The sequence below is a fragment of the Coregonus lavaretus genome, assembly GCF_964263955.1.
Source record: "Coregonus lavaretus genome assembly, chromosome: 2".
Lineage (NCBI taxonomy): Eukaryota > Metazoa > Chordata > Actinopteri > Salmoniformes > Salmonidae > Coregonus > Coregonus lavaretus.
The window spans coordinates 33386724-33458812 of record NC_139989.1 but is presented as its reverse complement, the minus strand read 5'-3'; the positions used below and the strand labels follow the sequence as shown (position 1 = coordinate 33458812).

General features: G+C 45.1%; 1 protein-coding gene across 1 annotated transcript; it reads right to left on the bottom strand.

The window, feature by feature from the left end:
* Window positions 1–13476: 13476 nt before the first annotated feature.
* On the bottom strand, window positions 13477–47021 carry LOC311138795 (uncharacterized protein; the record flags this gene model as incomplete). Its single annotated transcript, XM_084173614.1, has 10 exons — window positions 13477–14266; window positions 14429–14538; window positions 15320–15389; window positions 16057–16153; window positions 43881–44064; window positions 44303–44430; window positions 44846–45000; window positions 45216–45351; window positions 46717–46857; window positions 46973–47021. 10 exons carry the CDS (start codon window positions 47019–47021, stop codon window positions 13477–13479), a joined length of 1860 nt encoding a protein of 619 aa, XP_084029740.1.
* Between the last annotated feature and the right edge of the window lie 25068 nt (window positions 47022–72089).

Genomic DNA, 72089 nt, shown 5'->3' with positions numbered 1-72089 from the left:
AATCGCAAAAGTCTTGGTTTCTTGCACGTAAATATCAGAAGTCTACTTCCTAAGTTTGAGTTATTCACTGCGTTAGCACACTCCGCCAACCCTGATGTTCAAGCAGTGTCTGAATCCTGGCTTAGGAAGGCCACCAAAAATTCTGAAATTTCCATACCCAACTATAACATTTTCCGTCTAGATAGAACTGCCAAAGGGGGTGGAGTTGCAATCTACTGTAGAGATAGCCTGCAGAGCTCTATCATACTATCCAGGTCTGTGCCCAAACAGACCACCCCTCATTACTGTCAAACGCTCCCTAAAACACTTTAGCGAGCAGGCCTTCCTAATTGACCTGGCCCAGGTATCCTGGATGGATATAGATCTCATTCCGTCAGTAGAGGATGCCTGGTTGTTCTTTAAAAGTAATTTCCTCTCAATCTTAAATAAAGATGCCCCATTCCAAAAATACAGAACTAAGAACAGATATAGCCCCTGGTTCTCCTCAGACTTGACTGCTCTTGACCAGCACAAAAACATCCTGTGGCGTACTGCATTAGCATCAAATAGCCCCCGCAATATGCAACTTTTCAGGGAAGTTAGGAACCAATATACAAAAGCAGTTAGGAAAGCAAAGGCTAACTTTTTCAAACAGAAATTTGCATCCTGTAGCACTAACTCCAAAAAGTTTTGGGACACTGTAAAGTCCATGGAGAATAAGAGCACTTCCTCCCAGCTGCCCACTGCACTGAGGCTAGGAAACACTATCAGCACCAATAAATCTACAATAATCGAGAATTTCAACAAGCATTTTGCTACGGCTGGCCATGCTTTCCACCTGGCTACCACTACCCCGGCCACCAACTCTGCACCCTCCGCTGCAACTTGCCTATGCCCCCCCCCCCCCCCCGCTTCTCCTTCACACAAATTCAGACAGCTGATGTTCTGAAATTGCTGCAAAATCTGGACCCCTACAAATCAGCTGGGCTAGACAATCTGGACCCTTTCTTTCTAAAACTAGCTGCCAAAATTGTCGTAACCCCTATTACTAGCCTGTTCAACCTCTCTTTCGTAACGTCTGAGATCCCCAGAGATTGGAAAGCTACCGCGGTCATCCCCCTCTTCAAAGGGGGTGACACTCTAGATCCAAACTGTTACAGACCTATATCCATCCTGCCCTGCCTTTCGAAAGTATTTGAAAGCCAAGTTAACAAACAGATCACCGACCATTTCGAATCCCACCGTACCTTCTCTGCTATGCAATCCGGTTTCCGAGCTGGTCATGGGTGCACTTCAGCCACGCTCAAGGTCCTAAACGATATTATGACCGCGATCGATAATAGACAGTACTGTGCAGCCGTCTTCATCGACCTGGCCAAGGCTTTCGACTCTGTCAACCACCGCATTCTTATTGGCAGACTAAATAGCCTTGGTTTCTCAAATGACTGCCTCGCCTGGTTCACCAACTACTTCTCAGATAGAGTTCAATGTGTCAAATCGGAGGGCCTGTTGTCTGGACCTATGGCAGTCTCTATGGGGGTTCCACAGGGTTCAATTCTTGGGCCGACTCTTTTCTCCATGTATATCAATGATGTCGCTCTTGCTGCTGGTGACTCTCAGATCCACCTCTACGCAGACGACACCATTTTGTATACATCTGGCCCTTCATTGGACACTGTGTTAACAAACCTCCAAATGAGCTTCAATGCCATACAACACTCCTTCAGTAGCCTCCAACTGCTCTTAAACACTAGTAAAACTAAATGCATGCTCTTCAATCGAACGCTGCTGGCACCCGCCCACCCGACTAGAATCACCACTCTCGACGGGTCTGACCTAGAGTATGTGGACAACTACAAATACCTAGGTGTCTGGTTAGACTGTAAACTCTCCTTCCAGACTCACATTAAGAATCTCCAATCCAAAGTTAAATCTAGAATCGGCTTCCTATTTCGCAAAACAAAGCCTCCTTCACTCATGCTGCCAAACATGCCCTCGTAAAACTGACTATCCTACCGATCCTTGACTTCGGCGATGTCATTTACAAAATAGCCTCCAACACTCTACTCAGCAAATTGGATGTAGTCTATCACAGTGCCATCCGTTTTGTCTCCAAAGCCCCATACACTACCCACCACTGTGACCTGTACGCTCTTGTTGGCTGGTCCTCACTACATGTTCGTCGTCAAACCCACTGGCTCCAGGCCATCTATAAATCACTGCTAGGCAAATCCCCGCCTTATCTTAGCTCATTGGTCACCATAGCAGCACCCACCCGTAGTCTACGCACTAGCAGGTATATCTCACTGGTCATTCCCAAAGCCAACACCTCCTTTGGCCGCCATTCCTTCCAGTTCTCTGCTGCCAATGACTGGAACGAATTGCAAAAATTTCTGAAGCTGGAGACTTATTTCCCTCACTAACTTTAAGCATCAGTTGTCAGAGCACCTTACCGATCACTGCACATGTACACAGCCCATCTGAAATTAGCCCACCCAACTACCTCACCCCTATATTGTTATTTATTTTGCTCTTTTGCACCCCAGTATCTCTATTTGCACATAATCTCTTGCACATCTAGCATTCCAGTGTTAATACTAATTGTAATTATTTTGCACTATAGCCTATTTATTGCCTTACCTCCATAACTTGCTACATTTGCACACACTGTATATATATTTTCTGTTGTATTTTTTGACTTTATGTTTTTTTTACCCCATATGTAACTCTGTGTTATTGTTTTTATCGCACTGCTTTGCTTTATCTTGGCCAGGTCGCAGTTGTAAATAAGAACTTGTTCTCAACTGGCTTACCTGGTTAAATAAAGGTGAAATAAAATAAAAATAAAAATAGTACGAGTGCAGTCCATTGATCTGTAGCTATTGTGATGCTTCGTGGTGTGGAATGCAAAAACTCCCTCCGCAGCAGTAACAGCATCTTCTGTTTTACCTGCTCTCACAAAATAGTCAGTTAATTTACCTGACGAACTCTCTCCTTTAGCTGCAATTTTGTGTTTTGCAGAGTTTATGTGGGCTTCTAGGTCGCTAGCACCTTTATTTGACACTGACACGTACGTGCCAGCTTTGCAGGTCATGCATTCTGCTTCACACAGATCCCAACCAAGATGAAAACACGGGAATTTTCTCTGTAAATCGTCTGTGAATTTACATTTGTGTTTGGGCATTTTTACGCTGTTCTGGAGCCATGTGCCACTGTTGACAAGTAAGCTGCTGCTCGTCTCTTGGCTGTTGCCATGGTGAGGGTAATGATTGAGATGCATTTTGACCAATGTTTGCGTAGGCCTACATGACCGACCAATGGTGGCGTGTGAGAAGGTGGGACCTAAAGAGAAAGGTCAAAGCAATGCAAAACCCCAAAAATGCACACAATTAATGGCGACTGTATAGAGCAAAAGCCGAATCCCTGACATTTTGGGCGATTTAGAAATCCCGTCCGGACGCATTTTTTTAGGTCCAAAAAGAGGACATGTCCGGGAAAAAGAGGACGTATGGTCACCCTATTTACACGGACACACACATAGTACACGACCGCACTGCTACGCCATCTTGGAACGATATGGGGATAAACATACCTGAATTTGTCCAATAGAAACTCTTGTTTGCAACTGTTTGGACTAATGATTACATCCTAGATCAGCTAGATGCAGGCAAGAGCGTGCAAGGCAGTATTTAATGTGTCACGGTATGTCACCTTGACTACTCTAATTTTTATCTCGACCTGTGCCCCTATGTTGTAAATGTTCATTCGTAGGCTTGTTGGTAGCAACCTCATGATGGGTATAGGGAAAATGTGAGTATCATGTAGTAGCCTAAACCTATCGATGTTCCTTTGAGCTGGGTGAATGGAATATGAACGACAATCATCCAATGTGCTGTAATAGAAATAAGGCCATGCTCATAAAAACAAACAAAAAACATCCTCCCTAATCTTAAACAGCACTGACCGCCAATGCAGTGTAGGTATGTATAGGCCTACTCTTCAGAACAGATCTAAAGACAGAGGTAACATACTGTGCTTTGGTTTTCCTGTAGTTGCCTTGGTTGGTAAATGATGTGTTGAAAACATGTCTGGTCTTGGCTCTTCTCGTTTTATGTTTTCGGTTGGCTTTGGAACTTTGGAAGTGTTGTTTGGAATATACAGGCCTAATGCTCCTCAATCGTGATCCTTTTTTAATTTAAAGTATTGGGGGGGAGGGGTAGAATGGCGTCCTCTGTGGCACTACCTGCTGGCTCCCGCCTGTCAGGGGTGAGGGTGACCTAGATGAATTGATCCTGTCGAAAATAGAACAAAAGACTTAGAACAAGCTCATGCATAAGCATCGGTGTGGCGCCACGCACCCTCTACACTTTCTTCACTTTTTATTTTCCATGTTCTTATTTACGACAAAGGAAGGGACAGACTGTACACAGAAAAGCCCACAAGCCCCCACCCCAGACATCACCGACTCTACCTCAACCCAAGCCGCCCTCTCTCTCTTTCTTTCTCTCTCGCTCTCTCTCTCTCTCTCTCTCTCTCTCTCTGTCTGTCTCTGTCTATTTCCCTTTATCTCTCCCCTTCTCTCTCTCTGTGAACAATAGAACTATGGTGGTGACAGAGGAATGTGGGACAGAGGAATGTGAGTGTTTTGGGGCAGTTTCAGCATCTGAACCAGTCTGGAATGCTTGGAAAAAATGAATCACCTCTTTACCTCCACGCCATGGTCAAGGCCGTGATCTCAATAGTAAAAAAAAATAAAGCTACATGAGCACGTTTGGGGGCAGTTTGACCGCCACGCATGCACACGCACACACACACACACATCTCTGAACGGAACCCCAGAAGACAGGAAGCTGTACCTTGCGAACAGGAAGTAGTACCTTGTGATGGGTTGAAAACACAGGAAGTTCATATCATCGTGCCTGAAATTCTTGCATTGTGTTTTCTGTGCAGACAGAGACACGCACAAGTACACACACACAGACATACAACACAAATGACGAATGACACCCACACTAAGGGCCACTGAGATATTAACCATGAATACATGCTACAGTAATTCTCACACACTGACACCAGGTCAGAAAGTGGTTAGTTGGATGAGCAGATACGTACACACAGTCATAAATTTGATGATAAGTAATTCATAAGTGCAGACACAGGAATATTCCCCACGAGCCAGGCTTTAGCTGCCAATAGACAGCCAGACAAATTACACCGTTCAAATAACTGGAGAATTAAGTAAAACCACAAGTTCAAATCCCTATCTCCAACCATGGTTAATTTAGGAAAGGGACAATTTTAGCTAGCTGGCTAGCTAGCCACTGGAGGACAACAACACAACGAGATGCAACAATTCAAAATGTTCTGTCAATGATGTATGCTCTCAATGGGATTTCATAGGAGTGATGCCAAATCCAAGCTGGCTTTTTTTTGGTTTGCCTGGATCATTCACAGTTGAGCTCGCTCCGTTTAGCTCAACGCTGATTGGCTAATTTTATATACTTTTTTTGTCAAGGGAGGCCAGATGCTCGCTGGCTTCCCTTGCCTTCAATGCTACCATGGCAACAATGTCATACTTGTTTGGACCAGACAGCATCAGATAGATGGCCTACGCGTAGAGAGACAGAGGGGCGCGGTTTCGCTCGCTCGGATGCGTTCTCCTGCGAATTGAAGGAATGTTATGAAACACAGAAAGACTAAAAAATTGTTTTTATTGTCTTTTTTTTTTATTGGTCCAATTTCTGGGGAAGCCTGGCTTCCCTTGACATCCATGAATACAAGCCACTGCCTGACGCATGAAAAAAGTGACTGTTATAAATGACGACAGACAATTTGTTATTTGGACATTGAGTTATCTTTGTGTTGGTAAAATGTATTATGTGGGAAGTAGTGGTGGAAACGCCTTTATGCGCAAATATTGATATAATAACCAAATCGAAGTAGGCTAAACTTGGAGTCATAGGATGATATGTTGTGTGGTCCTCCCACCATGACTCGGGAAACCATGCAGTTTATTAGGCTACAGATTAAATAAGTTGGTGAAAGTGCACATGATGAGCTTGATGATCCTTTCCAATAAATATCAAGGGTCTTATTCTGGTGATGTGCTGATTGATGTGGCTGCCTTTTGACAAATAAAAATTATATTGCTCAACAGTTTTTGTGACGAAACCATCAACAGAGTTGAAAATGTGATGGGAACCATTTAACTTGTATTTTTCATTCGGTACATGGAAATGTAACCACAAATGTTATTTTTATGTGCACTACTTTTATCTGCAATAAGTCAGTTTGATGGAAACACCTCTCTGGTAGGAAAATGCACATATTATTTTTTATCCAGATTTTAGAATATTTGCATGAAAATCTGTCGCAAATTGGACGGAAACCTAGCTTACTTGTGCGGAGGAAATGGCACCCTATTCCCTATAGTGCTCAATTTTTTGATGTTCTAGAAACTACCTGATATAGCCCTCATCTCTACTCCAGTTTTTCAGGTTTTCTGGAATGATGCCAAGAAACCAAAAAACGGGTCCGATGGAGTATAGCACTGTTGAGGCCCTCTGCTCCAATAGGAGCTAAAAGGAATAAGTCAAGTAAAGTGCTAACTGTATTGGTTAGGCTCGAATACAGCCATGATATAAGGTTTAATGGGTAGGATCAAGATCCATAGGTCACAAAGTTCCCAAAGAGCAAGGTTCTAGAGAGACTGCATTAATCTGAGAGAGGGAGCGAAAGCGATATACTCTTACTCCAGCGTGAAGGTGGGTCAAGCACATCATAAAATATAAGTAATGGTTGAAAAATAAAGGAAAAAGAGGGAAGAGAGGAAAGAGGTAGTTGGGGGTTGAGGGGTCCAAGGGGTGCTGAGTGCCCTGACTAGAGGGATTCGAAATCTCAGATGGGGTGAATGAACAGCTGTTTCTCTCCCACTCCAGATGTCTGTCAGAGATAGGGGCCACAGAGACAACATGTATGGGCGCAAGAAAGAGGCTTGAATTATCCAAGCATATACTGTACGTTATGTATATTTTCTATAATATGTGTCTGTAGCAGTGGAGGCTACTGAGGGGAGGACGGTCATAAAAATGGCTGGAATGGAGTGAATGGAATGGCATCAGATAGATGATAGCCATGTGTTTGATACCATTCCATTCACTGCATTCCGGCAAATATTATGAGCCATCCTCCCCTCAGCAGCCTCCACTGCTCTGTAACGTATATGTAGGCCTACAGTGGGGAGATCAAGTATTTGATACACTGCCGATTTTGCAGGTTTTCCTACTTACAAAGCATGTTGAGGTCTGTAATTTTTTTCATAGGTACACTTCAACTATGAGAGACGGAATCTGAAATCTAATCTAAAATCCAGAAAATCACATTGTATGATTTTTAAGTAATTAATTTGTATTTTATTGCATGACATAAGTATTTGATCACCTACCAACCAGTAAGAATTCTGGCTCTCACAGACCTGTTAGTTTTTCTTTAAGAAGCCCTCCTGTTCTCCACTCATTACCTGTATTAACTGCACCTGTTTGAACTCGTTACCTGAATAAAAGACACCTGTCCACACACTCAATCAAACAGACTCCAACCTTTCCACAATGGCCAAGACCAGAGAGCTGTGTAAGGACATCAGGGATAAAATTGTAGACCTGCACAAGGCTGGGATAGGCTACAGGACAATAGGCAAGCAGCTTGGTGAGAAGGCAACAACTGTTGGCGCAATTATTAGAAAATGGAAGAAGTTCAAGATGACGGTCAATCAACCTCGGTCTGGGGCTCCATGCAAGATCTCACCTCGTGGGGCATCAATGATCATGAGGAAGGTGAGGGATCAGCCCAGAACTACACAGCAGGACCTGGTCAATGACCTGAAGAGAGCTGGGACCACAGTCTCAAAGAAAAACATTAGTAACACACTACGCCGTCATGGATTAAAATCCTGCAGCGCACGCAAGGTCCCCCTGCTCAAGCCAGCGCATGTCCAGGCCCGTGTGAAGTTTGCCAATGACCATCTGGATGATCCAGAGGAGGAATGGGAGAAGGTCATGTGGTCTGATGAGACAAAAATAGAGCTTTTTGGTCTAAACTCCACTCACCGTGTTTGGAGGAAGAAGAAGGAAGAGTACAACCCCAAGAACACCATCCCAACCGTGAAGCATGGAGGTGGAAACATCATTCTTTGGGGATGCTTTTCTGCAAAGGGGACAGGACGACTGCACCGTATTGAGGGGAGGATGGATGGGGCCATGTATCGCGAGATCTTGGCCAACAACCTCCTTCCCTCAGTAAGAGCATTAAAGATGGGTCGTGGCTGGGTCTTCCAGCATGACAATGACCCGAAACACACAGCTAGGGCAACTAAGGAGTGGCTCCGTAAGAAGCATCTCAAGGTCCTGGAGTGGCCTAGCCAGTCTCCAGACCTGAACCCAATAGAAAATCTTTGGAGGGAGCTGAAAGCCCGTATTGCCCAGCGACAGCCCCGAAACCTGAAGGATCTGGAGAAGGTCTGTATGGAGGAGTGGGCCAAAATCCCTGCTGCAGTGTGTTCAAACCTGGTCAAGACCTACAGCAAACGTATGATCTCTGTAATTGCAAACAAAGGTTTCTGTACCAAATATTAAGTTCTGCTTTTCTGATGTATCAAATACTTATGTCATGCAATAAAATACAAATTAATTACTTAAAAATCATATAATGTGATTTTCTGGATTTTTGTTTTAGATTCCGTCTCTCACAGTTGAAGTGTACCTATGATAAAAAATTACAGACCTCTACATGCTTTGTAAGTAGGAAAACCTGCAAAATCGGCAGTGTATCAAATACTTGTTCTCCCCACTGTATATGTGACGTATAGGTCATATCCAAAGTCATTTTATTCTTAAATAATAATACATGTATACATTAAACTCTGACTATAGCAACAGAATCTATTAGTATGATCGCCTAGAAATAGGCCTACAGCACAAAATACATGAAATACAGGGTTACTAAAAGTCGGTATTCTTTTTCATACAATTTATTTTCCTGCTGCGTTACACCATACAAAACAATATTTTCATCTTCAGTTCCAGGCATACATTTTTTTTTTTTTTTTTTTTTTTTTCATGTTCCTTGGAAGCTCTAGCTCATACATAATCCCTATCACAGGACATAAATTTTTTTAGTTGACATACACATCCACAATTACATTTGATATAGGCCTGAGCTGTGGCATAACACAGATCAGATCAATTACTCATGGTCACAGAACATGTTGCACAATACTCTCAGGAGGGCATGCCAAGGGAGAAGGAGAGCAGGTCAAATTGGCCTACGGGTATTCTTTCCATACACACTTAGAAGATCCCCGGATATACTTCAGAATTTGGACTATCCCAATGTTGCCGCTCCCATCCACCCTGCGCATGCCAACCTTCTGATGGTAATGCAAATCTGTAGAACAACAAGAACAGCCAGGTTAAATAATGAAGGCCACACCCTAAATTACAATCAACAATCTCACACACCTGGCACTGACACAGGCACAAGGCTGCATTCACCAACTCAACAGTTCCACCCTGTTACATATTTCCCCTCTATTTTTGAAATGTGTCCTCACATTCAACCAAGAAAGTTAAAAGTTTGCCACGCTGACCCTCAACACAGGGACCCCTCAGGGGTGCATGCTTACTCCCCTCCTGTACTCCCTGTTCACCCACGATCACGTGGCCGCGTACAACTTCAACACCATCATTACGTTTGCTGAGACCGCCTATAGAGAGGAGGTCAGTGACCTGGAAGTGTGGTGCCAGGACAACAACCTCTCCCTCAACGTCAGCAAGACAAAGGAGCTGATCGTGGACTACAGGAAACGGAGGGCCGAGCACGCCCCTATCCACATCGATGGGGCTGTAGTGGAGCAGGATGAGAGCTTCAAGTTCCTTAGTGTCCACATCACTAAGGAATTAACATGGTCCACACAAACCCACACATTTGTGAAAACTGTATGACAACGCCTCTTCCCCCTCAGGAGGCTGAAAATATTTAGCATGGGCCCTCAGATCCTCAAAAGGTTCTACAGCTACACGATTAAAGGCATCTTGACTGGCTGCATCACTGCTTGGTATGGCAACTGCTTGGCATCCAATTGCAAGGCGCTACAGAGGGTACTGCGTACGGCCCAGTAACTCTACCCACATGTACATATTACCTCAACTAGCCAGTGCCCCCGCACATTGACTCTGCAACGGTACCCCCCTGTATATATAGCCTCCCTACTGTCACTTTATTTTACTTCTGCTCTTTTTTTTCTCAACACTTTTTTTGTTGTTGTTTTATTTTTACTTTTTTTGTTTAAAATAAATGCACTGTTGGTTAAGGGCTGTAAGTAAGCATTTCACTGTAATGTCTGCACCTGTTGTATTCGGCGCATGTGACCAATAAAATTTGATTTGATTTGATTTTATCACTGGGGCTGAGCTCCCTGCCATCCAGGACCTCTATACCAGGCGGTGTCAGAGGAAAACATTTGTCAAAGACTCCAGCCACCCAAGTCACAGACTGTTCTCTCTGCTACCGCATGGCAAGCGGTACCGATGCACCAAGTCTGGAACCAACAGGATCCTGAACAGCTTCTACCCCCAAGCCATAAGACTACTAAATAGTTAACCAAATAGCTACCCTCTTTGCACTAACTCTTTTGAATCATCACATATGCTGCTGCTACTGTTTATTATCTATCCTGTATCACTTTACCCCTACCTATATGTACATACAGATGAAGTCGGAAGTTTACATACACTTAGGTTGGAGTCATTAAAACTCATTTTTCAACCACTCCACAAATTTCTTGTTAACAAACTATAGTTTGGGCAAGTCGGTCAGGACATCTACTTTGTGGATGACACAAGTAATTTTCCCAACAATTTTTTACAGACAGATTATTTCACTTATAATTGACTGTATTACAATTCCAGTAGGTCAGAAGTTTACATACACTCAGTTGACTGTGCCTTTAAACAGCTTGGAAAATTTGCTTGACATAATGGAAAATCAAAAGAAATCAGCCAACACCTCAGAAAAACAATTGTAGACCTCCACAAGTCTGGATCATCCTTGGGAGCAATTTCCAAACGCCTGAAGGTACCACGTTTATCTGTACAAACAATAGTATGCAAGTATAAACACAATGGGACCACGCAGCCATCATACCGCTCAGGAAGGAGATGTGTTCTGTCTCCTAGAGATGAACGTACTTTGGTGCGAAAAGTGCAAATCAATCCCAGAACAACAGAAAAAGACCTTGTGAAGATGCTGGAGGAAACAGGTACAAAAGTATCTATATCCACAGTAAAACAAGTCCTATATCGACATAACCTGAAAGGCCGCTCAGCAAGGAAGAAGACACAGCTCAAATCCGCCATAAAAAGGCCAGACTACGGTTTGCAAATGCACATGGGGACAAAGATCGTACTTTTTGGAGAAATGTCCTCTGGTCTAATGAAACAAAAATAGAACTGTTTGGCCATAATGACCATCGTAATGACCATCGCCGTAAGTCGCTCTGGATAAGAGCGTCTGCTAAATGGGTGTTGCTTGCAAGCCGAAGAACACCATCCCAACCGGGAAGCACGGGGTGGCATCATCATGCTGTGGGGGTGCTTTGCTGCAGGAGGGACTGGTGCACTTCACAAAATAGATGGCATCATGAGGAAGGAAGATTATGTGGATATATTGACGCAACATCTCAAGACATCAGTCAAGAAGTTTAAGCTTGGTCGCAAATGGGTCTTCCAAATGGACAATGACCCCAAGCATACTTCCAAAGTTGTGGCAAAATGGCTTAAGGACAACAAAGTCAAACGAGGGCACTACGTTCATCCACCTCTGGCCTGCTAGCTCCCCTACATCTACAGAAGCACAGTTCCTGCTCAGCCCAGTCAAAGCTATTCGCTGCTCTGGCACCCCAATGGTGGAACAAGCTCTCCCACGACGCCAGGACAGCGGAGTCACTGACCACCTTCCGGAGACACTTGAAACCCTACCTCTTTAAGGAATACCTGTAATAGTATAAAGTAATCCTTCTTCCCCCACCCCCCATAAAAAATAAAATTTTAAAAAAGGTGGTTGTCCCACTGGCTATCATAAGTTGAATGCACCAATTTGTAAGTCGCTCTGGATAAGAGCGTCTGCTAAATGATGTAAATGTAAAGGTATTGGAGTGGCCATCATAAAGCTCTGACCTCAATCCTATAGAACATTTGTGGGCAGAATTTAAAAAGCATGTGCGAGCAAGGAGGCCTACAAACCTGACTCAGTTACACCAGCTCTGTCAGGAGGAATGGGCCAAAATTCACCCAACTTATTGTGGGAAGCTTGTGGAAGGCTACCCGAAACGTTTGACCCAAGTTAAACAATTTAAAGGCAATGCTACCAAATACTAATTGAGTGTATGTAAACTTCTGACCCACTGGGAATGTGATGAAAGAAATAAAAGCTGAAATAAATCATTCTCTCTACTATTATTCTGACATTTCACATTCTTAAAATAAAGTGGTGATACTAACTGACCTAAGACTGGGAATTTGTACTAGGATTAAATGTCAGGAATTGTGAAGTTTTAATGTATTTGGCTAAGGTGTATGTAAACTTCCGACTTCAACTGTATCTACCTCAATTACCTCATACCCCTACACATCGACTCGGTACTGGTAACATGTGTATATAGCCAAGTTATCGTTACTCATTGTGTATTTATTCCTGGTGTTATAATTTTTTCTATTGTTTTCTCTCTGCATTGTTGGGAAGGGCCCGTAATTATGCATTTCACTGTAAGGCTACACCTGTTGTTTACGAAGCATGTGACGAATTACATTTGATTTGATTTGACCAGGAGACCATCATCACCATTCCCATTCTTTAACACAACACTTTGTGGCCCGTGGGCCACTTGTTGCCGATCCCTGCTGTAGAATGACAGGAACAGCCACTGGCACTGACAAAGGCACAAGGCTGCGTTCACCAACTCAACAGTGCCACCCTGTTACACATTTACCTTCCATGTGATGTGGTGGGAACCTGGGAATCTGTCCCTCAGTCACCTTACCACCCAGAGAGGAATGTATGTGGTTAGTCCTTACAGTAAAATCCATAGGCCACCTCTGTGAGTTCAATAGATACACAGTAAGTACAGTGCTGACATCTTCTGGGCATTGTGAGTAATCAAGGGAACCTACCGCATGAGGCTCCAACAGTTTTCCCTCCTAGAAAATATAAGTGTTTCTCAATCTCAACCCAGTCTTCAGTGACTACAAATCAGTAGTTTTACACATGTGGTCCATTCCAACACTAACACACCTGATTAAACTAGTCCAACTAATAATCAAGCTCATGTGATTAGTTGATCAGGTGTGATAGCGTTAGAATGGATCAAATATTGAGAACAGTGGCCTATAGTGGCCCTCATGTCCTGAGAATGTATTCCACCATCAGATGGGGTTAGCTAGTTAGTTAAGTGGCTAGCTGGGACAGTCTGACGTAGGGATCCTCCTTGCACTGCTCCACCTGCCCCCTCTCTTTCCTCCAGGCTTGCTGCTCTTGACTGCCCCCTTTAGGAGGTCCAGAGGAAAGCACATGGCCCCAGCCCCCAAGTGCCTGTAGGGCTGGGAGGAAGCAGTACCCAGAGGTGTGTAGGGTAGGGCCCACTGGGGGCAAGTTGAAGGGGGTGGTGGTGGTGGGGGGCTTGTACGCTGGAGGAGGGTCTTCATTCTCACTTGGTAGTGAGCCGTTGGACGTAGAGCTAGGTCGGGGTGGGTGGAGCTCTGACTTGGGCCATGCCATGATGTTGTTGTTGCCGTAGTTGTTACCAGTGTTCTTACTGTAGTCTGCTACTACAGCTCTCGTAAGACCATCAGACACTTCTGTTGATCTGGACAGGCCAGCACTGACCTGAGGCATCGCCACGTAGCCCTCACTCGACTCCAAGAGGGATGGGGCAGTCCTCTCCGAGGAGGAGGGAGAAGGGGGTTCAGAGTTAGAGAGAGTGTTGTCGGACTCCTCACAGGGAGGCTCCAGACTCATAAACGCACTCGGCGCTGGTGAACTGTCACCACACAAGATATAAGGGCCACTGAAGCTGAAGCCAGATGAGTCTAGAGCAGGAGGGCAAGATCTGCCCACAGACAACAGATGTAGGGAGGAAGAGTTTGGGTCATACTTCTTCCACCCATCCTTGGTAATGGAATGGAACAGTCCATTGGCCTCTACATCTGGGGTCAACCACAATGGATTATCTGAAGAGCTGCAACACAACAGAGTGAGGTAAGGGTTAGGGCTGTTGTAATGGTTTGGGTTGAGGCTAGGGTTAGGGTTAGGGTTGAGCCAGGTCACTGTGTGTATGAGTTACATTTTATAAGTGTTGGACAGTGTAGGTTAGAAGTATGAAGATATGAGCCAGTTTTACCAGCTACAGCAGAGACTGATATCCTCCCTGCCCTCCAGTGTCTGTATGCTGCAGATATAGGTCTGCTCACTTCTCTCACTCTCGGGGAATAACAACCTATCAGGAGACTTCTGGGAAAGAGAGGACATACCATCATCTGTGAGTGATGAACTATGAAAGATGGATACATGCAGGCAAGTGCACAGATAGGGGTCTACCTGTGCCCTCCCACTCCCCTTTTGGGTGGCAGTATATATATGTTTGTATACAGTTTTAGTCGTTGTTGTTCTGAACCACGAAGCACATGGTCCCCATGTGTGCAACTTCTGTAAGCGCCTCTACTCTACTGCTCTGTTCCAAAACGCAAATGCGATGATATGCAATGCTTTATTATAAAGGTAAACTCTGTAAAAAAAAAAAATACAAACATTGAGCTAGCTAACTAGCAGATTTACATCAATCAACATTAATGATCAGCTGATAGCCCACCCTCTCTTCCTGATATCAGTCTTTTAGAGGCACTGTCACTAGCTTTCTTACAGTTTTTGATGAGTGAGTGTGTTGTTGCAGAAATAAATAGGCCAATGCTAAAACATGTTTAAATGTTTGCTACAGAGGCAGTTAGTATGTTATGAATTTCGAGATATGAATTGCCCTTTTTTTCATTTTGAGCACCTGCCCTCTGAAAGGTCTGTGCACAGCCCTGAATACATCCATTGTAATTTATAGTGGTTATGAAAAAAAATCTTTGTGCACAGTCTAGTCGATTTTAAAACTATCATTATTATTATTATTATTATTATTATTATTGAGTGCAGTTGTCATATATTCAATAGCTGAATAGTCCACAGCGAGATGCTTTGTGAATAATGCTGGATGAATACTCAGTCATTCAGATGTATTCAGACGTACCTTAATGACCTCTTGCAGTACCTTGCTCTTGAGGGGCGACGGGACAGACAACTCCCACAGGACTACCCTCCTACAGCCAGAAAAGGAATGAATGAATCAATGGATGGATGAATGAATAGAATGACAGGTAACTGCCAAAATGAAGGAAACACCAACATAAAGTTTCTTAATAGGGTGTTGAGCCAGAGCCAGAACAGCTTCAATGCACCTTGGCATAGATTCTACAAGTGTCTGGAGCTCTATTGGAGGGATGCGACGCCATTCTTCCATGAGAAATTACATAATTTGGTGTTTTATTGATGGTGGTGGAAAACGCTGTCTCAGGTGCCGTCCCAGAATCTCCTATAAGTGTTCAATTGGGTTGAGATCTGGTGACTGAAACGGCCATGGCATATGGTTTACATTGTTTTCATGCTCATCAAACCATTCAGTGACCACTCATGGCCTGTGGATGGGGCATTGTCATCCTATGGGGGCATAGCTATGGCAGCCCAAATAATGGCCTGCCCAGCATTTTTATACATGACGCTAAGCATGATGGGATGTTAATTGCTTAATTAACTCAGGAACCACACCTGTATGGAAGCACCGACTTTCAATAAACTTTGTATCCCTCATTTACTCAAGTGTTTCCATTATTTTGGCAGTTACCTGTAGTTTAACATTAGTAATAACACAAGGGCGAATTAAAATGGTAGAAAAACAATAAAAACACTTTGAGAAGTCTGAGCAATCACCTGTGACAGGCTGGTATGGTAACATAGAGAGCGATGAAGACAATGGCCACCAGTACACTGATGAAGACGTAGAGGAAGGTGGTGACGGACCAGGAAGCTACAAGGAGACATTGGACAAAACATGCATATGTAAGAGTGGAAAATGTAGTTGATGATCATTGATAAGTAATTGATTAGTAGTGTCTGGAAATTCCTGTCTGTCACATGAACTGATTGAGATGGTGGTTGCTTCAAGAGAACAAAGTCACATTTTATCAGCTCCTGTATGCTGTCTTCATCAAGTATAGTTTTAATTTCTTCTTCTTTCACTCTCAGAATCCTCCAAACGGCGTATTACACACATTTCAATATTATGGTAGTTCAATGATAAAACATCCAACTCATCCAAGTTCATTTTTCACATTAAAGCAAATATTGAGGCTTCACGTAAGACTAACACGTGGAAGCAAGAAACACTCTTCAATAAATAATGAAAGTGTTTACGTGTGTTTTTGAAAACATTCTTCAAGAGAGATGAACTTTGGTGCTTTTTCATTCAGCATCTCATGAATAGATAATCACATTATAGATTTTAGAGCTCCGCTGTCTTGACTCACAAGGCTGGCACAGCTAGATGAATTGTAAATAATAAAATATGGATCACTTCCCCCCATTTGTACTTGTTTTAGTCCAGACTGGTTATCTCTGATGATAAAATATGTTTTCAGAGTTACAGTTTTTCAACCACTCCACAAATTTCTTGTTAACAAACTTTAATTTTGGCAAGTCGGTTAGGACATCTACTTTGTGCATGACACAATACATTTTTACAACAATTGTTTACAGACAGATTATTTGACTTATAATTCACAGTATCACAATTCCAGTGGTTCAGAAGTTTATATACACTAAGTTGACTGTGCCTTTAAACAGCTTGGAAAATTCAAAAAAATGATGTCATGAAGTTAGAAACTTCTTTTACATCATTTGAGTCAATTGGAGGTGTACCTGTGGATGTATTTCAAGGCCTACCTTCAAACTCAGTGCCTCTTTGCTTGACATCATGGGAAATTCAAAAGAAATCAGCCAAGACCTCAGAAAGAAAATTGCAGACCTCCACAAGTCTGGTTCATCCTTGGGAGCAATTTCCAAACGCCTGAAGGTACAACATTTATCTGTACAAACAATAGTATGCAAGTACAGTCGTGGTCAAAAGTTTTGAGAATGACACAAATAATACTTTTCACAAAGTCTGCTGCCTCAGTTTTTATGACGGAAATTTGCATATACTCCAGAATGTAATGAAGAGCGATCAGATGAATTGCAATTAATTGCAAAGTCCCTCTTTGCCATGAAAATGAACTTAATCTCAAAAAGACATTTCCACTGCATTTCAGCCCTGCCACAAAAGGACCAGCTGACAACATGTCAGTGATTCTCTCGTTAACACAGGTGAGAGTGTTGACGAGGACAAGGCTGGAGATCACGCTGTCATGCTGATTGAGTTAAAATAACAGACTGGAAGTTTTAAAAGGAGGGTGGTGCTTGAAATCATTGTTCTTCCTCTGTTAACCATGGTTACCTGCAAGGAAACACGTGCCATCATCATTGCTTTGCACAAAAAGGGCTTCACAGGCAAGGATATTGCTGCTAGTAAGATTGCACCTAAATCAACCATTTATCGGATCATCAGGAACTTCAAGGAGAGAGGTTCAATTGTTGTAAAGAAGGCTTCAGGACGCCCTAGAAAGTCCAGCAAGCGCCAGGACCGTCTCCTAAAGTTGATTCAGCTGCGGGATCGGGGCACCACCAGTGCAGAGCTTGCTCAGGAATGGCAACAGGCAGGTGTGAGTGCATCTGCACGCACAGTGAGGTGAAGACTTTTGGAGGATGGCCTGGTGTCAAGAAGGGCAGCGAGGAAGCTACTTCTCTCCAGGAAAAACATCAGGGACAGACTGATATTCTGTGAAATGTACAGGGATTGGACTGCTGAGGACTGGGGTAAAGTCATTTTCTCTGATGAATCCCCTTTCCGATTGTTTGGGGCATCCGGAAAAAAGCTTGTCCGGAGAAGACAAGGTGAGCGCTACCATCAGTCCTATGTCATGCCAACAGTAAAGTATTCTGAGACCATTCATGTGTGGGGTTGCTTCTCAGCCAAGGGAGTGGGCTCACTCACCATTTTGCCTAAGAACACAGCCATGAATGAAGAATGGTACCAACACATCCTCCGAGAGCAACTTTTCACAACCATCCAAGAACAGTTTGGTGACGAACAATGCCTTTTCCAGCATGATGGAGCACTTTACCATAAGGCAAAAGTGATAACTAAGTGGCTCGGGGAACACAACATCGACATTTTGGGTCCATGGCCAGGAAACTCCCCAGACCTTAATCCCATTGAGAACTTGTGGTCAATCCTCAAGAGGCGGGTGGACAAACAAAAACCCACAGATTCGGACAAACTCCAAGCATTGATTACGCAAGAATGGGCTGCCATCAGTCAGGATGTGGCCCAGAAGTTAATTGACAGCATGCCAGGGCGGATTGCAGAGGTCTTGAAAAAGAAGGGTCAACACTGCAAATATTGACTCTTTGCATAAACTTCATGTAATTGTCAATGAAAGCCTTTGACACTTATGGAATGCTTGTAATTATACTTCAGTATACCATAGTAACATCTGACAAAAATATCTAAAAACACTGCAGCAGCAAACTTTGTGAAGACCAATACTTGTGTCATTCTCAAAACTTTTGACCATGACTGTATAAACACCATGGGACCACGCAGCCATCATACCGCTCAGGAATGAGACACGTTCTGTCTCCTAGAGATGAACGTACTTTGGTGCAAAAGTGCAAATCAATCCCAGAACAACAGCAAAGGACGTTGTGAAGATGCTGGAGGAAATAGGTACAAAATTATCTATATCCACAGTACAACGAGTCCTATATCAACATAACCTGAAAGGCCGCTCAGCAAGGAAGAAGCCACTGCTCCAAAACTGCCATATAAAAGCCAGACTACGGTTTGCAACTGCACAAAGATCGTATTTATTGGAGAAATGTCCTCTGGTATGATGAAACAAAAATAGAACTGTTAACCCATAATGACCATCGTTATGTTTGGAGGAAAAAGGGGAACGCTTGCAAGCTGAAGAACACCATCCCAACCATGCAGCACGGGGGTGGCAGCATCATGCTGTGGGGGTACTTTGCTGCAGGAGGGACTGGTGCACTTCACAAAATAGATGGCATAATGAGGAAGGAAAATTATGTGGATATATTGAAGCAACATCTCAAGACATACAGTGGGGAAAGAAAGTATTTAGTCAGCCACCAATTGTGCAAGTTCTCCCACTTAAAAAGATGAGAGAGGCCTGTAATTTTCATCAGAGGTACACGTCAACTATGACAGACAAATTGAGATTTTTTTTCTCAAAAAAATCACATTGTAGGATTTTTAATGAATTTATTTGCAAATTATGGTGGAAAATAAGTATTTGGTCACCTACAAACAAGCAAGATTTCTGGCTCTCACAGACCTGTAACTTCTTCTTTAAGAGGCTCCTCTGTCCTCCACTCGTTACCTGTATTAATGGCACCTGTTTGAACTTGTTATCAGTATAAAAGACACCTGTCCACAACCTCAAACAGTCACACTGTCACGATCGTCTAATGAGGGAGACCAAGGCGCAGCGTTGCGAGTGAACATATTCTATTTAATAAATGCTCACATGAACAAAACAATAAACAACGAATGCGTGACGTCTATGGTACAACACGAACACACACGAACACTCTGACAGAATCACGCATCATTCCATGGAATCAGCAGGAGCGACCGCGCCAACAGCAGGTATGGAGGAACGTCTTCGTGGGCAGGAGGATTGGATTAACCAGGTCTGTCATGCCCTGGAGGGGGTGATGAACACTCTCCACCGATGGGAAACCAGCGGGGTACCCACGACCCCACCTACCGAACCATCCCCATCGGTCAGTCCTCCTGTCCCATCTCCGGAACCCAGTGGGATTCGGCTCTCGCTCCCGAGGGCGTACGACGGCTCCACTGCCGGGTGTCAAGGGTTCCTGCTGCAAGTGGAGCTCTACCTCGCCACCGTACACCCGGCGCCCTCGGGACACGAGAGCGTCTCAGCCCTCATCTCCTGTCTCACCGGCAAGGCGTTGGAGTGGGCCAACGCCGAATGGAGGAGAATGGACGCCGCTACCACTACCTATGCGGAGTTCTCCCGCCGCTTCCGTGCTGTGTTTGACCATCCACCAGAGGGGAAGGCGGCGGGGGAGCGTCTGTTCTACCTCCGACAGGGGATGAGGAGCGCCCAGGACTTTGCCTTGGAATTCCGGACTCTAGCGGCCGATGCAGGGTGGAATGAGCGGGCCCATATAGACCACTTCCGTTGCAGCCTCCGGGAGGACGTCCAGCGAGAGTTGGCGTGCAGGGACACCTCGTTGACCTTTGACCAACTTGTCGACATGGCCATTCGGCTGGATACCCTGCTCGCCACCCGTGGACGTCCCGGGTGGGGTTCGCCCATTCCACTCTCCAGCACCTCCGAGCCGAGCCCTATGGAGCTCGGGGGTGCTGGCGCTAGAGAACGGAGGAGTAGGAACCCGAGGGGGGCCGTTCCCTGCACTAACTGTGGCCGTGGAGGGCACACCGCGGCTAGGTGTTGGGGAGGGTCCCCCGGTGGAGGAGAAGGCAGGTCACGCATTGGGGGGTCCCCCCAGGTGAGTAGGCGCCCTACTTACCCAGAGCTTTCTGTCGTGCACCTAACCTTGCCTGTTTGTTTTCCACAGGTTGCACCTCGTTCCCAGCATAAGGCGCTGGTAGATTCAGGCGCAGCTGGGAATTTTGTAGATCGCCAGTTTTGTATAGAGTTAGGGATTCCCCTCCTTCCAGTTGATAAGCCTTTCCCTGTTCATGCCCTAGATAGCCGTCCGTTAGGGTCTGGGTTGATTAGGGAGGTCACAGCGCCCCTTCAAATGATGGCGCAGGAGGGTCATGAGGAGATGATTCAGCTCTATCTGATTGACTCTCCTGCGTATCCGGTAGTGCTGGGCCTTCCCTGGTTGATGACCCATGACCCTACTATTATGTGGCGAGAGAAAGCTCTTAAAGGGTGGTCTGCCCAGTGTGAGGGGCGGTGTCTGGGTATTTCCATAGGGGCGACCTCGGTGGAAAGTCCGAATCTAATGACAGCACTGCATATTCCCCCCGAGTATGAGGATTTGAAACTGGTGTTTAGTAAGACTAGGGCGGCGCAGCTGCCGCCTCATAGACGGGGGGATTGTGCGATAGATCTCCAGTCAGGAGCAGCTCTCCCGCGGAGCCATGTGTATCCCTTGTCTCAAGAGGAGAGGAAGGCAATGGAGACGTACATCGCTGAGTCTCTGAGACAGGGATACATACGGGCCTCCACTTCACCCGCTTCCTCGAGTTTCTTTTTTGTGAAGAAAAAGGATGGAGGTCTGCGCCCGTGTATTGATTACCGCGGTCTCAATCAGATTACGGTGAAGTACAGCTATCCACTTCCTCTGATTGCGACTATGACGGAGTCACTGCACGGTGCGCAGTTCTTTACAAAATTGGATCTCAGGAGCGCATATAACTTGGTGCGCATTAGAGAGGGCGATGAATGGAAGACAGCGTTTAGCACGACTTCCGGACACTACGAGTATCTAGTCATGCCATATGGGTTAATGAATGCTCCCTCAGTCTTCCAATCCTTCGTCGATGAGATTTTCCGGGACATGCAGGGACAGGGAGTAGTCGTGTACATCGACGACATTCTGGTGTACAGTCCTACCCGAGCAGAGCATGTTGCCCTGGTGCGCCGAGTATTGAGGAGGCTGTTGGAGCATGACCTATATGTCAAGGCAGAGAAATGTCGGTTTTTCCAGAAGTCGGTCTCCTTTCTGGGTTACCAGTTGTCTGCGTCAGGGGTGAAGATGGAGGTAGACCGGGTGTCAGCTGTGGGTAATTGGCAGACCCCAACCACTGTGAAGGAGGTGCAACAGTTCTTGGGTTTTGCGAATTATTACCGGAGGTTTATCCGGGGTTTTGGACAGGTGGCAGCTCCCATAACGTCTCTGTTAAAGGGGGGTCCGGTGCGCTTGCGGTGGTCAGCTGAGGCGGACAGGGCTTTTGGGAGACTGAAGGACCTGTTTACCTCGGCGCCGGTGTTGGCGCATCCGGATCCCTCTTTACCGTTCCAGGTAGAGGTGGACGCGTCAGAGGCCGGTATAGGGGCCGTTCTTTCCCAACGTTCTGGCACTCCACCTAAACTCCGTCCCTGTGCGTTTTATTCTAAAAAGCTCAGTCCGGCGGAGCGGAATTATGACGTAGGAGACAGGGAGCTGTTAGCCGTGGTACAGGCCCTAAAGGTGTGGCGGCATTGGCTCGAGGGGGCTCAACACCCTTTCCTCATTCTAACTGACCATCGTAACCTGGAGTACATCCGGGCAGCTAGGAGACTGAATCCTCGCCAGGCCCGCTGGACTATGTTTCTAGCCCGGTTTGTGTTTAAAATCACATACATCCCTGGGTCCCAGAACGGGAAGGCAGATGCTCTGTCTCGGCGGTATGACGCGGAGGAGAGGTCCGTTGAGCCCACGCCCATACTACCAGAGTCTTGTCTGGTTGCACCGGTGGTGTGGGAGGTTGATGGCGAGATCGAGCGGGCGTTACGCACCGACCCAAGTCCTCCACAGTGTCCAGTGGGTCGGACGTACGTTCCGCTCGAGGTACGCGATCGCCTCATTTGTTGGGCTCATACGTCCCCCTCCTACAACCCCTGCCTATTCCACAACGACCCTGGTCCCACCTCTCGGTGGATTTTGTTACCGACCTTCCCCCCTCACAGGGGAATACTACCATCCTGGTCGTTGTGGATCGGTTCTCGAAGGCCTGTCGTCTCCTTCCCATGCCGGGTCTACCCACTGCCCTACAGACCGCTGAGGCTCTGTTTACCCATGTCTTCCGGCATTACGGGGTACCCGAGGATATAGTGTCTGACCGAGGCCCGCAGTTCACCTCCAGAGTGTGGAGAGCGTTTATGGAACGGTTGGGGGTTTCGGTAAGCCTTACCTCGGGTTACCACCCGGAGAGTAATGGGCAGGTTGAACGTGTTAACCAGGAGGTGGGTAGGTTTCTGAGGTCTTATTGCCAGGGCCGGCCGGAGGAGTGGGCGAGATACGTTCCGTGGGCCGAAATGGCACAGAACTCTCTCCGCCACTCCTCCACCCAACTAACCCCTTTCAAGTGTGTGTTAGGGTACCAGCCGGTTCTGGCACCTTGGCACGAGAGCCAGATCGAGGCCCCTGCGGTGGATGAATGGGTACGGCGCTCGGAGGAAACATGGAACGCTGCCCACGTACATCTGCAGCGGGCCATCCGTCGGCAGAAAACGAGCGCCGATCTCCACCGCAGTGAGGGGCCTGTGAACGCACCTGGAGATCGAGTCTGGCTCTCGACCAGAAACCTGCCCCTCCGCCTGCCCTGCCGGAAGCTGGGTCGGCGGTTTGTGGGGCCATTCAAAGTCCTGAGGAGGTTGAACGAGGTGTGTTACAGGTTAGAACTGCCTATTGACTATAGGAATATTAACCCCTCGTTCCATGTGTCTCCTCAGGCCGGTGGTAGCTGGTCCACTCCAGGAGTATGAGATAGAGGAGCCTCCTCCGCCCCCGTTGGACATCGAGGGGGCTCCGGCGTACACCGTGAGGTCCATCCTTGATTCGAGACGCCGGATGGGGGGTCTTCAATATCTCGTGGAGTGGGAGGGGTACGGCCCGGAGGAGCGGTGCTGGGTGCCAAGGAGGGACATATTGGACCAGTCCCTGCTGACCGAGTTCCATCGGGGTCAGCCTGCGCGCCCTGCTCCGCGTCGTCCGGGTCGTCCCCGAGCCCCGGGTCGGCGCACGGCTGGAGCCGCGCGTCAAGGGGGGGGGGGGGGTACTGTCACGGTTTCGGCCGAGGCTGCTCCTCTTCCTTGTTCGGGCAGGCTTCGGCGGTCGTCGTCTCCGGAGTACTAGCTGCCACCGTTCTATGTTTCATGTTCGTTTGGTTTTGTCTCTTTGTAACACCTGTCCCTTGTTTGTGTTTGATTATGTTCCCTATTTAGTTTCGTTTGTTTGGGTCAGGTGTTATGCGTGATTGTATTTTGTCAGCTTGCCACAGAGGAGTTTGTTCTCTCTCGTTTATTGTCATTTTCGAGAGTTCGCACTGCGTGCGCTTTTTCTTGTTTTCCGCACTGTGTTTGTGCGTAATTGTTCGCGCCGCCCGGTTGGGTTGGCGACTCTTTACCTGTTTTTGGAATTACTAAAGTCTGTTGAAGTCATCCTGGTTCCTGCGCTTGATTCCCTACACTCATCCACACACAGCACTCTGACACACACTCCAAACTCCACTATGGCCAAGACCAAAGAGCTGTCAAAGGACACCAGAAACAAAATTGTAGACCTGCACCAGGCTGGGAAGACTGAATCTGCAATAGGTAAGCAGCTTAGTTTGAAGAAATCAACTGTGGGAGCAATTATTAGGAAATGGAAGACATACAAGACCACTGATAATCTCCCTCGATCTGGGGCTCCACACAAGATCTCACTCCGTGGGGTCAAAATGATCACAAGAACGGTGAGCAAAAATCCCAGAACCACACAGGGGGACCTAGTGAATGACCTGCAGAGAGCTGGGACCAAAGTAACAAAGCCTACCATCAGTAACACACTACGCCGCCAGGGACTCAAATCCTGCAGTGCCAGACGTGTCCCCCTGCTTAAGCCAGTACATGTCCAGGCCCGTCTGAAGTTTGCTAGAGTGCATTTGGATGATCCAGAAGAGGATTGGGAGAATGTCATATGGTCAGATGAAACCAAAATATAACTTTTTGGTAAAAACTCAACTCGTCGTGTTTGGAGGACAAAGAATGCTGAGTTGCATCCAAAGAACACCATACCGACTGTGAAGCATGGGGGTGGAAACATCATGCTTTGGGGCTGTTTTTCTGCAAAGGGACCAGGACGACTGATCCGTGTAAAGGAAAGAATGAATGGGGCCATGTATCGTGAGATTTTGAGTGAAAACCTCCTTCCATCAGCAAGGGCATTGAAGATGAAACGTGGCTGGGTCTTTCAGCATGACAATGATCCCAAACACACCGCCCGGGCATCGAAGGAGTGGCTTCGTAAGAAGCATTTCAAGGTCCTGGAGTGGCCTAGCCAGTCTCCAGATCTAAACCCCATAGAAAATCTTTGGAGGGAGTTGAAAGTCCGTGATGCCCAGCGACAGCCCCAAAACATCACTGCTCTAGAGGAGATCTGCATGGAGGAATGGGCCAAAATACCATCAACAGTGTGTGAAAACCTTGTGAAGACTTACAGAAAACGTTTGACCTGTGTCATTGCCAACAAAGGGTATATAACAAAGTATTGAGAAACTTTTGTTATTGACCAAATACTTATTTTCCACAATAATTTGCAAATAAATTCATAAAAAATCCCACAATGTGATTTTCTGGATTTTTTTTTCTCATTTTGTCTGTCATAGTTGACGTGTACCTACGATGAAAATTACAGGCCTCTCTAATCTTTTTAAGTGGGAGGACTTGCACAATTGGTGGCTGACTCAATACTTTTTGTGGATGTATTGAAGCAACATCTCAAGACATCAGTCAGGAAGTTAAAGCTTGGTCGCAAATGGGTCTTCCAAATGGACAATGACCCCAAGCATACTTCCAAAGTTGTGGCAAAATGGCTTAAGGACAACAAAGTCAACGTATTGGAGTGGCCATCACAAAGCCCTGACCTAAATCCTATAGAAAATGTGTCGGCAGAACTGAAAAAGCGTGTGTGAACAAAGAGGCCTACAAAACTGACACAGTCAGGAGGAATGGGCCAAAATTCACCAAACTTATTGTTGGAAGCTTGTGGAAGGCTACCCGAAACATTTGACCCAAGTCAAACAATTTAAAGGCAATGCTACCAAATACTAGTTGACTGTATGTAAACTTTTGACCCACTGGGAACATGATGAAAGAAATAAAAGCTTAAATAAATAATTATCTCTACTATTATTCTGACATTTCACATTCTTAAAATAAAGTGGTGATCCTAACTGACCTAGACAGGGAATTTGTAGTAAGATTAATTATCAGGAATTGTGAAAAACTGAGTTTAAATGTATTTGGCTAAGGTGTATGTAAACTTCCAACTTCAACTGTATTTGCAAAAAATTATAGAATTAGCTTGGTCCAAGTTTGTGCTCTTGCCAACTCCATTGCTGTCATTATTATTTATATATTTTTTCACCTTTATTTAACCAGGTAAGCCAGTTGAGAACAAGTTCTCATTTACAACTGCAACCTGGCCAAGATAAAGCAAAGCTGTGCGATAAAAACAACAACACAGAGTTACATATGGGGTAAAACAAAACATAAAGTCAAAAATACAACAGAAAAAATATATACAGTGTGTTCAAATTTAGCAAGTTATGGAGTTAAGGCAATAAATAGGCCATAGTGAAAAATAATTACAATTAGTATTAACACTGGAATGATAGATATGCAAGAGATGATGTGCAAATAGAGATACTGGGGTGCAAATTAGCAAAATAAATAACAATATGGGGATGAGGTAGTTGGGTGGTCTAATTTCAGATGGGCTGTGTGCAGGTGCAGTGATCCGTAAGGTGCTCTGACAACTGATGCTTAAAGTTAGTGAGGAAGATAAGAGTCTCCAGCTTCAGAGATTTTTGCAATTCGTTCCAGTCATTGGCAGCAGAGAACTGGAAGGAATGGCGGCCAAAGGAGGTGTTGGCTTTGGGGATGACCAGTGAGTTATTGCTGCTGGAGCGCATACTACGGGTGGGTGTTGCTATGGTGACCAATGAGCTAAGATAAGGCGGGATTTGCCTATCAGTGATTTATAGATGGCCTGGAGCCAGTGGGTTTGGCGACGAATATGTAGTGAGGACCAGCCAACAAGAGCGTACAGGTCACAGTGGTGGGTAGTATATGGGGCTTTGGTGACAAAACGGATGGCACTGTGATAGACTACATCCAATTTGCTGAGTAGAGTGTTGGAGGCTATTTTGTAAATGACATCGCCGAAGTCAAGGATCAGTAGGATAGTCAGTTTCACGAGGGCATGTTTGGCAGCATGAGTGAAGGAGGCTTTGTGTCAGAACGGCTGATGTGGATGTGGTGTAGGAGTCAAACGCAGGACACAGAAGCTTCGTCCAACAGACTTTACTAAACGAAAAAATAATAACACTGGGCCTCAACTAATCAGGAGGCGAACGATTACGCAGCAGTGCGTAAAACACCTAAATACTATAGCGCACGAAATACAGTGCGACTGTCCTGAACATACAAATAGCAAAAACGAGCAGCACCAAAAGACAGGCGGAACAATTACACACAACACACGACTAACAAAACGAGAAACTTATAGGAGACATAATTAACACTAAATGGAAACAGGTGTACAAAGAAGACAAAACCAAACAAACATCGATAACATACAACGGTGGCAGCTAGTACTCCGGGGACGACGACCGCCGAAGCCTGCCCGAGCAAGGAGGAGGAGCAGCCTCGGCCGAAACCGTGACAGTACCCCCCCATTGACGCGCGGTACCAGCCGTGCGCCGACCCCGGCCTCGGGGACGACCAGGAGGACGCGGAGCAGGGCGCGTGGGATGACCACGGTGGAACTCAGTCAGGAGAGACGGGTCTAAGATGTCCCTCCTCGGCACCCAGCACCGTTCCTCCGGGCCGTACCCCTCCCACTCCACGAGATATTGGAGACCCCCCACCCGACTTCTCGAATCCAAGATGGACCGAACTGTGTACGCCGGAGCCCCCTCGATGTCCAGTGGGGGCGGAGGAGTCTCTCCAATCTCACAGTCCTGGAGTGGACCAGCTACCACCGGCCTGAGAAGAGACACATGGAACGAGGGGTTAACGTGATAATCAATAGGCAGTTGTAACCTGTAACACACCTCGTTCAGTCTCCTCAGGACTTTAAAAGGCCCCACAAACCGCCGATCCAGCTTCCGGCAGGGCAGGCGGAGGGGCAGGTTTCTGGTCGAGAGCCAGACTCGATCTCCAGGTGCGTACACCGGACCCTCACTGCGGTGGAGATCGGCGCTCGCCTTTTGTCGACGGATGGCCCGCTGCAGATGGACGTGTGCAGCGTTCCACGTCTCCTCCGAGCACCGCACCCACTCATCCACCGCAGGGGCCTCGATCTGGCTCTTATGCCATGGTGCCAGAACCGGCTGGTACCCTAACACACATTGGAAAGGGGTTAGGTTGGTGGAGGAGTGGCGGAGAGAGTTCTGTGCCATCTCTGCCCAGGGGATATACCTCGCCCACTCCTCCGGCCGGCCCTGGCAATACGATCTCAGAAACCTACCCACATCCTGGTTCACTCGTTCTACCTGCCCATTGCTCTCCGGGTGGTACCCCGAGGTAAGGCTCACCGAGACCCCCAAGCACTCCATGAACGCCCTCCAGACTCTGGAGGTGAACTGGGGACCTCGATCAGACACTATATCCTCGGGTACCCCGTAGTGCCGAAAGACGTGGGTGAATAGTGCCTCAGCGGTCTGTAGGGCAGTAGGGAGACCCAGTAGGGAGACCCGGCATTGGGAGGAGACGACAGGCCTTAGAGAACCGATCCACAACGACCAGTATAGTGAAATCCACCGAGAGGTGAGACCAGGGTCGTTGTGGAACGGGCAGGGGTTGTAACTTCCCCCTGGGCAGGTGTCTAGGCGCCTTACACTGGGCGCACACCGAGCAGGAGGAGACATAAACCCTCACATTCCTGGCTAACGTTGGCCACCAGTACCTAGCGCTAAGGCAGTGCACTGTCCGGCCAATACCTGGATGTCCAGAGGAGGGGGACGTGTGAGCCCAATAAATCAGTCGATCCCGAACCTTGAGCGGAACGTACGTCCGACCCACAGGACACTGTGGAGGACTAGGGTCGGTACGCAACGCCCGCTCGATTTCCGTATCGACCTCCCACACTACAGGTGCCACCAGACAAGACTCCGGCAGTATGGGAGTGGGCTCAATGGACCTCTCCTCTGTGTCATACCGCCGGGACAAGGCGTCTGCCTTACCGTTCTGGGACCCAGGGATGTACGTGATTTTAAATACGAACCGGGCTAGAAACATGTTCCACCGAGCCTGACGAGGGTTCAATCTCCTAGCTGCCCGGATGTACTCCAGGTTACGGTGGTCAGTCAAAATGAGAAAAGGGTGTTGAGCCCCCTCAAGCCAATGCCTCCACACCTTTAGGGCCTGTACCACGGCTAACAGCTCCCTGTCCCCTACGTCATAATTTCGCTCCGCTGGGCTGAGCTTCTTGGAGTAAAAAGCACAGGGGCGGAGTTTAGGTGGCGTGCCGGATCGTTGCGATAGTACGGCCCCAATACCGGCCTCTGACGCGTCCACCTCTACCTGAAATGGTAAAGCGGGGTCCGGATGCGCCAGCACCGGAGCCGAAGTAAACAGGTCCTTCAGTCTCCCAAATGCCCTGTCCGCCTCAGCAGACCACTGCAAGCGCGCCGGACCCCCCTTCAGAAGAGACGTTATGGGAGCTGCCACCTGTCCAAAACCCCGGATAAACCTCCGGTAGTAATTTGCAAAACCCAAGAACTGCTGCACCTCTTTAACCGTGGTTGGGGTTTGCCAATTACGCACGGCTGACACACGGTCAACCTCCATCTTCACCCCTGACGCGGACAACCGATAACCCAAAAAGGAGATAGACTCCTGGAAAAACAGACATTTCTCTGCCTTGACATACAAGTCGTGCTCCAACAGCCTCCTCAACACTCGGCGCACCAGAGCTACATGCTCGGCTCGGGTAGAAGAGTACATTAGAATGTCGTCAATGTACACGACCACACCTTGCCCCTGCATGTCCCGGAAGATCTCGTCCACAAAGGATTGGAAGACTGAAGGAGCATTCATCAACCCGTATGGCATGACGAGATACTCGTAATGACCCGAGGTGGTACTAAATGCTGTCTTCCATTCATCGCCCTCCCTAATGTGCACCAAGTTGTAGGCGCTCCTGAGATCCAGTTTTGTGAAGAAACGCACTCCGTGTAATGATTCCGTCATAGTCGCAATCAGAGGGAGTGGATAACTGTATTTCACAGTGATCTGATTGAGACTACGGTAATCAATACACGGGCGCAACCCTCCATCCTTCTTCTTCACAAAAAAGAAGCTTGAGGATGCAGGGGAAGTGGAGGGCCGTATGTATCCTTGTCTCAGAGACTCGGCTATGTATGTCTCCATAGCCCCCTTCTCTTCTTGAGACAGAGGATACACATGGCTCCGCGGAAGCGCTGCTCCTGCCTGGAGGTCTATCGCACAATCCCCCTGTCTATGAGGAGGCAACCGCGTCGCCCTCGTCTTGCTAAACACGAGTGCTACTTCCTCATACTCAGGGGGAATGTGCATTGCGGGCACTTGGTTCGGACTCTCCACGAGGTCGCCCCCACGGAAACACCTAGACATCGCCCCACACACTGGGCAGACCACTCCTTAAGAGCCCTCTGTTGCCACGAAATGGAGGGATTATGGGTAATCAACCAGGGAAGCCCCAGCACCACTGGATACGCAGGAGAGTCGATCAGATATAACTGAATAGTTTCCTCATGACCCCCCTGCGTACTCATCCTAAGTGGTGCTGTGACCTCCCTAATCAACCCCGATCCCAATGGGCGGCTATCTAGTGCATGGACAGGGAAGGGAGCATCAACAGGAAGGAGTGGAATCCCTAACTCTACACAAAAATTCAGATCAACAAAATTCCCATGAGGTGCAACCTGTGGAAATCTTACAGGTATACATACGTGCACAACAGAGAGCTCTGGGTAAGTGGGGCGCCTACTCACCTGGAAGGGCTCCCCAGTGCGTGGCCTGTTGTCCCGTCCCCCTGGAGACCCTCCCCAGCACCTAGCCGCAGTGTGCCCTCCACGGCCACAGTTGGTGCAGGGGACGGCCCCCCTCGGGCTCCTTCTCCTCCCCTCTCTAGCGCCAGCACCCCCGAGCTCCATAGGGCTCGGCTCGGAGGTGCTGGAGGATGGAATGGACGGCCCCCACTCGGGACGTCCGCGGGTGGCCAGCAGGGTGTCGAGACGGATGGACATGTCCACCAACTGGTCGAACAAGAGGTTGGTGTCCCTGCAGCTCTCGGCGGACGTCCTCCCGTAGACTGCATCGATAGTGGTCGATGAGGGCCCGCTCATTCCACCCTGCATCCGCCGCTAGAGTCCGGAATTCCAGGGCGAACTCCTGTGCGCTCCTCTTCCCCTGTCGGAGGTAGAATAGACGCTCCCCCGCCGCTTTCCCCTCAGGTGGATGGTCGAACACGGCCCTGAAGCGGCGGGAGAACTCCGCGTAGGTGATGGTGGCGGCGTCTATCCCCCTCCATACGGCGTTGGCCCACTCCAACGCCTTGCCGGTGTGACAGGAGATGAGGGCGGAAACGCTCTCGTGTCCCGAGGGCGCCGGGTGTACGGTGGCCAGGTAGAGTTCCACCTGCAGGAGGAACCCCTGACACCCGGCAGCGGTGCCGTCATATGCCCTCGGGAGCGAGAGCCGAATCCCACTGGATTCCGGAGCTTGGATGGGAGGACTGACCGATGGTGGTGGTAAGGTAGGTGGAGGTGTGGGTACTCCTCTGGTCTCCCATCGGTGCAGAGTATTAATCACGTCCTGCAGGGTGGTCCCGAGTTGTAGGATCCTATCGTCCTGCCCGCTGACGCGCTCCTCCAATGACTCGGGCGCTGCTGCTGCTCCTGCTGACTCCATTAGATGGTGTGTAATTCTGTCAGAACGGCTGATGTGGATGTGGTGTAGGAGTCAAACGCAGGACACAGAAGCTTCGTCCAACAGACTTTACTAAACAAAAAAATAATAACACTGGGCCTCAACTAATCAGGAGGCGAACGATTACGCAGCAGTGCGTAAAACACCTAAATAATATAGCGCACGAAATACAGTGCGACTGTCCTGAACATACAAATAGCAAAAACGAGCAGCACCAAAAGACAGGCGGAACAATTACACACAACACACGACTAACAAAACGAGAAACTTATAGGAGACATAATTAACATATCGTATCTGAAGATTATGCCTTTGTTAAATGTTTTTCATGACGAAATGGAATGTTGGTTATGTTAGTATAATGTAACATATAATAGACAGGAAGTGTATTGTAAACTGGCCAGCAGAGGGAGCCATCTTGTTGCATTGGTTATAAATAGGGGTACACGAAGAAGATAGGACAGAGCAGACATTAGAATTGGACGACACTACTGCTCTCCGGACAACGCGTGTCTGTAAACTCATGCTGAAGCTTGTGATCTGAATAAACCTTATGATCAATGTTCAGTATGAGCAGACTTCTTTTGTTGACAGCATAATGATCACCATTCATCATATACGACAGAATGGCGAGCTTGCCAGGAGGGATGATGCAATCCTTCTTTGCTGCATTTGGAGTCGACAAGCTAACTCAAGCTGACTGTGATTTGGAGTCATGACCCGACTAGACACAGCTAAGTTGTTGGTTTGTTACTGCTTATGTACACTGGAGGAGTGTACCCTTACGACCGTGTTTCGGGTGGCGTTATGGCTGTTAACTGGGAGTCTGAACGAAAATATTCTAAATTTGGTTGATGTGTAAACGCTGTTTACAACAATGGATTGTACAAATGGATTGGTAGAGAATAATGTTGGAATACGTATGCATAATTAGAGCACCGTGAATCTGGAAAAGACCTCGAGGAGGCGATTCTTTATGAATGGGCTACAAATCCAGACCTAGTTAGTATTGGGTCAGGTTGATTTCTTAAGCGGGAATTATGAAGTGAATTGGTGTATTTATGTTATACTCCGCCTCTGGCCGACGGGAAATTGGTTTGGGGATAACCGCTTGATATGAGATTCATCTTTCAAGGCAACAAAAAGTTAGAAGGAGATATTATTGATAATCATGGAAAATGATTGGGCCGCGGTGCGGGGTGTTCATTGGTATAGCTAGTAGGCCACAGTTGGCTAGAGGCTGAAGCTAAGGCTTGATTGTTTCAGGCCACGTGGTACATCGTTGCTCAGGCTAATCTTTGTAAGGCTAAAGTGTGAATCATGCTATGGTGTACCTTAGGCTAAGCTAAAGGCTAATGCTACAGGTTAATTGTGTTGTGTGCTACATGCTAACGGATATCCTTAGAGATTCCGTTGCGACGGGTGAAAGTCTCTTAAACTTGTTTATGTGTTTGTAAGTCAGGTTATATGTTTTGTGAGCGCTGGTAAATGTTGTTTGATTATAAGGGGGAAATGGGAAGTTACAGCTGGCTGTTATTCTTTCTGTTTGGGGAGAGAGAAGAGAGAATCTTTCTTCCACGGTGAAAAGTATTTTTGAATGGTTATGCGCATGCGTTTAATTTTGCGACACTACACTATAGAAAGGGGAGTTTATGACACGAGATTAGGACATGTTTTGGTTTACGGCACTAAATCTACGACATGCGGTCGACGAAACAAAATGGTGGCGTTAATAAATGTATGGGGATGCGTTTAATTTTAAAATGATATTTGCGCATGCGTGGGATTCAGCAAAACAACACATTGGTTAAACTGCAGGGAGAGGAACACAGACGACGGAACAAATAGGCACAGGGAGAGTTTAACACGAATATTGGTTAAAGATGAAACTTGTTTTGTAGCCTATTGAATTTATAAATTAAATATAGGAAAACGGATTATAATAGATTGAATTAAATAATTAAATGACGGATTGAAAGCAAAAGGTTTTTGGGCGATCTATAATTAGTCCTGAGTTAAAGTCTTACAGTGAATCATGTAGAACAAACGAATATTGAATGGTTGGAAATACTCAGTGACTGCATTAACGACTAAAATGTTATGTTGTGTCTTTGTTCTTCTGTCATATGAGAGGAACGCTAAGCGAGAGGAGCGAGGAGATACAGGAAGTGATCACGTCACGTGGCAGAGGATCAAGTCAAAAAAGGTTTTGGTACTGATTATGGTTACAAAATCTTTCCCTAACAGGATATGTGATGTTATGACGATTTTACAAGGGGCTTGGCAAATTCTATTTCAATAAAAGTTACATTTTGGAGGCTATGTGCATCACTGGGCTGGATTGCAGTTCGATTGGAAATCAGGTACTGACATTATTCTTTAAATTTATGATAATTAGGGGTTATAGAGCAAGGGGTTAAAGGCTTTGTTTAGGGGTATTTTAGTCTGAAGATGACTAACTTGCATTTACTGGCAGTTGATGGGCTGTGGTAATATACTCAACACTAATGGATAAGGTGGTGACATAGGATATAGGAATAAAAATTGGTTTTAATTATTCAGGATTTTTAATTGACTTATTTGGATTTATTTGGAGTTGTTAGGTTATATTAAGAATTACAGGGGGAAGCCTATATAACTTAAATAGTCTAAAATAGGATAGTTCACAATAAAGGAATATAAAGGGCTTGGTATAGGGGAAAATTGATTAAAATAGTCATTTTTTAATCAAAGTAATCAAAGTAGGGTTAGAGTAGTGTTAGGAGAGACTAATGGCAGAAGTTAGTACACCTTTCTCACATATGGATTCAGCAGAAAGACATCATCCAGCAGGGTGATTATGGTATCAGAGATGAAGACGAATACGAGCAGAAACAACGATGAAGATGAATCCAGAAGACGGAAGAAAACCGAGATGTCTGGGAACTTAAGGAGAAGAGGATGATGATGATGAGAGGTCATGCATGGGAGATGACTCTGTGATCAGAAGGAAGTGGCAAGAGAGGAAAGAAGGATACTGGAGACTTGATCTCTGATGAAAGTTGAACGCAGAAGGAGACAAGATATTCGAGTTCTGATGAAGAAAAGTAAGAAGATGATGGAAGATGATATTTCAAGAACAGAACTTAGAAGATAACCTTTTGAAGAATACTGATAGGTCCACAACGAGAAGAAACGGACGAAGAAAACTCTATCAAATACAACTTATAACTGGTGGTGGAGAAGACGAAAAGAAGTGTTGGTTATGAAGAATCAGAGTGAATCAAATCAACAATCACTGTTACAGCTTTAACTGAACAATATCAAAGGCAATTGTACCCGCCAAGGGGGGACCAGATGTTCCATATCGACTGTCAGTTTCTGGACAGACACAGAATTGGAGAAGAAGAAACAGAGGAAGATCAACGAGCAAGTGAAGATCACCTGTGCTTCAGGTGAACACTAAATATTCTAGAGTGCCGAGAATATCCGGAAGGGGTGCATTGCTGAGAGCATCGATTAGAGAAGAACAAAGATATCCAACAATTGAAGTAAAAACAACCGACCATTAGAAGTGATAGTGAATAGGGGAAAACTTATCTGGGTTCAGTCTAAAGAGGTTAAACATATCACTCTGTAAAATAAACTAATTAGGTTAGGATAGGGATTTGAGGTAGTAAAACAGTTTAAATACTCTTAGGGAATCAATTGAGCTCTGCTATAGAAGTCAAATAGGAATTAAAAGAGACAATATAACAATGACATTGTGGGAAGAGATGCATGGTGTAAATTGAAGTATTCAATCAGAGGCACAATAGACGACTGACTGTCTGGTAGACTATTTTAAGAAGTAGGGTTTTTGGGGAATCATTTGCTTAAAAGATAAATATCATAGGAAGGATGATAATGTATTAGATTGCCTGTTAGACAATCTGTCTGGGAAAAAACTTAATACGGGTGACTGTTATTTTGGGTTACATTCTTACACTAAGAGATTTGAGGTTAGGCTAAAAGGTGTTTAGTCGGTTTTGCCAAGTCTGTGTGTAATGAGTCAGAAGCAGGTGGGGAACTTTCCCAATCACATATTCTAAAATTTGGTGGTAAGAGATTTTGGCAATAAGTCAGGGGAAAAGGTTTTAAATGTTATGAGAGAAAAGATTAGATTAAAATAGGTTAGGAGAACTAGGGGTGAAGGAACTCTGAGACAGTAAGTTAAGTTTTAAAGCTAGTAGTAAGAGAGAGAACAATGGTGAATGACACTGTCCAGTAGGGAGATCAAGGTCATTATAGGTGTATTTTGTTATAATCAGGAGGTTTAAAGTTTAGAGGTAGAACTGAAAGGGGGAAAAAGTGACACTAGGGGTGATGGATGGAAGTACAAGGAAAGAGTTCAGAGCTTAGGGGAAAACTAGGGATGAGGTAGTAAAAATAAGGACATTAACACTTCCGTCTATTAGAACAACAGGGAGAAGTAATTTAACTCTTTCAACATTGATAGGTATTAAAGCCATAAATATAGCGCATTTGATTAAGGGTCCAGCATCAATTATAGGGGGGAAATACTGGTATGAGGGTTAGGAGAATAATAATTATAATATGCCATTTAGGATGATAACTGTTCTTTCACAGAGAGAGAGAGAGAGAGAGATAATTAGGGAGGATAAGTATTGTTAGCAGGATCAGAAGTAGGAGCTGTTGCACCTACTCAAATAAGGGATTATTTTGCGTAATGTTACAGAGAAAGGTCAGGGAGAATATATGTGTACTTATCTAGTGCAAGCATTAGAAGTTGTTCTGGTTAAGAATTATTGGTTAAAGGGCTATGTAATTTGTAAGGTGATGCTTATAATGGAAGATTTGAAGTCTGTAGAAGTTTCCACAGTCACAGAGGGAGTTAAGGATAAGTTTATTACAGTAGTCACTCCAACAGTGAATAATACACATAGGATATGGGTAGCTTTTCCATTAGAAGGAATTAAGGGTTTTAATTCATCAACTAAATCAACTACTTTAAGGGTAACTTTGGAAGGGATTAATGATACTATGGCAATAGCAAATATAGGAGTATGATACTGACAACAATTGTTCTGAAATTAAAGAGGTAGCAAGAGGGACTCAGGAGGTTATGGTACGAATAGGGTTAAAAAAGTAGAGCAGATAGTAGTAGAGAGCAATATAGATTAATCTGAAATGGAGAAGAGAGATTCGTCATGGAAGCTGCAGGATGAGGTCTTTTGATTTTGATGACAGAGGGGGGGGGGCATCTGATCGGTGCTGCTCGTTCCTCTGTTGTGGAAATTAGAGATAGATTAACTCATTCTGTGGGGTCAGTGAGGAATCTTGAGGGTCCATGTCTGTTGAGAATTCCATCCAGGACCTGTTAGACGGTTGCGCAGCCTCTGTCAGGTGTGGATCAGTCTTGAGCTTTGTCATGACTGTGGAATTGGCAACAGTCATTGACAGATAAAATAATGTAGTTGTCAGAACATTAGGGTTTAAGTGTTCTTGGGTAAATGAATTATCCTATGGGAATTGTTAGATGGAAAGAAAAATCAGATAACGGAAACCTGAAGTATTCAGGTGAAATATTGAGGGATAAAAGTTGTTTTTGCTCTAATAAAACATATGAGGTAAGGGGTATGTTTATGGGAAGATCAGGGTGATGTTGTATGATAAATTTGGATAAGCATGACCTTAAGGGTAGTAATGACAAATAATAGGTTACTTTTTATATATCAGGTAGTAAGAAGAGCAGGACTTTGATGGTTAAAAGATTAGCTTTTGACTGACAATGTGACTATGGGAATTTTAGAGGATAAGGGGAAATTATGATAGAGTATATTCTTACCCTATGGGGGATAGGATGTTGTTACAGGTCAACGTTTAAGCTTCCATATGAGGTTTTACCATTATAAGAGGGATAGCATTGGACACAGCTAAATCTAGGGTTAAAAGGGTGACATTACATTTACATTTCAGTCATTTAGCAGACACATGGCGACATGTCATAGACTTCAAGTCTATCATTGAAGAATAAGTCTAAGGGAGAAGGGGGGACTTCATTCATGGTATGGTGTAACATTTGGGAAGATAATATTGATAAATATTAGTGTATTACTGTGAGTCCAGATAGTTCAGATAATATCACTGGGGTTATAGATGCATTATAAGGGATGCATTTGAAAGGATTTGGTTGCAAGATCAATTAGGCCAGTAGGGGCAGTGATGGGTCAGATTCTAGTTTAAGCTTTGATAACACTGTGTGATGTTTGTACTGACTTTTGAGAAAGTTATGAGATTGAGATAGGTTGGAGAAGTGGTGCCTGGAGACAACACTTAGATGCCGGTGTGGACTGTTCCTGATCTGGATGAAGATGGACAAGTGGAACTGAGGGATAAATATCATTTTGGATTATTTGATGATTTTTCAAATTGTTTTTTCAATATTAGTATAATTTTTAGTATGATTTATGAATCAAAGGGGGGAATGGATAATGTGATTCATGCATCATTTATGTATCATTTTTTAAATTCTTAGGTGAAATGGAGGTTTAATTTGAAAGTGGTTGTTTTGCAAAGGATACTGTTTGGTCGGTTATTTTCTTGTCATTCCAGAAGCATGTGGGAGAACATGTGGAGATTGGAATACTCAAACAAAGACAATATGACTGGAGGAGATGAAACAAGGAGGGTGTGGCTGATTCCATCATCAACAAGTCCATTGGAAGAGGACATTACAGGGAGATGAAGTGTAGTGGACTACATTCCAGTGTCTGCAATGAAATATAGACATGTGTAATACATAATTGTGTCATATTCTTAGGTATTGATTTTAGTAGAATTATGTTTGATGTTATTGAATGCAGATGAGGATCGTAGATGCTTTTGTTTATTTCGATGGGGTTAGGGACAGAAGGTTTAAGCAGGGAGAGATTCCCTTTCAGGTCCTATGGGTTGACCAGCCTGAGAGTGGATATTTATGGATAGGATTTTGTTTACATGGGTATTTAATTACATCATAGTTTCAAATGCATTTACATGAGTTATGAGGTTATCTGGAGTACCGACGGTGGTTGCCTGGGGCAGAGGGACGGTGAGAGAATTTTACTGTCTTGATTGATATGGATGGATGGCTGCTGGACAGTTTTTCGCTCTCACACTCCATAGAGATTTATTCATAATTCATAGTAATGTGTTCATACTTCATAAATAGTTGTTCATATGTCATAGTAATGTATTTACACTCCATAGAGATTTCTTCATGGGTCATAGTAATGTATTCACACTTCATAAACAGGTATTTCATAGAAAGGTATTTACACTCTAGAGGAGAATGTTTTTGGGGTTAAGGTTAAGAATATTCAATGAGATAAATGGTTATTAGTCATAATCTTATTCGGTTTGTTTTCGAGACGTTTATTTCGTCTCGAAAGGGGGGAATATCGTATCTGAAGATTATGCCTTTGTTAAATGTTTTTCATGACGAAATGGAATGTTGGTTATGTTAGTATAATGTAACATATAATAGACAGGAAGTGTATTGTAAACTGGCCAGCAGAGGGAGCCATCTTGTTGCATTGGTTATAAATAGGGGTACACGAAGAAGATAGGACAGAGCAGACATTAGAATTGGACGACACTACTGCTCTCCGGACAACGCGTGTCTGTAAACTCATGCTGAAGCTTGTGATCTGAATAAACCTTATGATCAATGTTCAGTATGAGCAGACTTCTTTTGTTGACAGCATAATGATCACCATTCATCATATACGACAAACACTAAAAGGAAACAGGTGTACAAAGAAGACAAAACCAAACAAACATCGATAACATACAACGGTGGCAGCTAGTACTCCGGGGACGACGACCGCCGAAGCCTGCCCGTGCAAGGAGGAGGAGCAGCCTCGGCCGAAACCGTGACACTTTGTTGTGAAATAGGATGCCGATTCTAGATTTAACTTTGGATTGGAGATGCTTAATGTGAGTCTAGAAGGAGAGTTTACAGTCTAACCAGACACCTAGGTATTTGTAGTTGTCCACATACTCTAGGTCAGACCCGTCGAGAGTAGTGATTCTAGTCGGGTGGGCGGGTGCCAGCAGCGTTCGATTGAAGAGCATGCATTTAGTTTTACTAGTGTTTAAGAGCAGTTGGAGGCTACTGAAGGAGTGTTGTATGGCATTGAAACTCGTTTGGAGGTTTGTTAACACAGTGTCCAATTAAGGGCCAGATGTATACAAAATGGTGTCGTCTGCGTAGAGGTGGATCTGAGAGTCACCAGCAGCAAGAGCGACATCATTGATATACACAGAGAAAAGAGTCGGCCCAAGAATTGAACCCTGTGGCACCCCCATAGAGACTGCCATAGGTCCAGACAACAGGCCCTCCGATTTGACACATTGAACTCTATCTGAGAAGTAGTTGGTGAACCAGGCGAGGCAGTCATTTCAGAAACCAAGGCTATTTAGTCTGCCAATAAGAATGCGGTGGTTGACAGAGTCGAAAGCCTTGGCCAGGTTGATGAAGACGGCTGCACAGTACTGTCTATTATCGATCGCGGTTATAATATCGTTTAGGACCTTGAGCGTGGCTGAGGTGCACCCATGACCAGCTCGGAAACCGGATTGCATAGCGGAGAAGGTACGGTGGGATTCGAAATGGTCGGTGATCTATTTGTTAACTTGGCTTTCAAAAACTTTCGAAAGGCAGTGCAGGATGGATATACGTCTGTAACAGTTTGGATCTAGAGTGTCACCCCCTTTGAAGAGGGGGATGACTGCGGCAGCTTTCCAATCTCTGGGGATCTCAGACGTTACGAAAGAGAGGTTGAACAGGCTAGTAATAGGGGTTGCGAAAATTTCGGCAGCTAGTTTTAGAAAGAAAGGGTCCAGATTGTCTAGCCCAGATTTTGTAGGGATCCAGATTTTGCAGCTCTTTCAGAACATCAGCTGTCTGAATTTGTGGGGGGGGGGGGGGGGGGGGGGGGGCATGGGCAAGTTGCAGCGGAGGGTGCAGAGCTGGTGGCTGGGGTAGTGGTAGCCATGTGTAAAGCATGGCCAGCCGTAGCAAAATGCTTGTTGAAATTCTCGATTATTGTAGATTTATCGGTGGTGATAGTGTTTCCTAGCCTCAGTGCAGTGGGCAGCTGGGAGGAGGTGCTCTTATTCTCCATGGACTTTACAGTGTCCCAAAACGTTTTGGAGTTAGTGCTTCAGGATGCAAATTTATGTTTGAAAAAGCTAGCCTTTACTTTCCTAACTGCTTGTGTATATTGGTTCCTAACTTCCCTGAAAAGTTGCATATCGCGGGGGCTATTTGATGCTAATGCAGTACGCCACAGGATGTTTTTGTGCTGGTCAAGGGCAGTCAAGTCTGAGGAGAACCAGGGGCTATATCTGTTCTTAGTTCTGTATTTTTTTAATGGGGCATGTTTATTTAAGATTGAGAGGAAATTACTATTAAAGAACAACCAGGAATCCTCTACTGACGGAATGAGATGGATATCCATCCAGGATACCTGGGCCAGGTCAATTAGGAAGGCCTGCTCACTAAAGTGTTTTAGGGAGCGTTTGACAGTGATGAGGGGTGGTCGTTTGACCGCGGACCCGTTACAGATGCAGGCAATAAGGCAGTGATCGCTGAGATTCTGGTTGAAGACAGCGGAGGTGTATTTAGATGGTAAGTTAGTCAGGATGATATATATGAGGGTGCCCATGTTTACGGATTTAGGGTTGTACCTGGTAGGTTCGTTGATCATTTGTGTGAGATTGAGGGCATCTAGTTTGGATTGTAGGATGGCCGGGGTGTTAAGCATATCCCAATTTAGGTCACCAAGCAGTACGAACTCTGAGGATAAATGGGGGGCAATCAATTCACATATGGTGTCCAGGGCACAGCTGGGGGCTGAGGGGGGTCTGTAGCAAGCGGCAACAGTGAGAGACTTATTTCTGGAAAGGTGGATTTTTAGAAGTAGAAGCTCAAACTGTTTGGGCACAGACCTGGATAGTATGATAGAGCTCTGCAGGCTATCTCTACAGTAGATTGCAACTCCACCCCCTTTGGCAGTTCTATCTAGACGGAAAATGTTGTAGTTGGGTATGGACATTTCAGAATTTTTGGTGGCCTTCCTAAACCAGGATTCAGACACTGCTAGAACATCAGGGTTGGCGGAGTGTGCTAACGCAGTGAATAACTCAAATTTAGGAAGGAGGCTTTTGATGTTAACGAGCAGAAAACCAAGGATTTTACAGTTACAGAAGTCAACAAATGATAGCTCCTGGGGAGTAGGAGTGATACCGGGGGCTGCAGAGCCTGGGTTAGCCTCTACATCACCAGAGGAACAGAGGAGGACTAGAAAAAGGATACGGCTAAAGGCATTAAGAACTGGTCTTCTAGTGCGTTGGGTACAGAGAATAAAGGGTGCAGATTTCCCGGCGTTGTAGAATAGATTCAGGGCATTATGTACAGACAAGGATATGGAAAGATATGAGTACAGTGGAGGTAAACCTAAGCGTTGGGTAACAATGAAAGAGATAACATCACTGGAGGCACCGATTGAGCCGGTCTCGGCATGTATGGGGGGTGGAACAAAGGAACTATTTGAGGCAGTTTGAGAGGGACTTGGGGTTCTACAGTGAAATTGTATAATAAGAACTAACTGGAACAGCAATAGGCAAGGCATATTGACATGGGAGAGAGGCATAAAGCAATCACAGGTGTTATTAGAGAGAGCTAAGACAACAACTGGTAATGGCGATAAAGTTTGGGCTGAGGCTAAACAGATAAACAGGACAGGGTACCGTGTAAAGGAACAGTCCAACAGGCATCAGCTGTGCAGCTGAGTGATCATAAGGTCCAGTGAACAGCAATATGTGAGTCCGAGAGCAGTTCGAATTGGTACTACAGCACAGCGATCAGGAAGCACGGCTGTCGTTTGCGTGTGCTAGCATGCCGGGGCTAGCAGATGGATCTTCGTGGTTGTCGCAACGGGAAGCCTGTTGAAACCACAGATGATTACGTCGGCAGACCAGTCGTGATGGATCGGCGGGGCTCCGTGTCGACTCTAGGAGGTCCCGTCCGGTTGACAGAAAGGTAGATAGCCGGGAGATGTGCCTGACTCAAGGCTAGCTCAAGGCTGATTAGCCAACAACAATGTTCATTTGGTTGCAGCTAGCTAGTTGCGATTATCCAGTGTTAAAGGTCCAGTGATTCAGTGATTCCGGCAGAAAATCCGGGTCGATAACGCAGGCAGTGCAGACTGGCCGATAATAGTCCAGGCTAGAGCTGGCTGGTAGGTAGTGCAGGCCACGGACAATGGTGAAAAACCCCTAACGGTGGCTAATAGCAAGTAGCTAGTTAGCTGGTTAGCTGGCTACTCCCGTCCGGTAGACAGAGAGGTAGATAGCCGGGATATGGGCCTACTCGAGGCTAGCTCAAGGCTAACTGATGCTTGCTTCGGGGGCAGTGGTGATTAGCCTACAGCGACATCCATTTGGTTGCGGCTAGCTATTTGCGATCCGGTGTTAAGGTCCAGTGATTCAGTTATTCCGGCCGAAAATGCGATGTTCTGGGTGAAAACCACTAACGGTGGCTACTAGCAAGTAGCTAGTTAGCTAGTTAGCTGGCTGGCTAGTTTCAACTGGAGATTCTAGATAAAGGTGAGTAAATAATAGAATCCGTTCTACATTGAGTGAGGCGGGTTGCAGGAAAGTATATTTAGTAGAAGGATGAAAAGTGTGATAGGGAAATATATACGTAAAATACAAAAACAATACAAAAAACAGGCTATTTATATGGACACACAAGAGAACACGACCGCACTGCTACGCCATCTTGGAAACCAAGCTATATATAGCAATTGACATGACAATTAGTGACAAGAAGTTGGCATGATTGCAAAAACAGACTCTCTCAAACTAGAAAATAATAGAACAATAGAATAGAATACTATTAAAAACATGCTTCAACCAGGAGTTACCATCTAGGTCCATTACCTGATTGTGAGGTCCACTCCACTGGGTCGGTCCATTCTGAAGGTGGTCCTTCAAAAGTATCACCCCTTCCCGGGACCACCAGGGCTCTCACCTTAACCAGGTAGCATTCAGAGGGGCGCAGGGACCCCCCCAGGATGGAGAGCGAGAAGGACCCCTGGGAGACATTGAGGAGCCTAGTATCCTCCTGAAAAAGAGAAGGTTGGACAGAACCAAGTGAGACACCGTAGAATTATCAATCATCATCAAATGATCTATTCATGAGATGATTAAGGAAGCAACAGTCTATCTCGCTTGATGAGCGTTCTTTAGATGATGATCTAGAGATGATCAAATGTAATACTGAAAATGAAAATACATTGCTTTTGCATCATCCCACTTCCTGTGAAAGTATAGCACAAAAATAGATCAAATACTACTCCTACCTGAGTCTCATTACTCCAGTAGTGCACTTGATAGGAGAGTTCAACTTTTGATTTTGAATGATTCCATTTTAGAATCCAGTTCCCATCTATCTCTTCTATCTGCACGTCGAGTGGACGGTTTGGACGAACTGTGTAGAGAGAGACATCAAGAATCTTTAAAGAGATTGAACGGGATCTTAAGCACTTACCAACGTATACATTTTTTGCAGGACGTAACATATCATGCGAAATGGATGATGCTGTACACAGTTGTGCACAATTTCCCTGGACCCGTTTTGGCTCATGAGCACTAATTTCTAAACTACTGGCTGAAATTATACAAAACCTTCTAGAGTCACTTTTGAGAATACACTTGGGAATCAGCAGTAAATTGTGCCTGTGATACCACAATACAAACTCCAGGTGGCAGCACTGATACACAATCACTGAGGCAGTATATTTTCTGGATTGCATCAAAACAAATATAATCATAAATTGAGTCTCAGCTATGAGATTTTATTCTCCCCAAAACATCACCCCTGTGTCAGAGTGAAAATGACTCACTGTGTTTGTGTGTTTGAAACTCTTTGGTGTTGCGTGTGGGGATGAGCTCCACCTCTAGCTGCTCTGAGTTTGGGACAGGGAAGGAGCAGCTGTATTTGAGCATTGGACCCCTGGATGGAGCGCTGACCATGGTGTTAACACAGCATTTCTGGGCTCTTGAGAGATGGCAAAAGGGAGAGAGAAATGGATGGATGGATGGAGAAGAGGGAGGACAATGCTGTGAAAGAGAGTAGTAATCTATGAGACTGAAGTGTAGTCAACTGTTTCGTCTCTCATCCATGGGCACACACACACGAACGCATGCACGCATGCAGGCACGCAAACACACAAAGGCATACACACAGTGCTTTGGCAGCAGATCCTAACTCACGGTGCAGTGTGGTTGTGTTTGCAGGACAGATGGAAGGTAAGGAACTGAGCCAGGTCTCTCTTCACCTCCCAGCTGCATGTCACCACATTCTCCTCATCCAACACACACTGCGCATTGGAGTGGCCTGGCACAGGGTCTGAGTGAGGGAGGGAAGGGAGGTGAGGGAGGGAGGGAGGGAGCAGGAGGGCGAGAGAGAGAGAGAGAGAGAGAGAGAGAGAGAGAGAGAGAGAGAGAGAGAGAGAGAGAGAGAGAGAGAGAGAGAGAGAGAGAGAGAGAGAGAGAGAGAGAGAGAGAGAGAGAGAGAGAGAGAGAGAGAGAACAAAAGGGTTGACGATCAACTTTTTGTGCAGCAGCAACCACAGTCTCCCAGACACTGGTCTGAGAGGTGTACTGTTTTCCTTCACCGTAAATCAACCGTTTAAGAAGGGACCACAAGTTCTCAATAGGGTTTAGGTCAGGTGAGGAAGGGAGCCATGTTATTATTCTTTCATCTTTAAGGCCTTTACTGGCTAGCCACGCAGTGGAGAACTTCAATGCATGCGATGGAGCATTGTCCTGCATAAAAATCATGGTCTTCTTGAAAGATGCAGACTTTTTCCTGTACCACTGCTTGAAGAAAGTGTCTTCTAAAAACTGGCAGTAGGTTTGGGAGTTGAGTTTGAGTCCATCTTCAACCCGAAAATGTCCAGCTAGCTCATCTTTAATAATACCAGCCCATACCAGTACCCCACCTCCACCTTGCTGGCGTCTGAGTCGAAGTGGAGCTCCGTGCCCGTTACTGATCCAGCCACGGGCCCATCCATCTGGTCCGTCAATAGTCACTCTCATCTCATCAGTCCATAAAACCTTTGAAAAATATGTCTTCAGATATTTCTTGGCCCAGTCTTGACGTTTCAGCTTATGTGTCTTGTTCAGTGGTGGTCGGGTTTCAGCCTTCCTTACCATGGCCATGTCTCTGAGCACTGAACACCTTGTACTTCTTGGCATTCCAGGTAGGTTGCAGTTCTGGAATATGACAGCACTGGAGGATAATGGGTTCCTGGTAGCTTCACATTTGATTATCCTCAAATCTTTGGCAGTTAATTTGCGTCTTTTTTTCTCAACACGGTTCTTGCGACCCTGTTTACTATTTGCAACAAAACGTTTGATGGTTCTGTGATCACGCCCTAATATCTTAGCAATTTCAAGAGTGCTGCATCCCTCTGAAATACTTGTTACAATTTTTGACTTTTCAGAGTCAGTTAAATCTCTTTGTTGGCCCATTTTGCCTGAGGAAAAGAAGCTGCCTAATAATTATACACACCTTGATATAGGGTGTTGATCTCCTTAGGCCACACCCTCCCTCATTACACAAATACACATCACCTGATATGCTTAAATCCAATAAGCATTACAGTTTATACAGCTTGGAGTTGGGAAATATGCATAATAATGATGATATGGTCAAAATACTGACTTGCCTAATAATTGTGCATACAGTGTATGTAGGGTTTCCACTCACCCTCCTCAGTCAACCAGGTCACTAGGGGGCTCCACTCGCTCCACAGTCCCGTCTTCCCCCTTGCCCTCACCTTGGCCTCATACTGGCAGCCAGACCCCTGAGCCTCAGCCTCCACACTCAGTTGGGAGTCCTCAACCTCCACTGCCTACACAGAGAGAAACAAAGAATATGGTCCAAAAATGTGCACTATATAGGCAATAGGGTGCCATTTGGCACGCACATTATGTGTGCATCTGAATTTACTAATGTAACTCACCACTGGGCACAGACATCAATTCAAAGTCTATCCCACGTTGGTTCAACATAATTTCATTGAAATAACGTGGACACAGCGTTGATTCAACCAGTGTGTGCCCAGTGGGTTCCTTTCTTTGCCTCCTTCCCTTCATCTGCACTAGTGTGAAGCACCTGGTCTGGACAGGTGAAAGTAGACTTCCTGAAATAATATTTAAATTGCTTTCACCTATCCTGTGGTTTCAAATCAGTGCAGATGAAAGGGAGGACACCACTTAAGACTATTGAGACACAGCCCTGATCTTTATCGGACTCCCGGTGGTGAATTTTTTTTTCTGTACTTCTGCCTTGTGACATCAACTCAGTCTCAGATAGTAGCGTGGTAATCTTTGGTGAGGATCGTGACGTGCAAGATGAATGAGGCAGGAACATGGACGTCACCAGGACCTGGCTTTCGGGGATTTAGCCCCAAATTATTTTGGGTCAGCCCTGAATCTTTTGCGCTGCTGCAATGGTGTAAAAAAAAATTGTAGTCAACTGAATGCGCCACTTAAACTGAACAAAAACATAAACGCAACATGCAACAATTTCAATAATTACAGTTCATATAAGGAAATCAGTCAATTGAAATAAATAAATTAGGCCCTAATCTATGTATTTCACATGACTGGGCAGGGGCGCAGCCATGGGTGGGCCTGGGAGGGTATAGGCCCACCCACTAGGGAGCCAGGCCACCCACTGGGGAGCCAGGCTCAGCCAATCAGAATTAGTTTTTCCCCATAAAAGTTATTTATTACAGACAGAAATACTCCTCAGTTTCCTCAGCTGTCCGGGTGGATGGTCTCAGACAATCCCGCAGGTGAAGAAGCCGGATGTGAAGGTCCTGGGCTGGAGTGGTTACACGTGGTCTGCAGTTGTGAGGCCGGTTGGACATACTGCCAAATTCTCTAAAACAACGTTGGAGGCGGCTTATGGTAGAGAAATTAACATTACATGTTCTGGCAACAGCACTGGTGGACATTCCTGCAGTAAGCATGCCAATTGCATGCTCCCTGAAAACTTGAGACATCTGTAACATTGTGTTGTGTGACAAAACTTCACATTTTAGAGTGGCCTTTTATTGTCCCCTGCACAAGGTGCACCTGTGTAATGATCATGCTGTTTAATCAGCTTCTTGATATGCCACACCTGTCAGGGGATGGATTATCTTGGCAAATGAGAAATGCTCACTAACAGGGTTGTTAACAAATATGTGCACACAATTTGAGAGAAGTAAGCTTTTTGTGTGTATAGAAAATGTCTGGGATCTTTTATTTCAGCTTATGAAACATGGGACCAGCACTTTACATGTTGCATTCATATTTTTGTTCAGTATAGTTCATAGAGCTGTGGTTATATGAAACTCCCGAAGTCATCTAACCATTATAATCAGTGGTATAGTGCTGCCGGTGCGCAGCAGAGCGATGATCCGCCATTTCTCAGGATGGTGCAAGATCACTTAATGATTAATAAGTATTCTACATAACAAACCGTATATAATAACATGATAATGTCAGGCTACTGTTATACCAAAAACACCATGTCATTTCTTACAACAATTTAGGATGATTGTACTGAAATGTACAAATTTTTTTCTCATGCGGTGGCTGTGTTTAACTCTATATGCTCTAAAATTTGATTAGTGTTAGCCACCCTTATTTACATCATTCAGAAGATCGAAATGCATATTCCCATGAAACTGAATGGGATCAAATGGTTGGCATGCATGCAGCATGGACGTTTCACCTGTAAAACGTGAAGAATTATCATTCACGATTGACAGTGATGATGGCCTAATTTATAATAAGGTAGGCCTAATTTGGTGGTTTAGGATTTTCTGTATGAAAGGTTTCATGTCGGTACCAACTTTCATTCAGAAATGGCTTATTAATGGCATAATAATAATTGTAAAAATGGTGCTCCGGTAGGCTACCTAAAAAATAGCACTACACCACTGGTAATAATAAATGTAAAGCAATTGCCATGTGTGGTCAACTGATAATTCCAGCACCGTTTTGATCGGGACAGCGTCATTGTGCTGCTTTGAGACAAGCATTGGAACTCATCTTGATAAATCAATGTCAGATTTTTGTTTTCACTGAATCTCTGTTTGGATTTTAGGTTACAATTAGGCTGGGTAATGTTATCTAAGTTAAGGTGAGTGCTCATGATCATTAGTCTAGCAATTAAAAGCAATGCAGATTTGATCTACACACACATTAGGCTATAGCCTACCTGATGAGCTTCCCTGATGTTTTCCTGAACTTTCCAATAGTTTTCTGCTGCATTTCAGTCACTTAGCTTACTGATGCGAATACAGATTTTTACACTTTTCCCATAGGCTATTCAAGTCCTTTGACATATTTTGTTATTGTTTAAAAAGGTCATAAGGCCTACATCGTTTCAATAACAATCTAGCTGAAACCGCTATTGGCTTCATTGACTTACTGAATTTATTGTCTTGTAATTGTAGGCTAGGCTACTTGCTGATAGATTAGATTATTTTAAATATTATTGTAACAGTAGGCCTACCTACACAATAACCTCATATAGGGTTACTGACCACAATCAATTTAATTAATAATAATATGTGTTGATTATTTGGCCTTGGGGAGAGCACAGCACATGGAAGAAACCATAGCGCTGCAGGAAGGGGTGCTGGAAGTGCTGCAGATAAATTGAAATAAATTTGACAAATTATATAATTACTCCTATCTCAATAAAAATAAGTGAAATCATTGAAAATACTACAGCAGCATAATTTAGCCAAATTGCTGTAGATAGTGTTTTGTCACATTATGAGCGCATAGGCCTTAGTCTACAGTTGGGAATCCTGCAATTGGACAGCCTGTGCAGAAAATATCAAACAGCTGATTGTTGAGTTGTGGCTGTCAATGAACAGCAGGCAGCAGCTAGAAGGTATTTAGCAATATTTCAAAATACAATTGAGGAAAATACTGTTTGAATAGGTGAGTGCCACTGGAAAGTTGATGGACTATAATTTCCTCCTTATTATTGTAGGCCTAAGATCTGTGTATCCACTATTTTCATTGGCCTATGCTATTGGTTGCATTCAAGGCATGGGTCGTTTGTTTTAGTGATCTCAATATGTAAATGTCAGAGTAGCTTGACATTTTGATCATTCGTGTGGTATAGAATAATATTATTGTAATGTCTCCAGTCATGTAAAATGACGTACAATTGCAGGAAATGATTTTAGAAAAGGCCCTTTTTTCCTCACCCACATCCCCCTCAGCCCCTGCTCTTCAGGACTGAGCCCCTGAACGTTATGAAACTCTGGTGATTCCGCTGGGCAGGAAGCAGAGAGGTAGTGGTTAATGATTCTAAAGAAGTGATGATTTTGTAACCGAGCAAAACTACCCTATGCTTGTGCTTGTTTTGCGGGGGATATCTCATGCCATGATGAATAACTATGAGAATTAGCATGTCTTTTTACAAGAGGGTTGGAAATCATAAGCAATATGTTAACTAACAGTCCTCCAACACTCTTAGAAAAAAAGGTGCTATCTAGAACCTAAACAGGTTCTTCGGCTGTCCCCATAGGAGAACCCTTTGAAGAACCCTTTTTGGTTCCAGGTAGAACCCTATTGGGTTCCATGTTCTACATGGAACCCAAAAGAGTTCTACCTGGAATCAAAAAGGGTTCTACCTGGAACCAAAAAGATTTATCCTATGGGGATAGCCAAAGAACCCGTTTAGGTTCTAGATAACAGCCTTTTTTCTAAGAGTGTATACTGTATTTATGAAGATTCAGAAGCACATTTCTTAGATGAATAGGGGTCTTTGAGAGCACCTTGTATGTTAACCTGGTCCCAGATTAATTTGTGCTCTTATAATATAATATAATATATAATATGCCATTTAGCAGACGCTTTTATCCAAAGCGACTTACAGTCATGCGTGCATACATTTTCTTTTTTTTTTGTGTATGGGTAGTCCCGGGGATCGAACCCACTACCTTGGCGTTACAAGCGCCGTGCTCTACCAGCTGAACTACAGAGGACCACCACCTCTTGCCTTCTGTCCTTGACAATGAGTGACAGGGAGTTGGAAATATATAGCACAAACAAGATATGGTACTCAAGCCAATTGTTTGTTACTCCAGTACATACTATCCAGTCATCCTGGTTAGACCTCCTGTAGTTGACCTGGTAGTTGAGAGTGGGGGACAGGAGGGACGAGGGGGGGTAGAGGCTTTCCCAGCTGAGCAAACAGCCCCCTCTCTCTACAGCCTGCTGTGATAGGTGGACTGGTTGACGCACCCTCACTGTAATACACACAAATACACACACACACACACTGTCAAAAACGAAAAAACACATAAATGAATAGTCAAATAAAACAGATATAGGACCCTATATATTTCTACTGAATTGGGTAATCTGCTAGCTAACTTTTAACTAAAATGTAAATGTAAAATGATTGAGAACCAATTATGACAGGGGTCCTGTAATGTTTAAACTCACCATTCTTAGACAGAAGCAGGGCAGGGGGACAGGTGGTCTTGAAGAAGAAGACATGGTTGGTATTGATGCCAAAGTAAAGAGTGTTGTACTGACACTGGACGGTGAGCTTGCTATTGTTGGGATTCAGTGCTGGCTGACCATAGGGTTTACACAGGGACTCACTGGAGGGGAGAGAAAAAGAGAGAGCGAGAGATAGAGAGAGACATCAGTCCATTGAGTACATTGTTTCTCAGTGTCCACCTCTTCCTTCTCCCCTCCCTCCCTCCCTCCCTCCCTCCCTCCCTCCCTCCCTCCCTCCGTCCTCTCATCACCCCATCAGCTCTATCTTTACCGGTTCTCAGTGCTGTCCCAGTAGAATAGGGCTAACGGAGCTTGTGCGGACGTGTGTGGACTCTCCTCCCAGCTACAGCGGCCGTAGGAGGTGTAGTCATTGTAGCACCGCAAGGACTCAAGCACAGGGGACACTGTGGATAGAGGGACTGGGAACAAGGATATAGATAATAGAATTAGAACACATTGTGCTGTATGATGTAGAGTACAGGTCTCTCTATAGGGAAGAAAGTATTATCTACAATCACTTCTGGAAAAAATACATGACCAAGTGGATGGCAGTGTTGTGATATTGTCTATATCTTAATAATACTTTCTATAATGTCCACAATTAAACATTTAGCCATATGTCCAGCTTATACATTTTGTTGTCATCGATATCTGTTAAAACGTTTCTTAGACTTAGACCCTACCATGATATTGTTTGTTCTCCTGGATTGTGCAGCGTTCTTGTTCATTATAGCAGAGGACCAGGAGAGGGAGTAGGGATCCACAAGACATCCAGAAGAGAAGCATGTTTCCTTGGGAGCGCAGGAGGACAGGTCCCCTGGAGCAGAACAACATGGGTAAGGGTCAGCAGGTGGGTCTCAGTAATTAACCTTCTAGATCTAGACCATCCTGGACCTGCATTATGTGGACTGACTGCTATATCTGTCAGGGTTCAGAGAAAAATGGCTCAGATACAAAAGGTCTCACTCATTCACACTCTCTCGCGCGCGCGCGCTCTCTCATGAACGTGTACACACACACACACACTAATAAAATAATTCTCTGAAAAAATGACATCATTACCACTCACTTCCCTTACAGTATATTCTTCACTAAGTGACTCTGATGTTCCTCACACCATCCGCTGTGACCACACATCCGTTCTTCTCACCCGTGTTAGCTTTCTCTGTCTGTATGTGTTCCAAATGGCACCCTATTCCCTATATATAGTGCACACTACCCTATGGGACCTGGTCAAAAGTAATGCACTTCATAGGGATTATGGTGCCAGTTTGGACATAGCCTCTGTCTCTTATGATAGTGATACTGTCTTCATTGTAATCACTGTCAACATCTTTTCAACCAGAAAAGGCGTCTTTTCAATATTTTCAACATATTTTCAACCAAAAATGTGACTTTTCAACATTTTCAACATCTTTTCATGTCTTGTGCTCATGGGGCTATAGTATGGAATGAAATGCTGCCCTTAGAGTAGTATAAGTAGCCTAGTAGGTATAGTATGCATAAATTATTAATATCACTTTCACACAATTTATCTAAAACTACCTTATTCCTTTTCTGTCATCTTATAATTGTCTTGCTGTTACACAAGGGTGAACTTCTAGCCCAGGCCTTTTATGAGTGATGGGGATTTCCAGTGATGTGCTACTGAACAGTGTGAAGATTGATCAGTGAAGTATCTTAGTTGGTTCAGGCAGTGTCACGTCAGTACAGTAATTGCCTGTGTCACAAATGGCACCCTATTCCCTATATAGTACACTGCTTTGACCAGAACCCTATGGTGCACTAAATAGGGAATTGGGTGCCATTTGGGATGCAAACCATTGATGTCCTTTAGGTCCTTTTGGCACTTCAGTAGCAGATCAAATCCACTGTATAATACACCAGTCCTTAGCTAACCCACAGTCATTCAGGGAAACGCCTGAGTCTGGATGCTGTGTCCCAAATGGCAATCTATTCCCTACAAAGTGCCCTACTTATGAACAGAGGCCTATGGGGTGCCATTTGCGACAGATTCTGGAAGCTGTGCTGTGCTGCTAGAGCAGCTTATCCTGCTCACTGTGGCGTGAAGGGAGAGGCTCGATATCTGTAAAATAACTCCTGTCTAGTCCCTAGCAGGGTGATGATTCGACTCTGTTAAGTGTATGCTACTCACATAGACCACTAATGTCCTGAGGTTTTTAAAGGGACTGAAAGGCCAAAACTTACAATCAAACATCATCACAGAAAGAACAGTGACCATTGAGGATAATGATAAAGCAACACAAGCTCCAAAGAAAACACCACCATAACTGCAGCAACAGAGATACGCCATCCCTAGCCATTTTAATTATGGTGTGTGGGACAGGCTGTGGTGCTGTCTGTAGATTATGGACTGTGTGGCCGTTTTAATTACAGCATATTTTGACATAAGGGAGACCGGGGATGGTTGTAACACAGGATAGTTGTAACACTCTCAATATCTCTAATCAGGAACAAGCTAGAATCATGTGAATCACTGTGCACATGCTCAGTTTGGTCCTCAACCATTATGTGAAGAAGCGAGACCCTGTGATAGACTGCAGATTTTATTGACAGAAATCTGATTTTGATATCAGAAAGTCATTTTTTGACCAAATGTGTTTTTGCGATGGAATCACTTGCTTTGTCATTAGATTCACCAAACATATATCAGGTTTATAACCAGTGTGTGTAGATATATTTGATGTAAGTTAGCAATGCTAAATTTTGAACACGTAGCTAAAATTGAAGATAGCTAATGACAGCAAGGGTCAAGGTTAGTTGGAACAAGCCTAAGGAGGTCTGGGTGCTGGTAATGCAAATGATGGGCCCTCCAAGCCTGTAGCCCAGGACTACCATACCACTGTCACAACTGTGACTTTGATTGAGTGAACATGTCCAATATTAACTCACACACGCACATGCAAAAAAATATTTCACATGTGAAAACGTGTTTTTGGACAACAAAAAATGGGTCTATGACACACACACAGTGTTTTCATCTTACATATTTGACTACATTGTGTATGTCTATTTATACAGCAACTATTATTAAATGTGTCATCATCTGTGATTTGAACTCACAACCTCTTGGTTCACGGCATTATGATATTTCTGCTATGCCACCACATCTGTATTCCTACACTTTGGACTTCTAAGTAAATCTCACCTTTGTTAAATACAGTGCCTTGCAAAAGTATTCATCCCCCTTGGCGTTTTTCCTATTTTGTTGCATTACAACCTGTAATTTAAATGGATTTTTTTTTGTATTTCATGTAATGGACATACACAAAATAGTCCAAATATGGTGAAGTGAAATGAAAAAAATTACTTGTTTCAAAAAATTCAAATAAATAAATAACGGAAAAGTGGTGTGTGCATATGTATTCACCCCCTTTGCTATGAAGCCCCTAAATAAGATCTGGTGCAACCAATTACCTTCAGAAGAAACATAATTAGTTAAATCAAGTCCACCTGTGTGCAATCTAAGTGTCACATGATCTCAGAATATATACACCTGTTCTGAAAGGCCCCAGAGTCTACAACACCACTAAGCAAGGGGCACCACCAAGCAAGCGGCACCATGAAGACCAAGGAGCTCTCCAAACAGGTCAGGGACAAAGTTGTGGAGAAGTACATATCAGGGTTGGTTATACGAAAAATATCAGAAACTTTGAACATCCCACGGAGCACCATTAAATCCATGATTAAATATTTGAAAATATATGGCACCACAACAAACCTGCCAAGAGAGGGCCGCACACCAAAACTCACGGACCAGGCAAGGAGGGCATTAATCAGAGAGGCAACAAAGAGACCAAAGATAACCCTGAAGGAGCTACAATTAACGTCACATAAAATCACATGTGATCACACAAGATCACACGTGTTCACGTGGAATTCATTAGTTTTTTCCATAAGGGACACCACAAACATTCAGTTGCTTAGTCCAGTTGTTGTTGTTGAGTTGTCAGATATTGTTGTTTAGTTGAGAAGGGCCAGCTAATGGAACGTAAAAACAATAAACATTTAATGATTTGTATTAGGATTTTATTATTTATTCCGCACAACATTTTTTACATGGCAATGTTGTTCTCATTTTCTCAAAGACTTTCAATATTTCATTGCATGTCATGATTTATACATTTTATCAAACTGTTCCATTTCACCCCAAGCCCTGTTACTGACTGGGGAGTTTGGGTAAATTGTAACATTTCACTCCTTGTATTTGAGACAAAGTCACACCTTGTCTGTTTGATTTAGAGAGATAATACCAATTTGTAGCAGACAAATGGAAGCTGTTCCTATCACACTTTGAATGCAGTAGCTCAAACAATCTCTGAGAAATTTACAAAAATACTAAAAGTGTTACCACCATCCCCAATCTCCCATGCGTTAGCTGTCAGTCAAACTGAGCAAAAGTGAAACCAAAACTTACCTTGACGGTTAAGTTTAGGAATTAATTTTGATACTTTGGTTTAAGCCCATCCTCAACCCCATCCGCAACCCGTAGTTCATCGCAAGTCTACTCGATGGGAATAGGCGCTCGCATTGCCCCTAGTGGTAGGAAATTGATATTGAAATAAAATGAAACCCAGTGCCATAATTTCACAATTTCAATTATGGGTGTGATAAAGTCAGGGTCTGTGTCACAAATGGCACCTTATTCTCTGCATTATGCACTACTTTTACCCAGGAAATGAGTGCACTATAGGTAGTAGGGTTCCATTTGGGATGTAAAAAGGCCTTATTTTGTTTTTACTTCACATTCATAAAAAAAATAGAAAAATAGAAAAATAATGTATGCACTCTAACTGCAAGTCGCTCTGGATAAGAGCGTCTGCTAAATGACTAAAAATGTAAATGTAAAAATAACTACCACAAATAAGCCATAGTCCTGTGCCATCCAAGTTTTTATGTAATTTCCCTGGCTGTAACCTCTCTGAACAACTACTGTTCTATTGTATTCAAATTGTATTTTTCTATTCGATTCTATTAAATTCTATTCCATTCTATTTCTGTAAGGCCCCTCACCCCTATCCCTCAAGAGCAGCAGTCGTACAGCGCCCTTCGAATGACAAACTTGGCATGTCTGTATCAAAGTCACACAGACAATGAACCCCTGAGTCACCGAGCTCAGATCAGATACTCTCAGCTCACAGCCACACTGTTCAATTCACTCCCACCAGACTCTCCCTGGTCACGTGCTCAGAAACACCCCTCTAGTCAGTCAGACGTGTTTGTTGTTTTGCATTTGAGAACACCATTTGAGAGAACATCAGATTTTTCACAAAAGCATAACTTTCTGTTTTGGACTATGACCTTGTTGTTTAGGTTAGAACATTCTGGCATACTCTTAATCTCTACTCAGTACAGTCAGAAGAGGATGGCCCACACCTCTGACCCAAGTCTCCTTTCTATGTTTCTTTCTACTGAGTTTTCTTCTGTCCACTGTGCTCTCGCTTCTGCGTTTCATGGTCTTTGGGGTCTAGGCCGGGTTACTGTAAAGCACATTGTGACAACTGCTGACGTAAAAAGGGCTTTGTCAAATAAATGGGATTGATTGGTTGATTAAGGTCAAAGAGTGTGCATGGGATGCAACAGTATATTGCAGTTGTTTGTGTTCAACTCCCTTTTCCATTCACTATCTGTCTGCCAATGAAATGCTTTAACATTGGAACTATCTGTTATTTAGAGATCAGCAGAACTAAGTAGGATCAAGGAGTTATCCAGATAACTTGCCTATATATATATATATATATATATATATATATATATATATATATATATATATATATATATATATATATATATATATATATATATATATATATATTTAGATAAGCTTGACATAGGCATGGTCCTATTGGCTCAACAACCAAAAACACATATTTCGCTTTCTTAATTAACCAAAAAATCAATAGTTATTTCTGGTTATTTATCAAAGTTAGCTGGCTAGATTCTGCTTTTTAGTATACCCCTCTGAAGTGTCTTAATGTATTGTTCTTTCTCACTTTCTTTAACTTCCTGGAAGTAAGTGTCAAACCAAGCAGCAAGTGCTTCCTCTTTCTTTCTCTGAAAAATGTGCTCTTAGAATTGTCTTGTGGGTATTCGATACCTTTCCAAAGAAGGAGACGTTCTATCATCAAATATTACAGTTGTTGTTTGCACTGTACATCATTTCACACATTATCACAGTGTTGAGAGAAATGTATACATACCGTAACTAATGAGGAGGTCCTTACTGTTATATTCAAGAACTCAACAGAAGTTCACAAATGCCCTCCCCATCTTAGATTATAATAGTGATAGCAATAGTGATATTGTTTGCTTTTTTTGAAAGGTGTTCTGTGTACTTCTATATCACCCTTATGCAGAGTGCGAATTACACCATGATACACCATTATTTTTTTGTATGGGCCTAATATTAAAGATATCATTTAAACGGTAAAAATGAATCACGTTTTAATGTGGCATGAACACAACCAGTCATGATATTTTCATCTGATTGTCAAACAAATCACTTCAAAAAGTAGGCTACCTGTGCATGTTCATCCACTCAAAAAGAATTCCAGCATCCAAACTGCATGTATACTCGCGCCATTTGAGGAATGGAAATAGACATCTGTTACAAAACACCAAAAAAGTGTGCCTAATGACATTCAGCGATTGCGATTGATTAGGCCTACATTAATTGATGCGTCTTGCTGACAAATTGACATTTTGTAGCCTGAAAAGTCAGGACACCTGAAATGGGGCTGAAACTGTCATGGTGGTCAACCTACAGTAACACACATGGTCAACTTACTAGACTAGGCTACAATGTGTATAACCATGAACTTAAAAAAGGCCTACCAGTAGGAATTGTGTAAAGATCCTTGCGACATGGGGCCATGCATTATCATGCTGAAACATGAGGTGATGGCGGCAGATGAATGACATGACAATGGGCCTCAGGATATCGTCACAGTATCTCTGTGCATTCAAATTGCCATCGATAAAACGCAATTGTGTTCGTTGTCCGTAGCATATGCCTGCCCAAACCATAACCCTACAGCCACCATGGGGCACTCTGTTCACAACGTTGACATCAGCAAACCGCTCGCCTACACGACGCCTTAAACGTGGTCTGCGGTTGTGAGGCCGGTTGGACGTACCGCCAAATTCTCTAAAACTAAGTTGGAGACGGCTTATGGTACATTAAATGATCTGGCAACAGCTCTGGTGGACATTCCCGCAGTCAGCATGCCAATTGCATGCTCCCTCAAAACTTGAGACATCTGTGGCATTGTGTTGTGTGACAAAACTGCACATTTTAGGCCTACTGTCATTAACGTATGCTAGTTGGATGGATTTGATGCGCGGTGGTGTCTAGCTGCAGGTTAGTTGTCTAGTGATATTGTCAACCATTATCAGCTGATCCAGGAAAGAAAACAAGTATTGATAGAAAATAATAAAGCTAAATAAATGGTCTACTACTTCTGGACACAGATGGCACAGAAAACACCAGTACCCGCGCGCACCTGAAAAACAAAGCAATAAGTGCTCTAAACAGTTGACTGACAAAAGCAAACAATGATAAATCAAAGGATAAATCTAATGCATTGGAATAAAGGCTATTTTTATCAAGGACGCATGGCAAACAAATGGCAAAAATGAGGACATACAAAGCAAATTCTATGCATAAAGGAGCTCAGCTGAGGCCGAAATTCAGAACTACTGAACTACTGGATGAACAGTTCTGCCACATAGAAATAAATGGTTTAAACCATGACAGAGAGGTGTGAAATATTTTATTTTCATATTTACCACTGCATTTTAAACATATAGGAGAATGGTTAAATTAGCATTATTTAGAGACCCCCCAAAGTTTGTATTTTTTTGCATTTAGGGAAGCTAACATCTCATTCAGGGGAGCTGAGCCCCCCCTGGCTCCCTCGTAATTCGCACCATGCCCTTATACGCAATTCATATTAACCTCTCCACCTCCATCTAGTAACCACGAAGTGTTAGTCTCATTTAGTTGATCAGAAAAGGAAATGTCATTTTCAGCTGATTTTCAATGTGATGTCTCTTTTTAGAAAACCATTCCATGGTGAGTTCCCAATCATATGGACTGTTTTCCTAATATTTTGGTGATCCATTGCTATTTGTATTGCTATATCCTATTTTAAGGGTCAAACTGCCACTTTCACAAGCTTCCGTTTAGTTGATCAGTTTGAGGTATTGCATGCAGCTATTTGGACCATCTATAAATAAGAGTACACAATGTTGACTCTACGATGTTATTTGGGTTTTTAGTGTGCATTAAAAAAAAATGTATTCATTAAGAGGAAAACAAAATTGAATTTAGACACTCTTCCCAGAAATAGATTTTCAGAAGAAGCCTTTATTTCAGGAGATACTCATACACGTCTTATGAAATGGCTTTTCTCCAGCGTTTCTTCATTTTGTTACTGACAGACATTTCATCATGCATAATTTCCACGCTACTATGTCACAATAGTGACTTGCACTAACGTGTGATTACCTTAGCGTGTCATCATTATGAAATATTAGAGCCAATAACATCCCACACAGAGGAGGCTGGTGGGAGGAGCTATAGAAGGAAGGGCTCATTGTAATGGCTGGAATGGAATTATTGGAATGGAGTCAAGCATGTGGTTTCACCCTATTCTATTCCTACATGTGTTATAGCAGGTTATTACTCAGAAGTGGAAATATTTTAAATGAAGTCTCCCTATATGGATAATGAGATCATAATGTAACCATATAGGACCATTTAGATCAATAGAGAGAGAGAGGGATGGATGGGAGGGAGCTGTTCCGTTCGGCCTTCCCTTTATAGATACATTATTGTAATTATAAGGCACTTGTGGTTTTAATCTAAGTGAAGTGCTTTGGGGAGATATGGCTCTGGCAGAGGAGAGGAGATAACTCTCTAAAACTGCCTTTGAATGAGATAGCTAGAGGGGAGGGGATAAGCATCCACAGCACATCGTGTTGGCTTTGTCTTAAAGCAGCGCCATCTCTCTCTCTCTCTCCCTCTTTCTAGCTCCCTCTCTATCTCATACAGTGCCTTGCAAAAGTATTCATTGCCCTTGGCTTTTTTCCTATTTTGTTGCATTACAACCTGTAATTTAAATGGTGAAGTGAAATGAAATTTTTGGTGAAGTGAAATGAAAAAAATAACTTGTTTAAAAAAAATCCAAAAAAGTAATAACGGAATAGTGGTGCGTGCATATGTATTCACCCCCTTTGCTATGAAGCCCCTAAATAAGATCTGGTGCAACCAATTACCTTCAGAAGTTACATAATTAGTTAAATAAAGTCCACCTGTGTGCAATCTAAGAGTCAAATGATCTGTCACATGATCTCAGTATATATACACCTGTTCTGAAAGGCCCCAGAGTCTGCAACACCACTAAGCAAGGGGCACCACCAAGCAAGCGGCACCATGAAGACCAAGGAGCTCTCCAAACAGGTCAGGGACAAAGTTGTGGAGAAGTACATATCAGGGTTGGGTTATAAGAACATTTGAACATCCCACGGAGCACCATTAAATCCATTATTAAAAAATGGAAAGAATATGGCACCACAACAAACCTGCCAAGAGAGGGCCGCCCACCAAAACTCACAGACCAGGCAAGGAGGACATTAATCAGAGGCAACAAAGAGACCAAAGATAACCCTGAAGGAGCTGCAAAGCTCCACAGCAGAGATTGGAGTATCTGTCCATAGGACCACTTTAAGCCGTACACTCCACAGAGCTGGGCATTACGGAAGACTTGCCAGAAAAAAGCCATTGCTTAAAGTAAAAAAAAAGCAAACACGTTTGGTGTTTGCCAAAAGGCATGTGGGAGACTCCCCAAACATATGGAAGAAGGTACTCTGGTCAGATGAGACTCAAATTGAGCTTTTTGGCCATCAAGGAAAACGCTATGTCTGGCGCAAACCCAACACCTCTCATCACCCAGAGAACACCATCCCCACAGTGAAGCGTGGTGGTGGAAGCATCATGCTGTGGGGATGTTTTTCATCGGCAGGGACTGGGAAACTGGTCAGAATTGAAGGAATGATGGATGGCGCTAAATACAGGGAAATTCTTGAGGGAAACCTGTTTCAGTCTTCCAGAGATTTGAGACTGGGACGGAGGTTCACCTTCCAGCAGGACAATGACCCACCTAGCTAACGTTAGCATTAGCCACCTAGATAACGTTAGCCACAACAAATTGGAATTCGTAACATATGATACGTTTTGCAATTTGTAACATATCATACGAATTGTAATTCGTAACACATTATACTAAATGGAGTGTCCCGGATGTACATTTACTATGTTACGTCTACCCCTGAGTCCAGGTTGAAACAGCAGGTTGATATGGGGATATTTCTCATTCTGTAATGCATGTGGTAAGGCTAGAAGTTATCCTCAGGCACTAATCTAGGATCAGCTGACCCTCCCCCAAAGCCTAACTTAAACCATGAGGGTGAAAACACACACCTGACCCTAGATCAGTTTCTACTGTCTAGAGGCATCTTGGATAAAATAGCCCCAAAATAGACTTCTAAATAACCATAAGGCAGATGACAGAGAAATAACGGGAATTTCAATTTAATCTTTCTCTCTATTTCTTCATGTTATTTTCTTCCTCTGTCCTCCTCCCCGTAACCTTTAACTCCTAAGTGCACTCACCCCCAGCTCCAGGCCAAACTGACATGTTCTCTCTCATCGCCATTCTCTCCATCTCTCATCAGCACTTCATCTATAGGGCATTCATCCCTCGCTCCAATTTGTACTCCTCCTCCATTCTTCTCTTTTCCATCACCTTTTCATTCCTTTTCTGCCTCAAGTTCTTATCCTCTACTCCCCTCCCTCCTCTCTCCACTCTTCTCCATCTCCCTAGCCACCCTCCCTCTCCTCTCCCCATCCCTTGTTTCACTATCTCCCTCCACTCTAGTGAAATCCCTCCCTCCTCTTAAACATCACAAAATCCCCTCCTATCCCAATCCAGGCCTCTCTTCCTCTCTCCCTCCCTCTCCATTTATCTTTCCCTCCCTCTCTCTCTCTCCCCTTCATCTCACCTCCAGCCACTCAGCGCTCCCTCTCCCTCTTCAGCAGCACCGCCCGCTCTCTGTCTCTTTCTACCTTTCTCTCTCCTCCTCTCTTTGGCTCACAGAAGGTTCCCAGGCTGCTGGTCCGTCCGTCTGTCCGTCCGCCCGTCATTCTGACTGTCCGACAATCCCACTGAAGCTCCAGCCCCAACCGGGACACAGACTCTCACAAAGGTAAGAAATAGGGGAAGATGAGAGGAGAGGAGAGAGGGGCTCTGCTTTCCTCAACTATCACTGATACTGGAGGCAGACAGGATGAGGGAAAGAAAGAGAGAGGGAGTGGGGAGAACCAGAAATGAGAAGAGATTAAGTGGAAAAAGAAGAGGGAGAGAGGAGTGGAGAAAAGAGGCGGTAATGCAGTGCACTGGTACTTGTGAGAAGAGAGGAATATAGAACGAGATGTGTAGATTGAAATGGTGTGTCTTGAGGAAACTGTCTGAGAACAGAGAAAGAGAGAACACTTTGATACATGCAGTGGGCAGAAATGCAGAAAGGGAGAGAGAGAGGGAGAGAGAGAGGGATGGAGAGGGATAGAGAGAATGTTATGAAAATTTTGGTTTATCAGCTGTGCGGCTGCAGAAAGCAGAAAGCAGCGGCAGCTCTGCCTCTCCGTAAAATCCCATTCACAAATAAGACCTAAACTCTGGCGACTCCGATTGGTCCCCGAGCGGTGTGTGTTTGCTTCAATGTGTGCATGAGAGTGAGATTCAATGTGTGCATGAGAGTGAGATTGAGAGAGGGTGCGAGGGAAGGAGGGAAAGGGGGAGGCAGGAGGGAAATAGAAAGCCTATTAGATAGCTCTTCTATGGGTCTGGCTGATGCTGTGCTTGAGCGGCTGCTCCAGGTGCACACACCATGCAGGCTAGCAGAGAGAGAGAGAGAGCTGGGCTGAGTTGGCGTGTACGCTTTCATACAAGATGTAATGTAGGGAGGGAGGGGTGGTTATACTTGTCATAATGCAGGCTTTAGAGACAGAGACGATCAGTGTGACTTTGCGACAGACTTTGGGACACTTTCCCTCCTCCCCTCCTCCCTCCCCTTCCTTTACCCTCCTCCCTTCCTCCCTCCCCTTCCTTTACCCTTCTCCCCTACTCCCTGATTGCCTCATCTCTCACTCCAGATTGCTCCCCTTTGATAACATCTGTACAAACAGAGCTGCACTCCTGGCATGCAAACAGCAGCCTGTAAGAGTGACGTTATATTTGTGGGAAACTGTCGTCGGTGCGGCACAGTACGGGCAGCCTGAAGGATATATGGGAGGGAGAGAAGGATGGAGAGAGAGGAATGGAGAGAGAGGGATGGAGGGATGGGGAGAACTTCAGTAACACAAGGGAGTTAATGGGACAGACAGACAGAGAGAGAGAGAGAGAGAGAGAGAGAGAGAGAGAGAGAGAGAGAGAGAGAGAAAGAGAGAGAGAGAGAGAGAGAGAGAGAGAGAGAGAGAGAGAGAGAATGCATAAACTGACATATGGCGGGCATGAGGGGAATAATGAGTTGGCAGGAGAAAAATAGGAGGAGGGTTGTGCAGACAGAATAGAGAGAGAGAGAGAGAGAGAGAGAGAGAGAGAGAGAGAGAGAGAGAGAGAGAGAGAGAGAGAGAGAGAGAGAGAGAGAGAGAGAGAGAGAGAGAGAGAGATGTGTGGAGAGGAGAGGCGGTAATGCAGTGCACTGTTACTTGTGAGAAGAGAGGAATATAGAACGAGATGTGTAGAATGAAATGATGTGTCTTGAGGAAACTGTCTGAGAACAGAGAAAGAGAGAACAGTTTGATGCATGCAGTGTGCAGAAATGCAGAAAGGGAGAGAGAGAGGGAGGGATTGTAAGAGAGAGGGATAGAGAGAAGGTCATGAAAACATTGGTGTATCAGCTGTGCGGCTGCAGAAAGCAGAAAGCAGTGGCAGCTCTGCCTCTCCGTAAAATCCCATTCACAAAAACGACCTGGAATAGATGTTGAATTGACGTCGGTGCCCAGTGGGTAGAAAGACACTTCTTTCCCCTGCTCCATCCATCCTCTATCTCAGCTTCACTACATACAGTATCTCACACCCCATCACTCCTCTTTCATTAGAAGTGAATGTGAGGGGTGTGATGCATGACTCTACTCTATATCATATCATGATTTTCTAGGGATTCACTGATTTAGAGGCGAGCGGCTCTTTGGAGTGTGAAATACAACCTTGTGAAATACACTGCCACAGTGTCCGTCGCATTTGTGGCGACTGGGATCGGCTGGGATACACAGTACAGCACAGGACAGGAGTGATGTAGATGTGCAAGGGAGCGTGGTGGAAGGGTGGGACTGTAGGGAGATTTAAGGGTTGTGTCAGTGGGGGTAACTGAGTTCTTGGGTTGTACACTTTCCGCTTGGTGGTAGCTACAGTATGTGTTCAAGGGTTCTGCCTCTGGTTTGGTTTGCTGCTGCAGTGTGTGTTAGAGTAACTTTCGCACTCCTTCTTCTTGGGGTGTCTCTCCACAAACCCTGTCTAAAATAGTGGAGTAGTACAAGCATGTTATTGTGTGTGTTTGTGTGTGTGTGTGTGTCTTCATCCAGACCAGACCAGCAGGCCTCTACAGCGCAATGTAGCACCACAGTTAATGAAGAATATCTCATCCCCGATCCCTGACTGTGACTCAGGCATGGGCAGATTAATGACACCATGGAACATGGATGGGATTAGAGTTCCAATCCAACAGAGATGATCAATCTAGCCTGATAGTACCAGTTTACCAGCACCAGTGTAGCATCCCCACATTAGCCCCATACATCAAACTACAGATATACTTATTATCTATATATTTTCTACAGTTCCACAGACGTGTGTGGGTGCCTTTCTGTGTGTGCAGTGCACGCATGTTTGAGTGTGTTTGAGTGAGTGGGTAGCTAGCTGTGTGCCTGTGGGTGGAAGAAAAGGAAAATGTAATGATTACATGGAGGAAGTGTATTTGATTGTGTGGGATTGTGTAGGTGAGAGGTTGTTAGATGTTAGATAGGACCAACTAATTGTGTGCGGACAGATCCAGAGTGCATGTTAGAATTGTTACGTGGGCAGCCTCAAAACTCAACTGTAGGAAACTAAAGCACAGCTGCATTCTAGAGTCCGAAAGGCATCACTCGCAATACAAAAACTCCCTCATACACACACACACGCATGCACGCACACACACACACACACACACACGCACAACTACACTCTTAGAAAAAAGGATTCCAAAAGGGTTCTTCGGCTGTCCCCATAGGAGAACCCTTTTTGGTTCCAGGTAGAACCCTTTTTGGTTCCAGGTAGAACCCTTTCGGGATCCATGTAGAACCTTCTGTGGAAAGGGTTCTACATGGAACCCAAAAGGGTTATTCAAAGGGTTCCCCTATTGGGACAGCCGAAGAACCCTTTTAAGTTCTAGATAGCACCTTTTCTTTTAAGAGTGTACAGGGATGTGATGAAAACGAACTAATGTATCTACTTGCAATTTGCCATCACCCACTTCGTGCATTTCTGATGAAATTGAATTAATTTAAACAAAGCTATTCTCAATTTGCACTGATAGATTTTGACATGAAACATGTAATTAACAGTTAATCGACCTCCGGTGCAGACCGTTAATAAAAAAAAAGATCTCCATCATTATAAAGAAGAGAATTGTAACAAGGTGAGTAGGAGGAGCCAGGCGCAGGAGGTGTGTATCAAACAATAGGGTTTATTTGGCCAATACAGCAGTCTGCAGCAATGCGTAAACCAAATACAGTGTGTCAACACCGGCCTCGGGGACGGCCAGGAGGACACGGCGCGGGGCGAGTCGGGTGATTACGGTGGAAATCCCTCAACATGGAGGGATCGAGGATGTCCCTCCTAGGGACCCAGCACCGCTCCTCCGGACCGTACCCCTCCCACTCCACGAGATACTGCAGGCCTCCCACCCGACGCCTCGAATCTAAGATGGAATGGACCGAGTACGCCGGTGCCCCCTCGATGTCCAATGGGGGTGGAGGAACCTCCCATATCTCAGACTCCTGGAGTGGACCAGCTACCACCGGCCTGAGGAGAGACACATGGAACGAGGGGTTAATACGATACTCAGGAGGATGCTGTAACCTATAACATACCTCGTTCAATCTCCTCAGGACTTTGAATGGCCCCACAAACCGCCGACCCAGCTTCCGGCAGGGGAGGCGAAGGGGCAGGTTTCAGGTCGAGAGCCAGACCCGGTCCCCCGGTGCATACACCGGAGCCTCACTGCGGTGGAGGTCGGCGCTCGCCTTCTGCCGCCCGATGGCCCGCTGCAGGCGCACATGGGCAGCGTTCCAGGTCTCCTGCGAGCGCCGAAACCATTCATCCACCGCAGGTGCCTCGATCTGGCTCTGATGCCAAGGTGCCAGAACCGGCTGATAACCTAATACACACTGGAAAGGAGTAAGGGTAGTGGAGGAGTGGCAGAGTGAGTTTTCTCTGCCTCCTCTCTGCCCAGGGGAGGAACACCAACCACTCCCCCCGCCGGTCCTGGCAATACGACCTCAGAAACCTACCCACCTCCTGGTTGACTCTCTCCACCTGCCCGTTACTTTCAGGGTGAAACCCTGAGGTCAGGCTGACCGAGACTCCCAGACGTTCCATGAACGCCCTCCAAACCCTCGAGGTGAACTGGGAACCCCGATCAGACACTATATCCTCAGGTATCCCATAGTGCCGGAAGACGTGTGTAAATAGGGCCTCAGCAGTCTGTAGGGCCGTAGGGAGACCGGGCAGAGGAATGAGGCAGCAGGATTTAGAAAACCGATCCACAACGACCAGGAATGTGGTATTCCCTTGTGAGGGGGGAAGATCCGTCACGAAATCCACCGATAGGTGGGACCACGGTCGTTGTGGAACGGGCAGGGGTTGCAATTTCCCTCTGGGCAGGTGTCTAGGAGCCTTACACTGGGCGCACACCGAGCAGGAAGAAACATAAACCCTCACGTCCTTAGCTAATATGGGCCACCAGTACTTCCCACTAAGACAATGCACTGTCCGACCGATACCAGGATGACCAGAGGAGGGTGACATGTGAGCCCAACAGATCAAACGATCGCGGACCTCCAGCGGGACGTACACCCGACCCTCTGGACACTGGGAAGGAGTGGGTTCGTTACACAACGCCCGCTCGATGTCCTCGTCCACCTCCCACACCACCGGTGCCACCAGACACGACGCCGGAAGTATGGGAGTGGGCTCCACGGAACTCCCCTCCGTATCATACAGTCGGGACAGAGCATCTGCCTTAGCATTCTGGGAACCTGGCCTGTATGACAGGGTGAAACAAAACCGGGTGAGAAACATTGACCACCTTGCCTGGCAAGGGTTTAATCTCTTCGCCGCCTGAATGTACTCCAGATTGCGGTGGTCAGTCAAAATGAGAAAAGGGTGGTTAGCCCCCTCAAGCCAATGTCTCCACGCTTTCAGGGATTGGACCACGGCCAACAGCTCCCGGTCCCCCACATCATAGTTGCGCTCCGCCGAACTGAGCTTCTTAGAAAAGAATGCACAGGGGCGGAGCTTGGGTGGTGTGCCTGAGCGCTGGGAAAGTAATGGGAGCCGCTACCTGACCAAAGCCCCGGATAAACCTAATTGGCAAATCCCAAAAATTGCTGCACCTCCTTCACCGTGGTTGGAGTCGGTCAATTACGCACGGCCGAAATGCGGTCACTCTCCCTCTTCACCCCAGACGCGGACATGTGGTACCCTAGGAAGGAGATGGACTCCTGAAAGAACAGGCATTTCTCCGCCTTGGCATACAGGTCATGCTTCAACAGTCGTCCAAGTACTTTACGCACCAGGGACACATGCTCGGCCCGTGTAGTGGAGTATATGAGAATGTCATCAATATACACGACTACACCCTGCCCGTGCAGATCCCTGAAAATCTCATCGACAAAGGCTTGGAAAACTGATAGAGCATTCATCAACCCGTATGTCATGACGAGGTACTCATAGTGTCCTGAGGTAGTGCTGAAAGCCGTCTTCCACTCATCTCCCTCCTGAATACGCACCAGATTATACGCACTCCTGAGATCCAATTCCGTGCAGAAGCGCGCCCCGTGCAGTGATTCCGTCATACATGCTATCAGAGGTAAGGGATAGCTGTACTTGACAGTGATCTGATTTTGCCCACGGTAATCAATGCACGGGCGTAACCCACCATCCTTCTTCTTCACAAAAAAGAAGCTTGAGGAAACAGGTGAAGTGGAAGGCCGAATGTATCCCTGTCTCAGCGATTCGGAGACATATCTTTCCATGGCCGCCTTCTCCGCCTGTGACAGAGGATACACGTGGCTCCGGGGAAGTGCAGCGCCTACCTGGAGATTTATCGCACAATCCCCTGTTCGATGGGGTGGTAATTTAGTCGCCCTCTTCTTACTGAATGTGAGAGCCAAATCGGCATACTCAGAAGGAATGTGCACTGTGGAGACCTGGTTTGGACTCTCCACCGTACTAGCCCCCAAGGAAACCCCTACACACCTCCCTGAGCACTGGACCATCCCTTGAGAGCCCTCTGTTGCCAGGAAATAGTGGGATCATGAGTGGTTAACTATGGAAGTCCCAACACCACAGGATACGCAGGAGAATCAATTAGATAGAGACTAATCCTCTCCTCATGACCCTCCTGCGTCCTCATTAAGAGTGGTGCGGTAACCTCCCTGATTAGACCTGACCCTAGCGGGCGACCATCTAATGCGTGGACAGGGAAGGGCACCTTAACACGAACAGTAGGAATCCCTAACCTATGAGAATATTGACAATCAATAAAAATCCAAGCTGCGCCTGAATCTACTAGCGCCTTATGCTGGGAATGAGGAGAAAACTCTGAAAACACAACCTCTATACACAACTGACCAACAGGGAGCCCTGAGATGGTCGACCAGTGCTCTGCCTACTGCCTCGACTCCCTGGGGACCCTCCCCAGCATCGGCCCGCAGTGTCCTCTGCGTCCACAGTTGGTGCAGGGGACGGCCCCTCTCCTGGTTTCCCTAAGCGCAGTCCCTCCGAGCTCCATGTGGGTAGAGTCGGAGGTGCTGGGGGATGGAATGAATGGGCCCCGATCAGAACGTCCGCGGGTCTCCAACAGGTTATCCAGCCTGATGGACATTTCCACCAGTTGGTCCAGGTTGCGATTGGTATCCCTGCAGGCCAGTTCCCACCGAACGTCCTCCCGTAGGCTGCACCGATAGTGGTCGATCAGGGCCCTCTCATTCCATCCGACGCTGGCTGCCAACGTCCTGAACTCCAGCGCAAATTTCTCGGCGCTCCTCTTCTCCTGTCGTAGGTGGAACAGACGCTCGCCCGCCGCTCTCCCCTCCGGTGGATGATCGAATACCGCCCGGAAGTCTCCTAGAGATGAACGTACTTTGGTGCGAAAAGTGCAAATCAATCCCAGAACAACAGGAAAGGACCTTGTGAAGATGCTGGAGGAAACAGGTACAACAGTATCTACAGTATCTCACAAAAGTGAGTACACCCCTCACATTTTTGTAAATATTTGAGTATATCTTTTCATGTGACAACACTGAAGAAATGCCACTTTGCTACAATGTTAAGTAGTGAGTGTACAGCTTGTATAACAGTGTAAATTTGCTGACCCCTCAAAATAACACAACACACAGCCATTAATGTCTAAACTGCTGGCAACAAAAGTGAGTACACCCCTAAGTCAAAATGTCCAAATTGGGCCCAATTAGCCATTTTCCCTCCCCGGTGTCATGTGACTCATTAGTGTTACAAGGTCTCAGGTGTGAATGGGGAGCAGGTGTGTTAAATTTGGTGTCATCGCTATCACACTCCCTCATACTGGTCACTGGAAGTTGAGTGCACGTGCTCAGCGTCATATCCAGAGGTTGTCTTTGGGAAATAGACGTATGAGTGCTGCCAGCATTGCTGCAGAGGTTGAAGGGGTGGGGGGGTCAGTCTGTCAGTGCTCAGACCATACGCCGCACACTGCATCAAATTGGTCTGCATGGCTGTCGTCCCAGAAGGAAGCCTCTTCTAAAGAGGATGCACAAGAAAGCCTGCAAACTGTTTGCTGAGGACAAGCAGACTAAGGACATTTACTGGAACCATGTCCTGTGGTCTGATGAGACCAAGATAAACGTATTTGGTTCAGATGGTGTCAAGCGTGTGTGGCGGCAACCAGGTGAGGAGTACAAAGACAAGTGTGTCTTGCCTACAGTCAAGCATGGTGGTGGGAGTGTCATGGTCTGGGGCTGCATGAGTGCTGCCGGCACCGGGGAGCTACAGTTCATTGAGGGAACCATGAATGCCAACATGTACTGTGACATACTGAAGCAGAGCATGATCCCCTCCCTTCGGAGACTGGGCCGCAGGGCAGTATTCCAACATGATAACGACCCCAAACACACCTCCAAGACGACCACTGCCTTGCTAAAGAAGCTGAGGGTAAAGGTGATGGACTGGCCAAGCATGTCTCCAGACCTAAACCCTATTGACATCTGTGGGGCATCCTCAAACAGAAGGTGGAGGAGTGCAAGGTCTCTAACATCCACCAGCTCCGTGATGTCGTCATGGAGAAGTGGAAGAGGACTCCAGTGGCAACCTGTGAAGCTCTGGTGAACTCCATGCCCAAGAGGGTTAAGGCAGTGCTGAAAAATGATGGTGGCCACACAAAATATTGATACTTTGGGCCCAATTTTGACATTTTCACTTAGGGGTGTATGCACGCATGACTGTAAGTCGCTTTGGATAAAAGCGTCTGCTAAATGGCATATTATTATTATTATTATTATTATTATTATTATTACTCACTTTTGTTGCCAGCGGTTTAGACATTAATGGCTGGGCGTTGTGTTATTTTGAGGGGACAGCAAATGTACACTGTTATAAAAGCTGTACACTCACTACTTTACATTGTAGCATAATGTCATTTCTTCAGTGTTGTCACATGAAAATATATACTCAATATGAGGGGTGTACTCACTTTTGTGAGATACTGTACAGTGGGGGAAAAAAGTATTTAGTCAGCCACCAATTGTGCAAGTACTCCCACTTAAAAAGATGAGAGAGGCCTGTAATATTCATCATAGGTACACGTCAACTATGACAGACAAATTGAGATTTATTTTCTCCAGAAAATCACATTGTAGGATTTTTTATGAATTTATTTGCAAATTATGGTGGAAAATAAGTATTTGGTCACCTACAAACAAGCAAGATTTCTGGCTCTCACAGACCTGTAACTTCTTCTTTAAGAGGCTCCTCTGTCCTCCACTCGTTACCTGTATTAATGGCACCTGTTTGAACTTGTTATCAGTATAAAAGACACCTGTCCACAACCTCAAACAGTCACACTCCAAACTCCACTATGGCCAAGACCAAAGAGCTGTCAAAGGACACCAGAAACAAAATTGTAGACCTGCACCAGGCTGGGAAGAGTGAATCTGCAATAGGTAAGCAGCTT